Source organism: Balaenoptera musculus, chromosome 2, assembly GCF_009873245.2.
Source record: "Balaenoptera musculus isolate JJ_BM4_2016_0621 chromosome 2, mBalMus1.pri.v3, whole genome shotgun sequence".
NCBI lineage: Eukaryota > Metazoa > Chordata > Mammalia > Artiodactyla > Balaenopteridae > Balaenoptera > Balaenoptera musculus.
The window spans coordinates 26,321,437-26,393,525 of NC_045786.1; the positions used below are offsets into that span (position 1 = coordinate 26,321,437).

At 36.4% G+C, this 72,089-nt stretch overlaps 1 pseudogene; it reads right to left on the bottom strand.

Annotated features, from left to right (window-relative positions):
• Positions 1 to 26,768: 26,768 nt before the first annotated feature.
• LOC118889578 lies at positions 26,769 to 38,718 on the bottom strand (annotated as a pseudogene).
• Between the last annotated feature and the right edge of the window lie 33,371 nt (positions 38,719 to 72,089).

The window sequence follows — 72,089 nt, forward strand, 5'->3', positions numbered from 1 at the left end:
TAGATAGATAAAGAGACAAAGAGACTGACAGAGAGATGCATGGGGGGGGGACCGAAAGAGAGAGAGAGAAAAGGAGAGAGACAGAGACAGAGAGAGTCTTAATGTTTCTCATTAAATCAGAAATCAGGACAAAGGCTGAAAAATTGACAATGCAGTGTGGAACTAACATCAGAAGGCAGCTCAGTAATACACACTGGTTGGTTTCTGCTCTGAAATTAGCATAACTGGCAGCTGACATGTCATCTATTTCAAAGTCACTGCAGGCAGGGAGGTTCTTAACTTCAGTAAAGGAAGGCTTTTAGCAAATTTCTTGCACATGATCAATGATTGTTTTAGAATTACAAGCTGAAGATAATCACCCTGTACGATCCATTAAAGTTGGGGCCTTTTTTCCCTAAATGCTTTTAGAAATAGGAAGGGCATCGTATTAATTCTCCTTGATATTTCATTAGTTTCATGTCACTCGTTTCATTAGTTATATGCTATTTCACATTGGTGTCAATGACACAATGCTAATTTTTTGACACATACTTTTTTATGGTCTTCATGAATTGTGCTCATTATGGAAAATGGGCTGAATATTTTATTGGTTTATCCTGAATGAATGATTATAGCGAAATAATTCACTTTGCAATTGTTGCCAAGAAGATACTTTTGCAAAAGTGTGTATATTTCTAAAGACATCGTTTGTTGGGGATAAAAATTCACAGTATTTGATAGACAATAAATACAAATGACATAGTCACTGAAACTCACCCTCACCCGACTACTGTCCCAGAAAATAAAGATAATTTTTACAATCTAATTTAATTCAAGAAAATTCTTACCTTTAAAAATTGCTGATATCAGTGACATTTTAAAAGATGGAAGAAAGACTGAAGAATTTAATATGATAATTTTGCTTATCAAATATATGGACAAAATTTGGCATTGATATTTAGAAGGATATAAAATTGCTACAGTGCATTAAAATCTTGGAATAGTAACTGTACTGGAAAACATTTTGGCTATTTAACAAAATAGTAAACAGAGTTGTCATATGACTTAACCCACAGAATTGAAAACATAAGGCCACACAAAAACCTGTACAAACACGTCCATTGCAGCATTATTCATAATCACCAAAGAGTAAAAACAACACTAGCATTCATCAGTGGGTGAACGGAAAATCAGAAGGTGGTGTGTCAATATGATGGAATATTATGCAACCATAAAAAGGAATGAAGTACTCATACAAGCTACAGCATGGATGAGCCTTGAAAATGTTACGCTAAGTGAAAAAAGCTGGACACAGATAGTTATACATTGTTTGATTCCATTTTTATGAAATATCCAGAGTAGGCAAATCTATGAAGATAGAAAATATATTATTGATTGCCAGGTACTAGGAAGGAAGGTGAACAGGGCTTGACTAACTGCCAGTGGGCTTGTAGTTTCTTTTTCAGGTGATGAAAATGAGCTGGAATTTGACAGTGGTGGTGATTGCACAACTTGGTGAATATATTAAAATCCACTGAATCATATGCTTAAAACGGTGAATTTTACAGTATATGAATTTGGCCTCAAAAAGGAATGAATAAGTAAAAATAACTGAAAATTGATTAATATAAAATAACTAGTGTTAGGATTCCACTAATATCTTGGTCTTGTATGTTTTCCATTAGATCATGTTAAAACAAAACTCAGGCTGGGATAGGAGGAGGATTTTTTCAGGTCCTTACTTGTGTCTGCCTCAGTGCTTCTGGGTTTGAGCCTGGTAGACACAGAACAGGCAGAAACAGAGAGAAGTAAAAATGAAGCAGAAATGGATATTTGGCACAATGAAATAAGAGATTTTGTCTTTTAATGTTTGAAAAACACCCTGCATCCTATTTCTTTCTATTTTCCTTTTCTAGACTTCATATCTTTCTGAAAATTAATTAAAAAGGATGCATATGACGCGTTCTCCATTTGAAAGAAAATACCCAAGTATCCTACTGCAGAGTCATTTCTATATGAAGGGTAAATAAATATCTTTTCAAAAAATAATTTATCATAATATTGTTTTGAGTCTTTCCAACTGAACTTGAAAGATATTGGGGTTTGAATTTTGTTTATCCTTGGCAAAAGCCAACTTCCTTCTTCAAAGAAAAACATTATAAGGGGCTTATGAGGTTTTCTGAACATCAACTAGCTCTCATAAAAATACATTTGGGTGATTTAATTGTAAACAAATAAAAAATGAGATTTTAGTTTTTTTCTGATCACCCATGAATTTAAAAATTCAAAAGCTGGGTTGTGGGGGGGTGGATAAAGTGGAAAACTACTACATGAAGATTTATTTAGAATCTTTTGCAAACCTATAATGGGATAATGAAGAAAGACAATTTTCTTTAAAAGATAAACATTGGGATGATCAATATGGTTACAATTTCTTTAAAAGATAAGGGCCAATGGAAAGATATTTTACAATATGAAAGCAGAATAAGTTTCAACTCATTGACTAGCTTGTTTGAATAATAGCTTTGATTTCGAACAGACATTATTAAACACGTATCCATGCAGTGGTCAAAGTTTTCATGCATGAGGTAAAGATATGATACATCATTTTCCTTGTCCTAAATTTTCCTGATAATTTAGGTAGGAAAACATGACTTTTTCCTGAACACACTTGGAAAGCTCTAGATGGAATTAGAATTTCATAAAAAATATGGTGAGCTTTACTTTGTAATATTAGGCTACACCAAAAGAACACACCTGTTAGATAAACCATATGTTTGATTCAATTATATCCTACTGAATTTGACTTTTATATTAAGTGTGAAAGAAGAAGGAAAAAATATATTAGTCCATTTAATGAAATGGCACATTATCCGGATTCTGGGTGTCAGCCTCAGAACGTCTTCTGCTTCTGAACCACAGGATATCTGGCCCAGTCTGCGTCTGTTGAATAAATCAAACAACCAATACATAATCTAGTCATAAAAAGAGTGTTTGCATAAGATTGTAAATGTACTTGTTTAGAGTCAAATGTGTTAAGTAAAAAAATGTATGTGGAACATTACAGAAAAAGGCAAGGGTTGCATACAGCAAGAATCTGAGTCGCTTGCCATTTGGATAATTCATGGATGCAAGCAGGATCCCAGTGTCTATACAAGTTCAAAACGAATAGCAATGAAATATATCTTTGTTGAATACTGGTAAAAGCAAAGAAAGATTAGGTGCAAAATCACTAAAGTGAACTCTCTGTAATCTGAAGTTCTGTGATTAGCCTTGTATATCTGCCCAGGGATCTGCAGGACAATTAATGCACACAATGCGTTCTCACCTCAAACAGTGACCGATCAGAGAGCATATGTGTCAGATTTTGCTCTTCCCCAATATTCCCAAATTACTTCCTGCAATGAATCAATGAGGGCAACAGAATTATACATGCAAAGGAATGCACATGTCCAGGCTGTTTCTGTTGACTTAATAAGATAGCATAATACTTCCTTCGAATTATTTTTGCTTGACTTTTTCATTCCCAGCAAATTCATAGGGAAAGAACGTACAGTTGATTAGCATATGCCCCTTAACAGATATACGCTACTATATATAAAATAGATAACCAACAAGGACCTACTGTATAGCAGAGGAAACTATAATCAATATCTTGTAATAACCTATCATAGAAAAGAATCTTAAAAAGAATATATATATATATATATATATATATATATATATATATATATATATATATCTGGATCACTTTGCGTACACTTGAAACTAACACAACCTTGTAAATCAACTAAACAAATAAAAATTTTTTTAAAAAGAATATGTCCCTTGCCTCCACCTCCTTCAGAATCTTTGTCAAGATTCTGGGGATCTAGAATAGGAAACTAACTGCAATTTTTATGAACAAATAAAATGTCTTTTGATATGACATGGAATTATATTTTTATGAGGAAAGGGAATGTTGTGACTTTTAAATTTTATTGTCATAATGACTGTATAAGTACATTATTAACTTAGTGGACATAAATCTCAAATTATGAGTTCTCAAGAAAAGAAAAAAAATATATGTATATGTGTGTGTGTTTAATTTCCTTAATAATAAATGAAACAGGTAAAAAGAATTTTAAGTCAGATGGAAATAAAGGGTGATTTGGCAACTGGGCAGCCTGTGACCTTAATATGTCACTGTTAATTAACCAAAAAAAAGTCTTATTTGTTTTAGTTAAGTGGTTTGTGCTTATTCTTTTCAAATTTTATCATGGCACTAACAGTGTCATTAATCATGTAATTTTAAGTGAGCACAAATTCAGCACCTTTGAGAATGAAAAATTAAGAGAATATACCCCCAAATCCAATGGCAACAATGATTTCTACAGAAAAATTCACTAGAAGGGAAGCCTTTACACATGCATATTGAAATTCACAATATGAGGCAATTTAAGGAGCTAAATTGAATCAACTTCATCAGCCTGTGAGAGTGAACGAGCCGTCTTCTTTGACAAATCCAGCTATTATTAAACCAGGCACTGTACTCAGCCAGTTGCCAGCTCAGCTCTCGGAATGCTGGTGACATGAAAGATGGCAGGAAAATGTATTCTGCGAGCATCAGGAATTCAAATTTAAATCCTTAAATATAATCAGATAGCAACTCAAATATTCCAGTTACTTGATTATCAGAGGTTAAGGCAATTCAATTGCCTTTTGGCATATTTTATATTTTATTTTGTTTTGTTTCATTTTCTTTCTGGCCTATACTTTCATCATATTACATAAATCCAGTACTTGCTTCCATCAGTTAAAAAAAGGTGAAATCTCAAACCTAAATTATTGTTTTATTCTTCCTGCTACTGTCATTAAAGACATCAATTCAATAATGGGGAAAAACAGTAGGTTTGGACTTTTTGCTAAACGTAGAATTTGGGGGTTATTTGATTTATTCATTGTATTTGTTTCATTCAAGGGGGAAAGATTTGAAGTTGCTAAATCTTAATTTCGTGAGTTCATGCCAAATTACATCATCCTAACAATGGTAATTGAGGTAACCGATTACAAAGATGTCTTTTTGGTTGTGATTAAACGGAACATTTCAATTCTAATTGTAGACAAATTAAGTACACCAGGGATTTGGCACCTGACATTTCAGCCTGAAGAAGAAACAAAATATGTATAATTTTCTCTTGATGACTAATTCTGAAGAGGGGTGTGTGTGTGTGTGTGTGTGTGTGTTAAACAGGAGGTAAAAGTTCTTAGAGCATACGAGATAAACATATAACACAGCACCTTCCTCCAGAAAATACAAGCTGCAAAGGAAAGCCACGTATGTAATTTTAAATTTTCTATTAGCCACATGAAAGAAAGGGAAAAAGACAAATGGGTGAAATGAGTTTTAATGATAAAGTTTATTTAACCCAATATATCAGAAATAGAGCATTTCAACAAATGGCCAAAAAACCTTCTGAGATATCTTACTTTCTAATATTTGCACTAAATCCTCAAAATCCAATGTGTATTTTATACTTACGATCACATTCAGTTTGGACCGGCCATGTTTCTAGAGCTCACCAGGTAGTGGCTGCCTTATTAGACAGCACAGGTACACAGGTGAGCAACTCTAGGTTTACCTGTGACCTTGACACCCTCTGACCCTACACACACCCCTTGACAAATCACCCAAACAGTGTACCTTTGTTACTCCATCTGTCAAAAGTGGGATTATAGTTCCAACTGTATAAAATGAATTATGACTAAGAGCAGTAGTAACAATAAATCTCTGCAAGGTTTCCAGACCTGACCTACGATTACAATAGTTCTCACAAGACCTGATGACCATTACTTGTCACTAAATGTCTTTAATATTGTGATTAAAGTTTGTTTATTTAAGGCAGTGGGGTTTAACTTTGTCAGGGATAAAGCCAATTAGTTTTTAGAAAAATGGCAGACATTTGTTGTTTACCCCCATTTCGCCATTGTTCTTTGCTGACACAGTGCTGCTTAAGAATCTACCTGTAATGGGAAGTGACCTTACCACCTTCTTAGGGGTAAATCCTGTGTGAGGTTGGGGTCCCCAATGAACAGGCTGTGAGGCAAAGCCCTGTCTCTGTAGGATTTATTGGGAAGGTCTCTCTTGGTGAACCCCCCGCAGAGGCTGATAAAGCAGGTGTGAGCCTCACAGTTGCAATTTGCTGAAAGAGAGAGAGAGAGAGAGAGAGAGACAGGCAGACAGACACACACAGAGAGGGCAGAAGGTAAACATATTAGGGTACAAAGTATTGATAGCATATTCTGAAGCCCTTAAAATATCTAATTACAATCTGTTTTCAAAACTGCTGGGTCTACCGGGACTTAAAAATGATAACAGTCAAGGTGTTGGTACACCAGTGATTTTTATCTTAATTTCTTTTGTTTTCATTAAAGTTGAGCCATATACCTGTAAGGTTGAGGAGGATTTTAATCCCTTTTTAAGACTAGAAGAATGAATTAGAGGGGAATATCTAGATCCTTTCTGCAGATTAGGAGAGTAGATAAGAGAATGGGTAAGTGAAATGGCCAGAACTGCCTTGTACGTCGGCAGCAGAGCTTGAACTATGGGGCTCGGGCAGGTATTTTTATCGCTTGGGTAACAACCTCTGGGCTCCAAGCATCTACATTAATTGACAGCAACTCTACCGCAGAGGATCAGACCAGGCCTTGAGGATGAAATATGTCATATTTGTTTCCCCAGCTATGTGGTTGCTTTCTTCATGTTAAATTTTGTCTCAGGAAGGGACAAAATGGAGAAATAAGGTAAAATGCTGAAAACCATCATTTTTGTTTGTTTTGTCTTGTTTTAAGGTAAACATATGCTCTGCTTTGTTGCAATGATGCCGGCCTTGTGTTTAACTCCTACTTGGTTCAGTAAAGATGGATTCTCCTCCCAGGGTTCATTATTTTAATAGTTATTCACTTGAGTAACTGTGTTTCTGAAGCAATTTTGATCATGTCACTGGACACTTTTAAAGTCAGACAGGCTGACTGGGGCTTTTCTGTGTTCCTTAGTATGGGTAATTGCTATTTCTACAAATGTCAAAAAGTGCCATGTTTTTACAGAGCTGTGAACAACGTTGTCAATTCAAGGGCAGCAAAATGTGCCAACTATTTCAATGCTTTATGGGTATTGATTTAGGAATAAACAATAGGAACCCATAGTTCATACTCAGTACTCTCTTTTATAAATCTAGTGGTTATAAGCTGTAGATATCCATTAATCCGAAGGATCTAGAAAATGGCTAGGATAGCATTTTGACACTTCTTCCAGAAAATACTCATGATTTTCTTTAATTGTTCATTATCAGGCCTGCCAAATCATATGCAGCCACGATAATATCCTAAATTGAAGCCATATTTCTAGTCGGCTTCTGTGTTAAAATTTTTTGTTTAGAATGTGTCAGTGTAATAAAGAAGGTTTTGAGTGGCAGTTATGTACACAAGAAAATTATAATACAGGTCATAAACTGAGAACCAGTGGCTCTTGGTGGAGACATGAAATGGTCCTGGTGTATTGCTTTTTGTGGCTTAATGCTCCAAATATCCACTATTCAACCAGCAAAGATTTAACACCTATGTTGAGAAAAGAACTGCTATGTGCTCACAAGGAATGAGATTTAATTTCCCTCCTCTGTTCAGGGAGAGATAAAAAACAAGTCCTTCTGGTCTAGAAGGGGAGGTGACCATTTCTGCACACAGGCGTGGAAGGAGCTCCCTTTGAAGTTTTCCCTCCTGGAAGGCAAGGTGCCTGTCAGCCTCCATCATGGGCTACGCTGGTCCCATGGATCCCACTCACCCCTGCTCCTTCGTGGCAGGCACTGTGGCCTCTGCAGTCTCCGTGGACCACTGCTGACACACAAGGCAGGTGAGGATGGTGCCCAGGTCAGGGCCAAGCCTGCTGAAGGCCTCATTCCACACACATCGTGACTCAAAAAAAAACACTCTTAATTACAGTAAGCAGACTTTTTGGTTTGGACGTGGCCTCCGCACGGACCTAATTGTTTAAAGGGCAGCAAGACCAAGATTCCACACTCCCTGAGCCTGAGGGTTCCTCCCATGAGGGTCGTAATTTGGGGTGTGCATCCCTGAGGAGGTTGAAAAGCCTTGGAGAGCTGAATCCATTTACCTCTGACTGCTTTTGATTGGTGTGTGTGCTTTGTGCCTCTATTGGTTTTTTGATAACTGAAGTGCAAACAAAATGATGCAGAACCTGCTCATCATTTGCACCAATATTAAAACCTACACCAGATTCCATAGCCTGGTCTGCTTCAGATGGTTGACCGCTTTGCAGTAAAAATGAGGAAGTAGGAGGAAGTGAACTCTGCAAGGAGAATCTGCAAACCCCACTGTGTCTCTGGCTGTGGCAGAGAATGGTAAAAAAAAGTAGACAAAACTTTATACTTTCTTCTGTAGCTTGAAAATCTTCACTGTCCTACCCTATTGTTTCAAGCATAATGAACAGTGGAAATTTCATGATTTTCTGCAAAATCCAATCGTATAGATTTTTTTGTGACATTTTGATTATGTCCATGGCCCATTTTTCTACTGTTTTAATTTTCTCTTATTTAATTTTTAAATAAGAGCATTAGCTCTTTGCCTAAAAATTATATTGCATTTTTTTTGCAATTTGTGTTTCTCTTATGACTTTATATATATATATATATATTTTTGACTTTATATTTTAAAGTTAAACTGCTTGTATAATTTAAGTAATATATTTTGTCTATGGCATGTGTATTTATGTCCAGCTGAGAAAGCACTTCTCCACTCCATGTTTATAGATAAATGGTTCCACATTTTCTTCTAAAACTTTTGTGGGTTTATTTTTAAAAGTTTACTATTTGAGGACTTCCCTAGTGGTGCAGTGGTTAAGAATCCTCCTGCCAATGCAGGGGACACGGGTTCGAGCCCTGGTCCAGGAAGATCCTTCATGCTGCGGAGCAACTAAGCCCATGCGCCACAACTACTGAGCCTGTGTGCCACAACTACTGAATCCCGTGTACCTAGAGCCTGTGCTCCACAACAAGAGAAGCCATCACAATGAGAAGCCCATGCACCGCAACAAAGCCCCAATGCAGCCAAAAATAAATAAATACTTTTACTAAAAACAAATAAAAATAAAAATAGAAGTTTACTATTTGATTCTCCTGGAATTTATTTTCATATAAGAAATGAATTAGAAATCCAATTATATGTTTTTTTAAAGAATAGGATAGACTGTTTTTCAATCACATTTATTGAATATAGGATTCAATATAGGATAAATATGCACCTAAATAAATCCAATACTTTCACTAAGCAAAAAACAACAAAAACAAACAAACAAACAAACATAATGCAAAATATAGCCATGGGGTGGGGAAGGAGGAAAAATGTTATAATTACGGGATTTTAAGTTTTGCACTCAGAGTGTATTATCATTATTATTATATATTATTAATTATTATCATAAAGTTAATTTTAAGTGGAGAGCTGATAAATAAGAGGAGGATGAAGAGGTCAATAAAAGGAAGTGAGAACTCAGCCTTAAACCTCTAACAATAATTTGGGATTAAAACCTGTACTTAAAAAAACCATTAAATCTATTAGAGTAAAAATATAGAAGATCCTGATAGCTTTGTGGTAGAAAAGGGTGAAAAGAATTTATTTTAAAAGAATGAAAATATAAAATTCAAATAGTTTTTTAAAGTTAAAGCAACAGATAGGAAGTTATATTTGGTATTTCTGTATTAGAGGAAAGTTTATTATCCAGTGGAAATACGCTGAGTTTTTAGTTTGATGCCTGACTTGGGTAAGTAAGCAAAAGGTAGTTGACATTGTCATGGATGTTGTTGTTACTGTTCAAAGTGCATACTTTTTAGCTTCATTTTTTTTAAAAGCTTCACATTTGTTTTATTTATTCATCACTTGATAGATATTTGAGTTGTTTGTACTATTTTACTATAATGAATAATGCTGTTTTGAGTATTCATGTACAAATTTTTGTGTAGACATGTGTTTTCAGTTCTACTGGGTATGTACTCAGGGGTGGAATTGCTGGGTCACATGGTGACTCTGTGTTTAACTTTTTGAAGAACTGGAAACCTGTTTTCTGAAATGACAGGGCCATTTTACATCCCCACCAGCAAGGTATGACGTTTCAATTTCTCAACATACCTGCTAACATTTGTTACTGTCTTTTTTACTTATTATCTAGTGAATGTGAAATAGTAGCTCATGTGGTTTTGATTTGCATTTCCCCAACAAATAATGATACTAAGTATTTTTTTCAGATGTTTATTGGTCATTTGTATATTTACTTTGAAAAATGTATTTTCAAATCTTTTGTCCATTTAAAAAAATTGGGTTATTTGTCTTTTTACTGTTAAGTTGTAAAAGTTGTATATTCTGGGATTTATTTGTATTTTGTCCCATTCTGTGAGTTGTCTTTTCACTTTTTTGATAGTGTTTTTTGATGCACAAGCATTGTTAATTATTGTGAAAGCTAATCTATTTTTCTTTTGTTGCTTGTGCTGTTGGTGTCCTATCTAAGAAACCCTTGATTAATCCAAAGTCACAAAAATTTACCTCTATGTTTTCTCTTAAGAATTTTATACTTCAGCTCTTATATTTAGGTCTTTGATTCATTTTGAGTCAATTTTTTTAGTATGGTATGAGGCAAGGGTCCAACTTCATTATTTTACATGTGGATACCCATTTGTTCCAGCACCATTTGTGGAAAAGACTCTTGTTTTCCTTTTGAATTGTCTTGGCTCCCTTGTCGAAATTAACCATAAATGTAAAGATTTATTCATGGACTCTTGAATCTATTCCATTCGTGTATACGGATATCCTTAGGCCAGAACCATACCTTCTTCATTGCTATAGTTCGTTTGAAATCAGAAAATGAGCCCTTCAACTTAGTTCCCTTTTCCAGTATGTTTTGGTTATTTTGGGTTCCTTGTATTTTCTGTACTTCATCTTAACTAAACATTTTATTTGGATTATTGTAATTTACCTCCAAAGAAATACATGTTCTCCAGCTGGAGGGATGTATGTAGGTGTCTCAGATTGTCTGAGACAATCTGCACTGATGCTTAGTATCTTAGTATAATTATTAAGTGTCTTCCTTTTTAACCCCAAAGAGTCTTATTTTGAAAGGCAAAATATTTGGTCATCCTCATTTTAGATCATGTAGGAGTTGCAAAGCTCTTTCAATATCCAAGTAGGGAACTGAGTCCATTAGAGGAGTAGACACAATTCATAATCCATTCCAATTCCATGGAGCATTTGAAATTATCTTCACTTCAACTTTTTGAGATAAGCTTATCAATCATCTTTCATGTCATGTTATCTCTCATAGGATATCCTCTGAGTTAAAGAAAAAATCAATCTCATTCACAGACTTTCTCCTTTAGGACAAAGCATAGAGAAAATATGCTTATTTAATTTCTCATTTTTATCTCCCCAATATTATTACATTTGGAAATGCTTTAGAATATTATTCATTATTTAAATATTTTCTTACTATTGTCATAAGAATTTACAAAAAATATTTACACTTAACAAATAAACTATTATAAATCATACCCAACAATAAATATCTCTCAATAAAATTTTAGCATTGCATTCATCAAATATGATACAGCAACATCAACAATAAAGATAAATTTGGCAAAGAATTTAACATATAATCAACCATTTAAAGTGAGTAAAGGATGAAAAACACCCAAGGCAGAGTATAAGAGTAGCAGTTTAAACGCTCTAGAGCAAATAAGATGGGGAATTTATAGCTAGAGGGATTTGTATCTGTGTTGTTTGATTTTACTTTTAACTTCTAAAATTAAATAGGCCTGGAAAAAATATATGAATACATAGTCTTTTAATCCAATAACTGTGTGAAAAATGTTCACGAAATAGAAATCAAGAAAGAAATATTTGAAATTGGTATTAAATATTTTAATTGTAGGCAGGTTTTGGTTTCCTATCTGTCTCTGTATATCGACTTAGAAAGAGCAAAGCTCTTCAAAATAAAAAATAATAGCTAGGGCTTCCCTGGTGCGCCACAACTACTGAGCCCACGTGCCACAACTACTGAAGCCCACGCGCCTAGAGCCTGTGCTGTGCAAGAGAAGCCACCGCAATGAGAAGCTCGTGCACCACAACAAAGAGTAACCCGCACTCTCCACAACTAGAGAAAGCCCGAGTGCAGCAACGAAGACCCAACGCAGGCAAAAAAAAGAAATAATAGCTAAATAAGAAGACATTACACAGCAACTTACTAGGAGCACTGAAGTGTCCTGTGATATGAAGAAATAAAATCAGGTTAAATAATGTTGAACCTGTTTTACAGTGTGTGTAGGGAGAGAATTTATGCGATAGAAAACCACCAATGGTGACTCCACCTGATGCACATTCAGTAAGATTTTGGATTATTATATTAAGACTCCAAAACTTATTTGCTTATTGCAAAAGTCTTGCTTTGCTTAAGGTGACAAGTGTTTTTATATGAAAGAAAAAAGAAGAAAAAGCAGAAGAGAGGACAAGGATGTGCTGCTATTTTATGCCTTCTCTTTTCTGTATCAAACCTGTAGGGAATATTTTGGTTCTGTATTTCAGACAATTCGCCAATGAATTTTCAACAAGGTCATGAATGAAAGGAAAGTAGGTGCCCAGTGTTAAAGAAACCCGGAAGGAGCCTCCAGATCAAGTCATGAACTGTAGTAAACTCTTAAATTTACTTTTGAAGACTGTGTTAGTGGAAATGTGAATTGAATATGCATTAAGTTCCACAGTTTTTCAAGTTAAAGGTCACTTCTAATGCGAATGATTTCTCCCCCATTCTCCCTCTCTAACACACATACACACACACATGCATGCACACTCTTCCTCCTATAAGGTGACACATGTAGAGAGACAAAAGATTTAGTTCCTAGAATTTATGTCATGTGCTGAATGTCTTAAAGAAATGGAATGTGGGCCATCTAATTTCACATCAGTGATGATATTAGGAAGAAATCGCAAAGACTGATAAGGATCAAAGGATGCTATGTAAATAACCTGACCTGAACTACCAAGGAGATTTTATGAGGTCATTTATACAGTAGAATAAAAACTAGTGCACTGGGTTGGATATAGTGTCTTTTTCAGAAAGAATTAAACTTCATTACTCTGCATATTTTGAGAAGTATGGCATTCCTCTTGTCTAAAATCTACTTCACCCAAAAATATATCATTAACAAATTGTTATTATTATATAGCTGTATATTTAGAACAAGTGCTTCTTGGTCAAAATAGAAACAACTCAAAACAGAAATCTTCCATTCAAGCAACCAAATTAGCATTTATCATATGTAAGCCAGTGCATTAAGACAGACAGTAAAGGTGTAGCCCTTACTGACCTGCAATTAGCTTTGTGGCAAAATTACACTCCTCTCAGTTATTTGTCCATGATGCAGAGACATACAAAGAAATTTGGGAACTAGTGATAGCTATTTCTTTTTATTATGGCACTTGATTCTACTATTTAATTGTTAGATATAATACCATTCACTGCCACTGGAAACAATGGCAACTTTCTTTTCCACATTTGCAATTGCCTCATGAATCAAAGAGCAGTGGTAGGCTGCAAAAGTAATAATAATAAAAATGCACCATAAATTTCTCTAAGCAATTATCGTATTTCGTGCCTTGTTATTAAATGGAACTTTGAATTTTTCTACTTAGGTAGAATGATAATTTTATGCTGGATAAATGGTCTCTCATTCAAATGTATTGCAATATGATGTACGGGGTGTGGACGTGATGTACAGGGTTCCATAAGGGGACTTGCCTCATTTGTGATAATGAAGGCTGAAACTCAGGTGTGTACGCTGGTCCATCAGCCTCCTCTTTTTCCCCACCTCCTGCATCCTACCGTGGATGGGCAAGCAGTATTATTCCAAATAAGGCAAGTCCCTTGCTTCCCCATCAGCTCGTCTGAGCTATTGTCTTGGAGAAATGGATTCAGGATTGTTTCAGTGCTTTATATCAAGACTGCAAACAATACGAAAAGATACTGCTGATTTCCTCTTTAGCAAAACGTAGGTGATGCTTAAGGATCACTATTTGTAGAGAGAGAAAAATTACCTGTTCATGAAGCAAAATAAAAATTTTTCACAGTTAATTTTGAAACATATCTTTCTTATGGAAAATTATAGTGGGGACATTGTGAGATACAGTAGACAGCACTCTTAACAACATCCTGTACCAGTTGCTACAGCAGGCGTCTAAAGTAGTAGATTGGTTCTTGTATTTTGAATAAATTCCTCTCATAAATATAATGCTTGCCGAAGTTTGAAAACTGCTGCAACAGATGTTTAATAAATGCTTCCCGGTTTATTGAATTTTAAAAACTTTTGCATGATTATTTATACATGACAAAATCAGAAACTATATGTGATAAAACCATATAAATGGTCCCTTTTCTCTTAGGCATTCAAATTTAAGACCAAAATCTGAAAACAAAATGATCAATTTATGTGATATTTCAATCTACGTTAGATAGATTCAAAGAATTCCAGACGAAGATTTATGCCAATAAAGATTCATATTGTATGAATCACGGTATATGCCAATACACTACTTCATGCTGATAACAAAAGTACTCACAAAGAATTTATAATATCTTGAGGGTGTTGTGGATATTACTGCCCACTGTACGTGTGTGTGTGTGTGTGTGTGTGTGAGAGAGAGAGAGAGAGAGAGAGACAGACAGACAGAAAGAGGTGCGGGGGGAGATCTCCACCCTTAATAAACATATGGAGGCATCCTTCTTTAGCTTATGGAAATCCATTCTTCTACCAGGATGGTAGAATTGAGACTCAAATTTTGCATGAGGATAATTCTCATTATATCTAATGGGCAATTTTAAAGATTGGAAAGTATAATTTAATGTTATAAAATTTCAATTAAATGACTTCAAAAGAGTTGTTATTCTTGTAAAATTGGTTGAAAGATATTGTGCTATAACAGCTTTACATGAATGTAATTGTATTTAATTCTTACCACTGCTCTATAAGCACCATTATCCTTACACAAGGAAATTAAGAGGTGATGAGTTCTAACACCTATTACTTGCCAAAAAAAGCACTGTCTGATTTTGTGATGGTACACAATTTTCTTAAAAATCTCAATATTTTTAGAATAAGCAACATACATATTATAACTGTATATATGATGTATAAGTATATATGAAGTATTTAAATCATCCATAAGCACATGTTTGTTATTATTGGTCTCTCCTTCTACGTTACTAGAGATATCCCGTGAAATTCAGTGAACACACCAGGAACACAGTCCTTTATCCTTATCAGATACTCAGTGCCAGGACGTTAATTTCGGGGACACTGAAAGTTTTAGTAGAACTAGACTGAACTGTTGCCTCATGAAACTAATGCATAATGCTTCGGTTTGCAGCCGAATGCCATTTGTGCGAATGCTGTTTCCCTCTGCCTCTGATTTTCTGCCTCTCCGTAGAAACTGTTGGTCTAATTAATGATTTGGCCAGCTAGTAACCACTCCCTCAGGCTAGCAAAGCACCTTCCATTTTCATATAGTGCTCTGCACTATAGGGAAACCACTTTCCCTCCCCAGTTAGATGTAAGCTAGAGATATTGGTCTTCTTAACCATTTTCCCTAATAGGGATTTAATGCAAGATGAATGCTATAGAAATTTCAAATATTAAAATAATTGTTATGCTTGAGACAGAATTCCCAAGCCTGCAAAATTCTTACTATAGTAACCCATTTCTCGAAATAAATGTGCATGTATGTGCTCCTCAATTATTAAAATAATGTATGTTTATTATAAAATGCTGGACGTATGAGGAAGAGGAAAGCAACCTATAATTTCACCATCCAGAGATAGCATTAATAGAATGAACACCTATGTACAGACCTTAAAACTAGGATCCTACACTCCACTCTATTATTATTACTTGAATACTTGTCCTTGCTGATACATATTGCATAGTCTTCTGAATTCTCACTTTTCTGACTTTATCATCATTTATATGACTAGTTTCATACTCTTAGACATTTAGGTTATTGTTTATTTTCCACTCATATTATAAAATGTGATAAAATTCTTTCCATGTAAATCATTATACTTATTTCTTATCATTGCTTTAGGATGTATTCCTAATGGTATTTCTGGGTCCAAAGATTTAAATATTTATTGCTTCAATCTATATTGACAACTGCCATCCATAAAGTTTGCAATAATTTGCAGCTTTGTCATCAGTATAAAGATCCTATTTTCCAGCTTCCTTCCTAACATGGAATATTGCCCTTTTAAATCACATTGGTTTGCAAGTAAAAATCATGTTATACTGCTGTTTTAATTAGCATCTTTTATTATTAAAACAATACAATATTTTAATGTGTTTGCTTGTTGTTTGCTTTTTCTTATATGTATCTTCCATTCATACTTTGCCTACTTTTCTATTGTAGTGTTGACATTTTTCTCATTGACATATTGGAGTTAAATAAAGGAGGAATACAGATACATTGTATTGCGTGCATTTTAGACTTTGTATTCACCATCACACACATTCTGAGCATTCATTCTGGGACAAGTTACATAAACTAAGGATCAGAAAATAGACAATTGGTAGAGTCCATACGCAAGTAACTGAGATAAAAATCTAAAGATTCTTTGATTTGGAAAAAATCCCTGTCCTTGAAATACACTTGAAAAATGAATGTGCAACCTGTTTTTACCCATCTTGTCCAGGATATTTTAAAGGACAAAATCACTTCATAATAAAAGTGATAATGTTAATAACAGTTAACATTTACTCTGAGTGTATATGTGAGGTACTGTACCAAGCACTTTGCCTCCTGAAAACGATCCAAGAAGCAGGCAGTCTTTCTATTCAAATTTTATAGACAAAGAACCTTACCCTTATAAGGTAACATGATTTTTATGCTACTTATGCTATTTTATACTCATGCTTTTTTTTGCTAGTTTTATAAGGTATCATGATTTTTATGCTACTCTAAGTCAGATTTTTTAAAAAATCCCTTTATATCTGCATTTATTTTTCCATGTTTTTGCTCCTATAGTAAGAAATATAATTGCTTTTGTTTCTTGACCAGACACCATACTATTTTTATTTATTAGTTCTGATAGTTGTTTTGTAGGTTTCTAAGGATTGTGTATATATAAAGGATAATGATCACTGAGATTAAACACAGTTTTACCTCTTCATTTTCTATTCTATGTCTGGACCCTGTTTCTCTCATGTGGTCTGTGGATGAGCTCTGAAGTACTGATCAGGTCTGCATACTGACTCATTCAATCTGACCAAGAAGAAAAGGGTTTTGCCCAGCTCTTTACTTAGGACGAAAGGCAGAGTTAGCGCTTCACTCCAACATGACACTTCACTATATACTGCAGGCTTTCATGGGAGTTTTAGACCCTCTGAGGACATGCCTGAAACACTCAGGTGACAGACAGTTGTGATGACATTGAGGTGTTTGGGGTGATAGCCAATCCAGGTAAGGCTTTCCTGCTTTCAGATTTCGTGTTCCGGGCAACTCCATCCAACACACGAGGGTAACACACAGTTAAACGGCCAAGTTTTCCATAAAGGAGCCGTTAATTAAAAATTACAAAAATAAAAGAACTCAGAGTGTCTCATTTCTGGTGTTTTTTTTTTTTTCTTGTTTCTTTTTCTGTTTTGGAAACTGTCCTCCAAAGCATGCTCAGCAGTTGAGTTAAACATGGGCAGATTTTCACTAGAGGTGAAACTGGCCTAAATCGTCCTTTTGGAAGCCTCCCAAGAACAGAATCAAGAACACTTGGCATTTCAGGTCCATTAAGGGGTGAAATGTGATGAACTACAAATGTTTTCTGCTTTTCCGACACCAGGCCACTCTATGAAGTGGCAGTTGACTATAAAATAGGCTTTTAGTCTGAAATGGAATCTCACTATTTCTCCACCTCCTTTCATACAAATATTGTTTTAAAAACACCATCAGTGGATGAATATGTCTTCAACTATTTTACCTTTACTAGTATACACTTTACTGTAAAATTATAAGTTATGCAGCACAATTCATACTCTGTCATATAGGATTTTTTCCCTATGATTTGAAAGCAGAATAGTAACTTTGAGACTTATGAAAAGGTAGAAGTACATTATCCCTGTTTTCTCCATGTTGTATAATGAATCACTTTAAAATTTATTACATTTCTTTCCAATTTGGATAAGTATTATTTTTCATTCTGTGTGTCTATGTGTGGATATACATGTAGGTACTTATATTTATGTTACATCTAAGCATAAATATTTATATGCTTAGGTTTTACATATTTTATTTTTTTGTTACATATTTTAGATTTTAATATTTACATGTATATCTGAGCATAAATATTTATATGCTTATATTTATGTTACATCTAAGCATAAATATATATTTTTTTCATAAATTTATTTATTTATTTATTTTTGGCTGTGTTGGGTCTTCGTTGCTGTGTGTGGGCTTTCTCTAGCTGTGGCCAGCGGGGGCTACTCTTCATTGCAGTGTGTGGGCGTCTCATTGCAGTGCCTTCTCTTGTTGCGGAGCACGGGCTCTAGGATCATGGGCTTCAGTAGTTGTGGCACGTGGGCTCAGTAGATGTGGCTCGCAGGCTCAGTAGTTGTGGCTCGTGGGCTTGGTTGCTCCACAGCATGTGGGATCTTCCCAGACCAGGGCTTGAACCCATGTCCCCTGCATTGGCAGGCGGATTCTTAACCACTGCACCACCAGGGAAGTCCCTAAGCATAAATATTTATATGCATATATCTATGAATATCTGGATTAAAAAATAAGAATCACTTATTGTGTTTAGGTTTGCTTATCTAGGGATTTTATGCATCTCAGATATAACAAATGTTTATTGAGCATCTACTGTGTCAATCACTCTCCTAGATTTTGGGGATATTTCAGTAAAACTTAGACCAAAATTCTGCCCTCATGAATTTTATATTCTGTCAGTTGCAGCTTTTTTGACTTATTGTTACTATATGGGGTAAAGCGAGTACATCTGTGGTTTTATACAGTGTCAAAAATATTATTGAATGGGAAGAATTAATAATTGAGACTATTCTTTTCTGAGTTCTTGATTCATTTGTATCAATTATTAAGTGTAAGGTATTTTTATCTTGATCAATTCCATTTTGTTACATTGTGTAAGTGCAGTCTGTATTAAGAAGCACTCTATGGTATTTTGTATTCATACTTTAGATTTTAAAAAATGTTACCCAGCATAAAAACTGACAAAGTAAAATTAAAATAAATATATAATTATTTATCTTCTACATTAATTTATTGACAGATAAGGTAGCATGGAGATTTTTGTGTTCTGTATTCTGAGCTCAAGATCCAAAGCCAAGTTTCTTCTTGAGCCTAATCTTCTCTGTTCAAATCAATCATACAGTATTGTTTATTTGATTATGAAAATTATGTAAGGCAGCTTGTAAGAATGTATAAACTACAGCAAGATAACATGTTAAAATTGATGATAAAACAAAAGTGGAGATACATAACGGGCATAAGTATGTGACTAAGATGCATTCCTGTTAATGGGTTATACTCAGTGTCAGCGTTTCTCAACCACAGTTGCAGATTAGAATGATTTAGGCAGCTTAAAAATACAGATTCCAAGACCCCTTCATCCTTAAAGTCTGATTTGCTTGGTCCTGTGACGTGCGGACCTCGTACTGGAATGTGAGATTTTTAAGAATTTCACAAGTGGTTTGAATCTGTAGCCAAGGCAGGAGAAGAACTGCATTAGTTAGAACTAGATTTATCTTTCAGCTTCTGGGCAGATCAGACCACTTATTTAATAGTGTCTATAAGGTTAAATGCAAGCCAGTTGTTCAGGAGAAGTATGGTGCTTTGTGGTCCTAGAACTACATAGATTTTTCCTGGGAGATGCTCACAGGTGGATGTATTGTGACATAATGAACTTCATTCTTAGTAACATTTCTGTGAAAGATATAAAGATGAGATGCATCCGACTCTTTTTTTTTTTTAATTAATTAATTTATTTGTTTTTATAGCTGTGTTGGGTCTTCGTTTCTGTGTGAGGGCTTTCTCTAGTTGTGGCAAGCGGGGGGCCACTCTTCATCGCGGTGCGCGGGCCTCTCACTATCGCGGCCTCTCTTGTTGCGGAGCACAGGCTCCAGACGCGCAGGATCAGTAGTTGCGGCTCACGGGCCCAGCTGCTCCGCGGCATGTGGGATCTTCCCAGACCCGGGCTCGATCCGGTGTCCCCTGCATTGGCAGGCAGATTCTCAACCACTGCGCCACCAGGGAAGTCCACATCCGACTCTTATAACAACTCTTTTTCTAAAAGATAGATCAAGGTAAATAATTTTAATAAACTTAAGAAAAATATCTATTGAAGGGTATTAGTGAGATCTTCACTTTACATTATGGATTAGTTGATATTGGACTTTTAAAACTTGATGTTTTTTTCATTTTTAATGACATTTATTGTTTTCTTTCTAATTTTACAAGCAATATATGTTCATTGTAGATAGGTAGAAATACATAAAAGCACAAAGTAAAAATTAACAATCACCCATCATCCTCACCCCACCCACAGAGAAAACCATCATTAACATTTTGCATGCATTTCCTCCCAGTGTCTACATTCTTTTAATTGAAATAGTTGATTTACAATGTTGTGTTAGTTTCTGTAACAGCAAAGTGATTCAGTTACATATATATATATATTTTTTTATATTCATTTCCATTATGGTTTATTACAGCATATTGAACATAGTTCCCTGTGCTATACAGCAGGACCTTGTTGTTTATCCATTCTTTATATAATAGTTTGCATCTGCCAATCCGAAACTCCCAATCCATCCCTTCACCACCCCCCTTCTTCATACATATTTTTTTTAATTGAGATATAATAGAGCTACATCACTATGTTAGTTCCAGGTGCACAACATAGTAAACTTATAACAGTTCTGATAGGTTATGCCATATTTGTGTCATTGCTATTAAATTTCCTCAACTATGTTGTATATTTTGTATATACTTTGTATATACTCTGTATAAAATAGAAACAAAAGAAAATTTAGAAAAAGTTCAAGCCTGTGGAAATGTATTGCACTAGAATTTACAGCAATATTACTTCTAGTTTATTTCTAGTAGACATTGATTAGGTAGACTAATTCTTACTGCATTGACTCAGCTGTATTACACGAAAGGACTCCCTTCATTAAATTAACAAGGGAAGCAACCTATAAAAGTAAATAGGGAGGAAAGAATGGTAAAATTAATCCCAATAAATGGTAAGAGAAGGGTTTATTTTAGTAATACTTGGACATTTTGCAATAGCGAGGATAACGTTTTATGTGTCATTGATCTTGGTAAAGGGCTGATACCAGTGGAAATTGAAAACGGTGAAGCACCAAACCCTGATCTATGTTTTAGCTGTAGTCTTAGAATTAGGGTTTATGAATCTAAACAGCAACGTTTTACTTTTTCCTGTATCTTTTGGTATGGCAGAAAAAGGATTCCCATCAAAACTGATTAAAAAGCTGGCATTATTTGGAAGTATGAAATGCTTAATGTTAAAATCACACACACACACAGAGCAGATTGTAAAAGTTTAATATTGTGACCTTCAAAAGAACATATTATACAAAACAGAAATCAACACCCTTCCTCAATGATGACCAGGGGATCAATTATCAGTGGCATTATGCCTGAAGGCAGGTCATTGATCATTTCTATTGCCACGGCTATGATTGCTGTTGCTGCGGTTATTGAACACTATTGAACCTGCTACCCAACCCTAATGATGAGCGTCAGCTACCCCCTTGTCCCCAGTTTCCAATATTTCAGGAGAATAGGGGTTAGAAACCCAGGTTTGAAAGGTCACGAAACCCTAGTGGATTTTTTTTTTTTTTGATGCACAGTTTGCTGTAAAAGACACTGGGAAATAGTTCAATAAATATCTTCATATTTATCAAAGTAATGGTAGCTCAAATTCTAGGCTAAACATTATTTTTATTTCATGTACAGCAAAAGTCTGCAGTAAAAGCCTATTGGTCCACCCTAAAAATTTTGAAGAACCAGGGCTGACCACTGAATGTTCAGTTACTTGGTGTCTTTAGTCTCTTGAGAGAAATGGTGAGTTGAACTCTTGGTACTGCTAATAAGGACCCAAAATATCAGGACTGAAATTTTCAGGAGGAAGAAACAAGTCTGATCTGTTCTCCAAGGAGAAAATCTAAGTTGTGAGGGACAATTCCTTGATATTGAAATGTAAAAGAAAAACAAACCCAAAACAAAACAACTTTCTTTTGGGTTACCTTTTTTACTTTACTTTTATTTTAAGTAATACAGAATGGTTTTATGTGTGACAGTGTCTAGGGACACTTGAATAAACTTGAACCCAGTTCTGCATGAGGGGTTCAGAAGAATTGAAAGATCCAGACTATTTACTGGCAACCTGGTAAGGAAATATATCAGGTTGCCAGTAAATAGTAAACTATTTGTTTGTTTATTTATTTATTTATTTATAAAACAAAACCCAGTGTAGGACAATGAGCACAGCATCAGCAAACATACAAGCAATGAGTAAAGACAGATACCTAAGGCAAGAGTGGCAGAAGTGATGGCAAAAAATCCAATCAATTTAAGACATTAACGTACTAACAAATATGAAGCCCTGGGAAAAACAGCAGGAAAATTTTAAAAATCACTAAAAATGGTGTGTTCTTTTCTTTTCTCTGGAAAAATAAAGGGGCCATGAGGTACTTGATGCTCCAGTGTGTTGATGTATAGGTCTCAGAATTCAAGACACCTTCCTGGTTACCACTCATCATGGTCCTGGTCCTCCCTCAGTGTGGACTCTGGCTCATCTGATGGAGAGCCTCATAGGACTACAGTCAAGGCATCACCTGGAGCTGTGGTCTCATCTGAGGCTGGACTGCGGGAGAGTCTGCTTCTAAACTCAGTGGTTGTTGTCACATTCAGATCAGTGTAGGTGTCACAGTGAGGGCTTCCCTCACACTTGCGTCTCCGCCATGATCAGGAGAACACGTCCAAAGTAGCCTGATAGAGGGCGAAGGACATGGGGTGCAGACACTCCCCCAACCCTATCCCAGAGCCCGCCAACTGCCCGACATGTAGTGAGCCCCTCTAAGAAAACAGGCCCCCTGAGGCCAGTCTAAACCACAAATCCACAAAGCCATAAGCTAAATAAAAGCTTATATGTTGAGGTGGTTTTTTAATGCAACACATTTTGTAGTAGATAACTGCTGCACTTTAATCTCTCTCAACATTTCACCTTGAAGGAAATCTCATTTATGTTAAGAAGTTATTAGTGCTATTGAGGGGTGAGTGTATGTGTGTGATTAGTTGGTTGCAAACCTTAGTAATTCACATTATGGGTTTTAATTTTTTTCCTTTGGTAGCTCAGCAGTCAATTTCTCTGGTAAAGAAGCCAATGCTGCTTCAAGATCTCAGATGTCAGATATGACTTGCAGAGGATATTATATATAAATGGTTGGATCCCAGTAAAATTTCCTAGATGTTAGTATGATTTGTTTTTCCCACCAAATTCCAGATTTTTAAAATTAAGTTGCCTCTAATTTGTGCAATGAAATGTTATTTACCCTACAGAAGAGTTTTAATAATATGGCACTTCACACACGTATTTATCACGGTCAAGACATTTGTTTTGAAATATGAAATCTCTCCACCTGTTGCCTCTCAAGTTTTTGAAAAAAAAAAGACTCTAAGAATTAATTTCCACTTTTTATGTTCAATTCATATCCAGCAAATATTACCGCATTCCTAAATATAATCTTTCTTTCATTTTAATATCAATGGACTCAGCTAGTATCTTCCAGGTGTAAATCATCTTCAGCCCTTAGACAAGGCTCTTAATGCACAAGTTAAGAACAATGTCAAATATTAAATGGCAATCAATTAACTTCTAGCTAGATTTCTGCTTTTAGCACCTACTCTCTCTGAAATTGTTTAACTGAAAATGTGCCTATTTTTGTATTTTTCCTTTAGCATTTATTTTTAAAGCCTGCTAGTAACATTCCAAATGATATTTTTCTACAGATATTTTTATTATAGAAAGTGTGATAGGAATTTTGAGACAACACATGCCTTCTCTGAGCAGCCATTGACCATGCTAGAATCCTGAATGGTATTACATGATGGGGAAGAATTCCAAAAGTAACCCCAAGGAATGTATGACACTCATGAATAATCTTATTCTTGAGCTAATTTCATGATCTGAGCTTTGCTCAAAAATTGAAAATAAAGCTGCAGAATAAAACTATAATTTGCTTCAGTGGATTAAATTGTATGTCAATTTAAATTTTATTTTTTCTACTATATTGAGATATAATTCACTTGCAGTAAACTACACATACTTAAATTGTACAATTTGAAAAATTTTGACCCAGGTATGCATTGTGAAACTGTAGTCATAATCAAGATACCAAACATTTTCATCTCAAAAGTTTTTTTCGGGCTTCCCTGGTGGTGCAGCGGTTGAGAAGCCGCCTGCCAATGCAGGGGACACGGGTTCGAGCCCTGGTCCAGGAAGATCCCACATGCCACGGAGCAACTGGGCCCGTGAGCCACAACTACTGAGCCTGCGTGTCTGGAGCCTGTGCTCCGCAACAAGAGAGGCCGTGATAGTGAGAGGCCCACGCACCGCAATGAAGAGTGGCCCACACTTGCCGCAACTAGAGAAAGCCCTCGCACAGAAACGAAGACCCAACACAGCCAAAAATAAATAAATAACTTTATTAAAAAAAAAAAAAAAGTTTTTTTCATGCCCCTGCCCCATCCTTCCCCTCACCCCCCACCCCCGTCCCAGCAGCCGATGATCTATTCTCTGTCAGGATGGATTAGTTGCATTTCCTAGAATCTCATACAAATGGAATTGTAGAGCAGCTATGAGATTTTGCCTTTCTTCCACTCGGAATAATTATTCTGAGATCCATCCAAGTTGCATGTATTAGGAGGTTGTTGCTTTTTATTGCTGAGTAGTTTTCAATGGAATAAGTATACTGTATTTTGTTTACCTATAATCTTATTTGGGATGTCTCCAGTGTTTGGCTATTACAAATAAAGCTGCTGTGAACACTCAGGTGTAAGTCTTTTATGGACATATATTTCTTTCTCTCTTGGGTAAATACTTAGTAGTAGAAGGGCTGCTTCTTATGGTAAGTGTGTGTTTAAAGTGTTTAAAAACATGTCAAACTGTTTCCAAAGCAGTTTTATCATTCTCACTCACAGTGTATGAGACACCCAGGGATTCTATATCCTCCTGTGAATCTTTTCAGCCACTGTAGAATGTGTGCAGTGGTATCTTTTGTGTGTGTTTTTTTCTTTTTTGGAGGAAGGTGAGATTTGTATATCTTATTGTGTGAAGGACCCGTGCAATCTTTTACCCAGTTTATTGGGTCATTTTTTTCCTATTAATGAGTTGTAAGAATTTTTTATATAACCTGAAGACTAGTCCTGTGTCTGATATATGTATTGCAAATATTTTCTCTCAATTTGTGCATTCCCCTTTGATTTTCTTGTGTGATTTTCATAATTCTTTGGAAGAAAAATAGTTTTAGTTTTAATGAAGTCCCAAGTTATCAGTCGTTTTTCTTTTAAGATTCATGGGTGTGTGTGCGTATGTGTGTGTGTGTGTGTGTGTACGTGCTTACCCAAGATCATAAAGTATTTAAATAAATTTGTTTTTACCTTTTGTACTAGATATTATAGTTTCAGGTTTTATATTATCACCTATGATCCATTTCAAGTGTTTTAGTGTATGGCATGAGTGAAGAGTCTATGTCTAATTTTCTGTTATCATTTGTTGAGATGACTTTGCACTTCTCATTGAATTATCTGGTATCTTTGTCATTTACTATGTATGTGTAGGTCAACCAGTAGTTCTAAACCAGTAGTTCTGAACTGGGGGGGTGATTTTGCCTCTCAGGGAATATTTGACAATGTCTGGACATTTTAGGCTGCCACAACTCAGGGGTGCTCCCAGCATCTAGTGCATGGAGGCCAGGGGTGTGGCTGAACATTCTACAGTGCACACCACAGCCCTCACAGCAAACAGTTATCTGTCCCCAAATATCAATAGAGCCAAAGTCGACAAACTATTGTCTCAGCTTTCTCTTCAGTTCCATAGATCTACTTTTTCACCAATATCATGCAGTCTTGTTGACTTGGGGTTTAGAATAAATCCTGAAATCAGATGGGGTAAATCGTCTGACTTTGTTCTGTTTTTAAAAAACCACTTTGGTTCTTCTAGCTTCTTTGTATTTTCATATAAATTTTAGTTACAACTTGTCAATTATTACAAAATTCATGCTGAATTTTATTTAATTGCACAGAATGTGTAGATATGTTCTGGAGGGAATCAACATCTAGAATATTGAAGTTTCACATCCAGGAACATGCTATACTTTTGGCTCTCTTTAATTTCCCTCTGCAACTTTTTAAAATTAATTAATTAATTAATTAATTAATTAATTTTCTTATAGTTTTCAGTGTAGAGTTCTTGGACATTACTTGTTAGATTTATTCTTAAGTATTTTAGGTTTCTTGCTCTATTTTTTAAAAAAAATCTTGAATGAATTGTTAAAGTTATAGATGAACATTAAGGATGGGCACATAGGTACTCCATAGATGTCAGTGTGTTTAACAAAAGAAGTGTTTGCACTGGTTTCTGGTAACTCGCTCGCTTTCTGTGTATCTTAAATTCCCAATTCCACATCTTTGGCTTGTGGAGAAAGGCTCTCTCTTGCTGCATTTTCTCCCGTTGATGTTTTTCTAGCTGTTTTCCAGGTACTGTTTGTTCTTTCAGCTGTTCAATTGCCTATGTCTTCTTCTTTAGGTTTTGGGTCTGTTTGTCTGTCTCAGGGTCTCTGGAAGGTGACTGAGAGGCTGTCTTTCATGGTGGCTTTGCTAGGTGGGAGTGGAGTCAAATCTGGACTCTTGTCACCTCTTGCTCTCTGCTGTCTCAGCCTCATGCATCCTTTAATTATTAAAGGCTGTTTTTGTTGGTGACTTTTCATTTCCAGGTGGTGGTTTCTTATTCTGGGTTGGTTCTTCCTCATGCAGTTCAGAATCTGTGATTGGTTCATTTCTTAAAACTTACAAGCTGTTGCAAGTTTATATTCTTCACTTAGAACTGCTTGGTAAATTACTGTCTTTCCTGTAAATATTCCATCCAAAAATGGCTACCAAGAAACCTGTCGTATTTCTGCATTTGGAGGTATATCCTAATTGTGCAAGATAGAGCCGAGTTAATGCCAAATCTTGTATCCAGTGTTAACACATTATCCAAGAGGACAGGTGATCGTTAAAATGTGCTCACTACCTGGGCACCAAGGAAAATATTTAGAATCAGAGGAGATGGGTTTAAAAATGAGTTTGTAGTTTGCAATATCCTACACTTCCTTCATCTCCTCAGATTGCCAAGTTCAGATGCTACTAACATGTGTCCACAAGGGCTGTCGCAGTCTGCCTTAGGACGACCAGTCCCAACTTAAATGCAGAATCACATTTGGCAGGCATGACACGGCAAATAGCACAAATTCCAAACTGCATCATAAATGGAGCCGTTTTTGGGTAATTGCACTAAAGCAATTTCTCTACTTGCTGCAATGTAATGCAGAGTTTTCCCCACAATAGGAAGTTCCTGTCTTGTCAACATCTGTACCAGCTGTTACAACACAGCAGTGGTTTTCTATTCCTTAGCATTGTAATCTTATCAGCCTTAAGGAAACTTTTGTTGACTAAAGCTGCATTAGGTGCACCCAAGTTGAGGTACTGATCTAATCTACAAAATGAAAATATGCCCTTACTCCCCAGGACATGGACAGCCACCTTGCATAGTTAAGGTCCAGGTGATAACACAAAATAATTGTTTGCAAATTTAATTTATTTGCAATCACATTAAAATCGTTGCTGTCAAAGAAGGGAACTTCACTGTTAACATTTCAATAGTTTCAATAGTTTCATCTTCTGACCAGGATGGATGCCGATTTTGCATTGTTTTTCTGAATGAAGACTTCAAACATGCTCTGGTCTTTACATGACAAAGTTGGAGCTTGGGTATCCCAGCTGTGCTCTAAGCTGGTTTTAAAATACAGAGAAAGTATGTAGCATTATGTTAGGGTCAAAGAAAATAACAAGAATAGAGAAGAATCTTTATTGTATATTTTTGCTGTCTTTTGGATGGCTCCTGACTCATGAAGCAGTTTGACAAACAAATCTATTTTTATGTATTTTTTAATTAAATTAAAAAATTATTTTCATTTTGAAGTGACTGGAGACTCACAGTCAGTTGTAAGAAATAATATGAAGAGAACCCGGGTATCTTTTACCCAGCTTTCTACAATGTAAATCTACCTGTAAATCTTTCTACAATGTAATCTACCTGTATTATCTACAATGATAATCTACCTGTAAGCTATAGCAAAGTATCAACGTCAGGATGTTTACACTGATACAGTCAAGATACAGACCATCTCCATCACATGACTTCCTGCCTTCCCACAGCCCTCTTGTTCTCTGCTTCTATAATTTAGTCATTTCAACAATGTTATGCAAGTGGAATCATACAGAATATAACTTAGGGGGATTGCCTTTTTTTTTTTCATTCAGCATAATTCAGATAAGGATTCATCCAAGTTGTATCAATAGCTTGTTTTTTCATTGACTATACTCTATGGTATGGATGTGTCACAATTTAACCATTCATCCATTGAAAGACATTTGGTCTGCTTCCAATTTTTGGTTATTAAGCATAAAGTGTCTATAAATATTTATGTAGATGATATTGTGTGAACATAAGTTTTCATTTCTTTGCCATCAATGTCTAGGAGTACAATTACAAGTTTGTATGGTAGCCACATACTTAGTTTTTTAAGAAACTACCAAACTGTTTCCAGAGTGGTTGTACCATTTTACTTGTTATTTATCATGTTGTTGTAGGAATAAGAGAGGAGAAGGTTTCTGACAACTTAATGACTGATGGGTTCCTTCAGGAAGTTGGGAGACCCAAAAGGAGACACAGGTTTGATGAGATTAAAATCACGGTTTTAGAAACAGACTTACAGACATAGAAAACAGACTTGTGGTTGCCAAGGGGGTGGGTGTGGGGGAGGGATAGAGTGGGAGTTTGGGATGAGCAGATGCAAACTATTATATACAGGATGGATAAACAACAAGGTCCTACTGTATAGCACAGGGAACTATAGTCAATATCCTGTGATAAATCATCATGGAAAAGGATATGAAAAAGAACTTATATATATATATATCCGAGACACACTGCTGTACAGAAGAAACTAACACAACATTGTAAATCAACTATGCTTCAGTAAAATAGATTTAAAATTTTTTTAAAAAATAAATTTAAAAAAATGACAGTTTTGTTTTGAACGTGATGAGTTTGAGATGCCTGCGATGGAAACCCTAGTGGAGCTGGCCTGCCAGCATTTGGGTGAACATCCACTGCTCAGCAGTGAGACTGGCAGAAGATGCAGATTGGAGATGTGTGGTCTGGAAGCCAGGAGAGGACACCAGAGTTGAGTGATAAGAATAGAAGGATGTAAAAGAACCCTGAAAATTAGAAGTTCCAGGGGAGTAAGAAACTGAGAAATAGTCCCTGATGTGAATTTCAGACAAACTTAGGAAATACAGTAGGTGCCCATGTCCAGGAAGCCAAAATAGACCCTGGTTTTAGGACACGCTATAGGTGGACCACTTCGGTGCTTTCAGTTTCGATGGACTGGTGATGACAGAAGCCATGTTTAAAATTGAACGTGGCCAAGACAGTGTAGACTGGTCTTTGATCCAAGCGGAAATCCATTCTGGAGAGGCAAAAATGCCTACTTCCAATGGAGCAGACTTCCTCCCTAAATGTCACATTGTCCTTGGTCAGAATGACTGGAGAGACAAGCTTAAGGGTTTCCCCCAGAGTAGGAGGGAATCAACAAAAGCTGGTTGCTTGTAGATGAAGTCCTTGTCTCTTAACCTTCATGATTTGATTCTTTAAAATTTTGCCAAAGCCATCACAGTGACTTAAAATGAGGGTAAATTTTCTTTCAAGGAGAATGTTAGGTTTAGGTATGTTGATGGAAATAATCAATAAACAATCTATAATAGGAATAGAAAAGAGTTTTATTCTTGCCAAACTGAGGACGTTAGCCTAGGAGACACAGATCCAAGAAGCACTTGAATCGTGTTCCCCAGACTACAAAATAAGTGAGGCTTATAAAGGCAAAAACCACAGAGTTACGTAAGTTGCTTGTCAAGAATTATAATTGGAGCCGGCAAGCAGTAAAGGTGCTTGTTAAGCAAGGATTGGTTGGGGTCTGAAATGGTTGCATAGTTACAAGGGGAGACCTTGAGACCATAAGGTTGCAGCTGGCAGCTGTTCATAGATACTGTTTTGAGAACGGCTGGTGGTGTCCTTCAGTCTGACACAGGTCAGAAAACTCAAGTTCAAAGGGATGCAGGAACATGTCTGAAATTATGGCCACCCGGCTCCATTTTGAATGCCTGAACCACAGTTACTCCATTTTGATTTTAAAATGCATTCTTTTCCTTAATGGTTATAGTAGATATACGATGCATGTTTGACAGGCTGTAAGAGTCTGTTCTGATTAGCTTAAAGTTCAAGCCAAATCGTGTATAAGCCAGAATGACTTTCCCATACCTCAGTGTGTGAAAAATTCTCCCATCAGGCATTAATAATGTTGAATCATCACATTAAATAATAAAGAAATGATAATTTACTGATCAAAATCTAAGGAACTAATATTGGGCAACTGTTGAAATACATCACTTAAAATTGCTCATAGATCACTTTATCAGGAATCTCTAAAAGCTGTAATGACAATATACATCAGCTTTTAATGTTTCAATAATTTTTAGATACTCCCTTTATTTACATTGACTTTTGTTTCTTTTCTAAAATTATCTGTGAAATATTCAATAAAATAATGTTTATGATCAATATAATGGTATCCCCTTAATTCTGAAAGGATTCTATGGGTTTTTTATAGAATGTCTTATAAAATAAATGACAAGATAATTGTTTGATTAGCCCATGGATGGTAATGACAGGGAAAATGAGGTTGACATTAAAAAATACCATTAAAATGTGTTTGGCAGTAGGATCTAGAAAACAAATGAGTTAGAACAGCAAAAGAATAGTATCTAATTAACCCTAAAAACAAGAGGAAGACTGATGTTTTTCCCTAGACTATAAACTAAAAAACCACTTGCTTTTAAACCCATCAGGAAGCACCTCCCTCCCCTACTTGACTGATAATAAGCCACAGACTATCCCAAATCTTGGTACTTACAAGGCTTTTATAGCAAATGAGAAAATAGTAAAGTTAATGCCCCTTAACAGGAATTTCATTTGCACCAGTTTCATTCTGAGTATGACAAATCCATTCAATACACCCGATCTTTACACAAAAATGATTTAAAATGGATGATTACATGGGTACAGTAATTGAAATTTCCCCCTTGGCTATGCGAAAATCATGTCTTTAGCATTAAGGACTCCTTAAAACAACTGAATTTCAATACGAAGAATGACCTCAGAGGTTGGAGGTTAATTTCTCACTTAATTTCTCCATTTTCTCCTGCTCCTGCTTGTCATTTGGAGTCTCTGTAATCCAGTTTCTTTCGTTTCTTCCCCTGATGCCTCTAACTGTACCACTTTCCCACTGGAATATAGGCTTGTCCTTTCTGCCTTAAAGGACACGTTATTCCACTTCTAAGTAGGTTAACTTTGCCACATAAATTTTTTCAGTTAGCGTGTGCCATATGCACTTGATGCTAAAATATGTACTGGGGAGTTTGTCTTTACTTTTAAAAGTGTGGGGTTTCTGGCTTCACTCTTTGATCTTTATAAAGCCTTATGGTTTTTCTGACCTTGGATAATGTAAAAGATATTTGGCAGTTGAGGATGTGCAAAGGCTGTTGAAAATCCATAGAGAAGTAACAGAACACTCTTAACAGAGGACGTAACATCACCTTCACCACCTAAAGCTTCTATATCTTTGTTCTTTTGGATGTATCAGACAGGAGACTTGAATTGTTATCAACAAAATTGAATATCAAATTCATTGCTTATGAGACTGAAATATTCTTCCCACTGTTAGAATTGTCCCCTGGCAGATTATCCATGTGTATGTCAAATGTACAACCAAGCCAGTATAATTTAGTGAGTCCAGCATCCTAAGATCTCCTTCCCTGACTAGGCAAATAGGATTCAGTTCAGTACGTTGAAATTTCTCTGTTTAATTAAAATGTTAGGGTACTTGATTTCAAGGAGGTTAGGAAACCCAATCCAAACTTTTATGAGTTTTTATCTAATTTTAAGTTCTATTTTACTTTAGTCATAGCTTCTGTCATGTTTAGTACAGGTAACTGCAAAATAAATTTTTAACATTGTAAGAAAGTAAGTAGCTTTATTCAAATATCAAGTATAAAAAAAATCAGCTTGTGTAACTGTATAACTTGTCTATGTAATTTGACTGAAGGTGATGGAGGGCATCCAACTTAGAGTATTTTATGTTTTATTTTTTCTGTTCTCTGGCCGGATAACAATTCTATCTTTTCTATCCAGTGAAATGAGATATTTATGTGACAAATTTTAGTATATTCCATGCATTTTATTCTATCCATCTTTATGCCCAATACCATTCCAACAGCGAGGCAATTTGAAAATGAGCCATGATATAGTCTTCTGAGTAAAATTACACAAATGTTATATGAATTTGAGAGTCATTTCACTAGTAGGAATATAAGAAGTTTCCTAATTTCCAAGGCACACAATAAACTTATTAGATAGAGAAAGAAGTTATTACAAATGTGCTTTTCTCTTCATTTAAAATTGATTCTCAAAGCTGCAAGGGCAGGTAGAAGAGCCAAATCCCCACATTAGTGTGTTCATTGAGGGACATTGTTTTCAGAGCACAATAAAATATTTTAAGAATGTGATTCCATGAATTACAGGTCTCAGGTCAAAAATAGATGCCATGCACTTTTACATAAGCTTGCTATATAATCATTCATCAATAATATATCCTTAATATTTCCTCTATGCCTTCATGACTTTTCAGAACGAATACACGGTTGACATGAATTTTAAGGCTCATGTGAGTATCGTGAATGCCTGGCAGTGTTACAACACCACAAATTGTGTTATTTCCATCACACAATAACCAACATTTTTCATACTTTCATAAATAAGGGAGCCAATGGGTTGCAGGCATTTTGTCGTTAGAAGATAGCTATGTAACTCTAAGAAACTGTTTTTAATATTATTGTGACATATTAGTTCTAAATAATTTAGAAGCAATTTGGATTTTAAGCATGTTGTCTAGGAGGGCTCAAAGGACATTGCCCTTTAAAGAACTCAGTATAGTTAACTAACATCAGTAACCAAGAATTTTAGGAATAACTGCTCTAAGGTTCTGTGTGTAGTTTTCAAGGAAACACCCATGAGAACATGCACATTGACACGGCTTTAAATCCACGGCCTCCAACTTTGGTTAGAATGAAAATACTCTACTGTCATGTCCTTGGTTCTCAGTTGGAAAGGGGTTACTCATCCATTTTAGCAGAGAATGGCTCTGCAGTAAACTGCTGTCCGTGGGCTAACGCACCTGTGAAAGCTGTTTCAGAAAGTGACAGCAGGAAGCTAAGTGGAAAGAACCAGAAACTCCAGAAATAATCAGGTGGGCACAACAATTCCTGCTCCAACTGTGCCCGCCCACAAGCTGGGAGGCTTATAAATCCTGCAAGAGAGGCGGTCAAGAAGATGATAGAATTTTCCATCACTGTGGAATCTGCTGGAAATTCAATCTGACTTTTACAATTTCTAAGTCTTATCTCAAGATCAAATTTTAAACCTGCCAACCCAACCACCAGAATCCTCCTATTGAAAAAAAAGTCATATTATGGATACCCTCAACCAACTGATTTATGATTCTGCCAATTCAGCAAAAGAAATGTGTTCAGTTTTATCAAATTGCAAGATTCTTTGAAGCCCTGATTTCTGCATACTTTCTACATCTCTAATTTCTTTATACTCAAAAGAATGTCCTTATCAATAGATTAAGTTAAGAGGTTACATCTTAATATTCCAGCTGCTCTGTACAATAAGGTTAATATATGACGTTCTTCACTTTTTTCTTTCCCCACTGGAAAAATAATGGCTAACAATTTGCCTTGAACTGCAAATCTGTTCTTTTGGCCATATGAGGCTATTTCTGGAACTTTTGTTGTGAAAAATGAGAAAGTCTAGGGTGGAAGTTACAAATTTCTAGTAAGTCACTGGTTCCAAAAGATGAGTTAGTTCTTCTCACAATTAATCCTACAAACCAATATGACACAGTTGTTCATAGTCTGTGTTAGGTATGGCATGGAAAAAAAATGTTTTTAATCACCAGCCATAGATTCTGCTCTTCCAGTAACAGAATTGACAAGTAATTTTTATAAACACTTAGGAAAATATCTTTCTTGTATCACATATATAAAATATAAGATCTCACTATAATATACTAATATTCTAAGAAATTGTTATGAAGACTAGCCAATACATTTTGTTGTCATTGAAATGACAGCAAAACAAACTTGGCACTCAGCATGTTAAAATGTCACTTTTTAAAAAATTCAAAATCAGAATTAATTGGTGTTGAGCCTTGTCGGTTGCTCTTGAGTAAATTATTCCAAGATCTATGTACCTCTTTCCCACAGGCTTTCTATAAAAAGAAAGAAAGAAATGTACAATATGTAGCATCTCTTTGTTAAGAGATTGTATAAGCTTCTGTTCTATGTTTCCATTAGAGAACAGTGAAAAATACAATCTCTTGGTGCCTCATTAAGTTAAGAGAGTTTTAGGTGGATGTCATATTTGCACTTTCCTCAGATTAACTGAGAGGGTTGTGAATGGAGAATTGTAAATAATCGGTGTGATTAGTAGGGTCTGCTGGCCCTTTGCCAGCACCCATCTCTCAAGAGCGGTCGTCTGGTCTTCTCCATAAAACTGAACTGTGGGTTGTGGATAATTCCCTGTGCCCACCTGCTTGATTGATAGGCAGACCAGTTTTGTGGTGGGGGCAGGAGACTCTCTCCTAAGCTGGGGAGTCCCTAAAACTAAAAGTCCCTAAAACTGCCTTGTAAAGACACCATTTATCAAGTCCTTGAAGTGAGTCTCCATCTCTTGGTGCCCTGAAATATCCATCTCATAGAAACTCTCAGTCAATTGGTGAGGAAGATTCCTCATTTTGCCAAATCCTAAAAGAGTGGACCTATAAATTCATTTCAAGTTTTGTACTATTATTAGTTATGGCTTAAGTGATTTAACATTATTATAAAGAACGACTGATTGGCTAAGTAGATGAAGAACATTCTAAGGGCGATGTAGAGAGCATCTCCTAGGTAGCTACACCTGACACACAAATACAGCTTTTATCATCATCTCCTTTCCTAAATTTTTTTGCTTTTATCACCTTAAGTAGCATTTGCTCACTCTATAGATAACCAAACACCAAACATCATTATGATCTTTGAGCCTTAGATATTAAAAGGGCAAAAATATTGATACTGGGGATATTTAAAGAAGTATGGTTTGTTCAGAGAAAATTATTTGAAATATAAATTTCCTTCTAAAATCTATATTTATAAACATTTGTAATCATAATTTTAGCTAATTTCATCCAGGCGCAACTGTACTCACTCATTATTACCATTTGGCACTCTGAAAGTTGGTGGATTTATTTATTTCTATCAATAATTACTATTCATGTGTGTATTCATTGTGAAATTCATTCTAATGGGATTCACTAGTTTATGTAGGATGCTCTCAACTCTTCAGGCAAGAACTTAGCAGTCATTTCATTTCCTACTTTTAAAAATGAAATTCATGTGCAGTTAATAAAGCGTTTAGTACAGTATATGAAAGAGATGAGAAATTTTGCGGTCCTTCGAAAAATAGGAAGTCACTTTTAAAGAATGGGTTAATGCGTGGTCAGAAATAAAATACTTATCCAGCTTTAAATTCTATTCGAAACCCACAAAACCTGGAACTTCAACATGAAATAATGGTTTTATTGCTTTGCTTAAATCATTTTTCCCTTTTCTCCAATAATTTTTTTTTAATTCACTGATTTATAGAAAACAACTCCAGATCTGTAAGCCTGAGGAGGTAATTTTAGAATGAGCTAAAGAGAAAATTTGAATTACTCATTTTCTTTTTCACTTGTTATTGTTCTTTGGGAAACAAACGCAGTGCAGGGACATTCGGGATCATCTAGTCCTATTTGCTGTAGAGGTGAGCACACCTGTGCCCAGAGAGACAAAGCCAATCACCCAAAATACACCAGATACTTAGCAAAGTTGAGCGGATAATCAGGTCTTTGAGTCTAGTGGACGGAGGGTCTGCATCCCAGCCAGGGGGCCCCATCTTTTCCCAGATGTAATATAACTTATTCTTATGCTTCTTTAATTTGAAAACAAACAACCCTGCTGGGCTTTTCTCTCTATGTAAATGCAAATTTTAAAAGGCACATTTCTCTGTTAATAAAAGACCTTCATTTGTCTTTAAAATCTCTGAGTTAGAAAATTTAACAAATAGGCAGAACTTGTGTTTGGCATGCTTGTGGCTCCCTGGCCTGGTTGCTGATCCCTTCGCAGTGATGCTTATTCTCATACTCTCTGCAATCTAAGGACAGTCGCTCAGAAGCACAACATAAGGTGTATCCCTCTCAAGGGCATGTGGGATTCTGAAGATGCAGTCTCTTGAAGGAATGCCTTATAGTGATGGAATGTCAGATAGTCATGTGTATAATTTTAGATGAAGAATCCGCCTGTAGCTTCTTCCATCAGGCCACATCTATTTACGCATGTGTTTATTTATATCCCATCTTATTTCCAAGGGGATGTGTGGCCATACAACACCCCACAGGAGGCCAAGTTTCTGCCCAAGTTTAGGCAAGCCTTCTGCAATATTTAGAGACTCTAAGTGCATCATTAATTCTGAGACATCTAGATATTTTTAGTCATTAAGTACTACCAAGAGCTGCAGGACAGTCCCTAAGGTATAAATACAGAGAAAAAGATGAATAAGTTATGAAAATCACAAGCAAAAAAAATAGAGTTTAAAAAAAACTACAAAGAAAACAAGAAAAGTGGCTAAGTATCCAAATAGCCATATTTTTTAAAAAATGAAAAGTTTCGCTTATACTAAAATCAATTCAAAGCCACATCTTCAAAGTCTAATAAGCTCCTTTATACTAATAAGTACCAACATTTTGTCTCTCTTAGCAAAATGTTAATGCAATGCAAATGGTATTTCTCAATCTTAAATAAATGTACTCCACTTGACTATAAATTAATAGAAATAGATCCAATTATAAGACTTTAAAATATTCCTCTTTTAAAAAAACAACTGCTAAATTATATAAATATTAAAATCTAGAAAGAAAACAGAATACATTATTGGGTCAATAACTTGCCATAAACTTCTCAAATTAATTATTAATTTCCTACAATCAACTAATTTATTTTGATCTACTAAAACATAAAGGATTCCACATAATTTATTGTTAATTACATCAATTTCATCTGTAATGCTGTATATTTTCCATTGAGCTTTCATTAGAGCTATTTATATGTGTACTGTTATAAACATAGTATGTATTAGGTTTCTTCTAGAACGGCAGTCATCAAGGAGAAAAGAGTAATCAGAAGTGAAGTACAATCAGAATTGTGTAATTCAACAGAGTGCTAGAAATGGCAATCGGAAATAGTTGTTTGGAAATTAGTTCACCTTCCCTCTGGCCAGTGTTTTCTCACACAGAGTCACGGGCCCTAGTGTTCTCACGAATTGCCTGCAACAGGGCATCTCAAACTTTAATATGCGTAGCAAATGCCCTGAGTATCTTGCTAGAATGAAGTTTCTGAATCTATAGGCCTGGGATGGGACTCTTGAGTCTGGATTTTTAACACTATCTCAGATGATGCCAACCACTGATTTGCAATCACAATTTGTATAGCAGTGCTGCAGGGTGATAGGTCTCAAATGTGGTCCCCTGTACACCTGCTACAGATTCATTAGATGGCTTATTTTGTTTTTTAAATGCAGAATTCTAGAGACGACCCCAGACCCAGTGACTCTAAGTTCCAAGGGTAGGGCAGAGTTTTCAGCAAGCCCTCCACATGGCAGTCTCTGCCCAGCAAAGTTTGAGGAACGCCGCTCCATGGGGAATTCGCAGGTGTGTGCGTCTAACCCTAAATGTACGACATGAGAGTCAAGGGCAACTTTCTGCAAAGTAATTAGATGAGTACAAGGCTACTAAAAAGAGAACTGGTGCAAATGATTACTGCCCGGAAAAAGAAATTCCAGATCATTAACTTTCTGAGATATCTGTCATCTTGTCTCTGTGTGATACTCTTACTCCCAGACCAGGAGCCGTCAGACTTCAGCATCCATCAGAGACACCTGGGGGTCTCAGTAAAACCCACCCATTGATTATGTAGGTCTGGCTTGGGGGTCCAAAAATTCGTGTTTCTAAGTTCCCAAGTGATGCTGATGCTGTTGGTCTGGGGACATACTTTGTCCTGCACGACAGCATGATTTTGACAGTTCACAAAACCTACGATGTCCATGTCCTCTTGGATTTATTTATTCAATCCAAGTATCACTTGAAGACGAGTACACTTATTCAACACAAACTGCCCACAAGTTGAGACAGTCCATGGGGCTAAAGAAAGAATCATAAAATAGAATCTCTGTGTTCTGGGATTCTGCTCTCCAAGGAGATAGGTCAAACTAACATATGACACCATTCTATGATACTTCAAGGAAGCACACAGCAAAGTGTTAAAAATGAATGACCTATACCCACTCTAGGAGTTCCAAGAATTCAGTGTGGCCTGAATTAGTTTGAAATGTTTTAATTAACAATATGGTACTGAAGTGTTCCTGTTTGCAGTGATAGCAAATTGAAAGAACATTAGTTCAATCTTTGCTGACTTTTTGTCCCTTTCTGTGGAGGCAATTATATCTCTTACAAATAATGATTGCTTTGTTCCTTTCTTTCCAATTCTTGCAATTTTAATTTATTTTATTTTATTTTCTATTTCCAATGTAATTAAAAAAAAATGATGTAACATATCACATGGATCTAAAACAGGCCTGCTGTAGTGCATGACCTGAGTGTGCCCTTTCATATCCCATTCACAGGTTTCAGGGAATGCTTCCTCCTGGGGTCTCATGCACTTAGAATCTGATATGAAGGGCGTTGAAATTATGCAATGCACAGCATTTTTTAGAAAATAAATAAATATATAGATTTACATCTATCATGTCTTTTATGTTTATGTTTAAAGATGCACTGGGAAAAGTCTTATGGCCACTTTGTCCCCAAGCCATCTGGTTCTCACTTTCAACCCCACAACGCTAACCCCTCCCTTTTGTATCTTTCTGGAATTTTTATATGTCTATTAAAGCAGATATGAATATATAATGTTATTTTAGACCTTTTTAATAAAATGTTTTCATAAAATACACATTTCCTGTACCTTGATTTTTTTTTGTTCACCTAAAACATATATATATCTACATATATATATTTTAGAGATTTTCCATATAATACTCAGTTATTTAATTCTTTCAAACTTTCTACTCTATAGATTCACCACTGCACAGATCATCATAATTTATATCAAATGTTAATAGTTATTATTGTTGTCATTAGTGATTAGATTTCTTTACCTATCTGGATACCCTCTATTGCATATTTCAATATGACCCTAATGCTAATCTAACCTTCAAATAAACAAAACAGATATATGAAGCTGTCTAGAAACAATCCGTAAAATTGGCATTCATGAATTGCTAACTAGCTGAGTTTTGATTTAGTATAATGTCTTAATTTTTCTGCACCAAAAAATAAATTCTTCAATCTAAAAAAATAAATAACTAAATAAGTGCGTTTCCATGTTATTTATAGTAATATGTCCTTATTCACTATTGATAATGGTTGATTGTCCATCTCTTTTTCTTGATCAATTTCACTAAGAATTTACCAGTTTTAGTAGTATCTAAAAGGAACCAAACTTTGGCATTGGTGATCGTCTCTGGGGTCTGTTTATTTTCTACTTTATTAATTACTTCTTTCACTTTTTCTTTTTTTCCCATTGTTCCACCTTTCAAGTTTTGTTTGCTGTCATTTTTCTAATTTCTTGAAGTGAGTGTTTAGCTCATTGATTTTATACATTCCTTTTTTTCCTGATGTATCTAAATATCTATATAATATTTCTAACATACTCTAATATATCTTTATACTCTCTATATATTATTCACCACTTAAAAAACCCAAAAATCCATAATCTTGTCTTTAGTCATATCCACAAGTTTTGAACTAGTCAGATTATTTTAAAATTATATTCTATCAAAATGTTTTCCAAATTTAATTTTGATTTCTTCTTGGAGCCATGGATTATTTAGAAATATATGATGTATGCTCCAAAGGTTTGGGAATTGTTTGGTTTTCTGATTTCTAGCTTAACACATCTATCTTCAAGAAGCATGTTTTGTATTATTTTAATCCTTAGAAATAATTTGAAACTCGGTTTACAGAGAATACAGTCTATTTTTGTAAGAGTTTTGTGCATATTGGAAATAACATGTGTTTTGCAGACATTGGAGATAATATTGTAGATACGTCTGTTGGGTCTGCTTTGCCAATATCTTTTATGTCTTTATAGCTCGTCTTTGTCGTCTGCTTGTTTTATCAGTTACTCTGAAAGGTGTGCTATCATCTACTGTGATGTGAATTTTTCTCCATACTTTTGTTCTTTATTTTGCACATATATTTTGAAGCAATACTGTTTGATGAATTCAAATTAGTAACTATTACATCTTCCTGGTGAATTGAACTTTTACCATTTTGAAATGCCCCTCTTTAGTGCTACGTCCTGCCTTAAAGTCTGCTTGGCCTGATATTAATCTAACTACAAGGCCTTTTGATTATAGTGTTTCCGTGATAGGTCTTTTCCCAACACTTTACCTTAACCTTTGTATAATCTTATATAACCTTCATGTAATCTTCAGGTGTATCTCTTGTAAACAGCATAGAATTGGTGTGTGTGCGTGTGCATGCACGAGCTTTAATTCAGCCTGACAATTTTTGGTCTTTTAATCGGAGCCCTTTTATACTTAATAACTAACGTATTTGTGTTTAGATTTGCCATCTTGCTATTCACTTGTTATTTCTAAGTTTTTTTTTTTCTCTGAGATTAAGTTTTTTAGATTGTTCTGTTACTCTATCCCCCATTAGCTTTTTAATTGTATTATCTATTTTTTATTATTTTAATGATTGTCAGAGACACTGTAATATGCATTCTTCACATTAATACCTAATATAAATTGGCACTTTTACCTCAGTCAAGATACTTACAAAGACTTTACAACTCTTACTCAATTTAACCCTCACCCAAACTATGTTTTTGTTGTTTGTTTTGATTCTAACTTCATTTTTCATTCCAGAAGTTTTTTAAAAATTTAATGTAGTTAATCCTTATTTCATTTACCCAAATCTTTACCTTTTTCTCTTCACTCTTCCTGCATCTCTAAACCAACATTCTGGAAATCTTTCCTTCTGCCAGAAGGACACTTTTTTTGTATTTCCTTTAGTGAAAATTTTAGGTTTGTTTGTATAAAAATAACTATTTTTTCACCTTCATCTTTAAAGGATTTCTTTGTTGGATATATAATTCTGGATTTGGATTTACTTTCTTTCAGAACTTCAAACATGTAGTTTTCTTGATTCTATTGTTTTCTCTTAGAAGCCAGGTATTTATTTTATCATTTTTCACTTGAAAATAATCTGTATTTTTCCCCCCTCTGGTTGTTTTTACGGTTTCTCATCTCAGTGGTTTCAGCTGTGTTACCATGATGTTATAAAGCACTATCTAAAAATTACATATTTATCATGCTGTTGCTCATATACAACAACAGCATGATTTCTTTTATTGGCAGCTCGATTTCTTTTGTCATTTTCGGAAAATTATTAGAAAGAAGAAAAAATTATTTCTTCAGATGTTGCTTCTGTCCCGTTCTTTTCTCTCCCGTGTTTTATTCTGGACATTTTCTTCGAGTGTATCTCACTATTTTTTTAATCCTCACACCTTTAATACATATAACAGTTCATGTGGATTTCAAGGGCATTGTGCTGAGTGAAAAATGTCAATCTCAAAAGGTCATATATCACGTTTCCATTTATGTAACATTCTCAAAAGGGCAAAATTATATAGATGGAGAGCAAATTAGTGTTTACTAGGGGTTGAGGAAGGTGGAGATGGGTGGGAGTGTATGACTATAAAAGCACAGCACAAGGAGATATTTGTGGTGATGGCACAGTCTGTATTTTGATTGCAGTGGTGGTTACACAAACTACACTTGTTATAAAATGACATAGAACTACACATAGACATTGTACCCAGTCAACCTCCTGGTTTTGCTATTACACTATAATTATGTGAGATGTAACCACGGAGGGAAACTGGGCAAAGCTACAGGGACCTCTCTGTACCATCTCTGCGACTTCCTGTGAATCTATAATTATTTAACAATGAAAAGTTTGTTAATTAAATCAAAAGCCAAGATAATTTTTACTGCTAATGACTTCACCACAACCCAAATCTGGTATTATATAATTAACATACTGAATAAACAGCTTTTATTTATGCAAACACCAAATAATAATGGGAAAATATTCCTTTCAGAATAACATCAGAAAGATAAACTATGTAAGATCAGCATAACAAAAATGACAATATCTGCATGAAGAAAACTTTTAAAACTTTTAAAGGATGGAAAAATTATGAACATGTCCATCAACAAGATCCAATATCACAGAGATGTTTTGTCTTCATTCAATATGTACATATAAGATTATTCCCCCGAAATTACAACAGATTTTTGGCAGGGGTTAGTTAACGTTGTTCTAAAGTTCATGGGGAAAAAACAGAAATACAAAAAACTGGAATAATGAAGACTAATAAAAAATCATAGGACAATGAAGAGGGGTCATTCTAACAGTTATTGGAACATATTACAAAGCCTCAATAAGTAAAGCAGTTGGTTACTGCCATGTGTATAAACAGAAAAAAAAAATTATAGAACAGAAAGGAAAATCTAAAAATTGGGTTAAACTTATACAACATTGTATACTTTTTTAAAAAGTCATCTCAAATCAGTAGAGAAGGGAGTCCTGCATATGGGGATGGTGGGTTCGGATATTCAATTCTTCTAATGAAGAGGACAATAAAAACTGGGGGAAAATCTTAAAAATCAGACAGAAGTTATCAAAGATCTAACAACTCAATGAAAAATTACGATGCCAAGATATGAGATAACAAGGAAACACTGGAGGTGAGCTGGGATATGGGGTGATTTTACAGCTAGAAACATCTTCGGGTAAGCAGACTATGTATCCAAGAGGCTGAGAAGCAGAATGGCAGACACCACAGAGCCGTAGGGCTGGGAGGATGGGGTTCATGGGAAAAGCACGATCAAAGACGTGGGCATGGTTGTCATCGTAAGGGAGGTAGTTTTCTTTGGCGACTTTGTTCACCGTTCCTTCCTAATCCATCAAATCAAGCCCCTTCCAGTGACCGCCCCCACTGACATCACCTGATAGGTGCCAGCACCCTTACACACTCCATTCCTACACATGAATTATTGGTGCTCCTCATTTCGGTCATCGTTATACTTTGGAAGCAGACGCAAATGCTGAACGCTGCTAATTTCAAGGCTAATAATAAAATTCCAAAGACCTGGCACTTGAGCATTAGATAAAAATTGAATGATAGTAAGAAGTTTTAGAGCCTGGTCACATATTCCATCTATCTGACTGCAACCACAATTAAATACTGAAAATTCCAACACTGAAAGAGGAAAATGAAGAAAAAAGGAGTGAAATGAGGGAGGGAGGAAGAGAGGGAAAGAGCAGGAATCAGAAAGAGGGAAGAAGGATGTTGAATGATGCCTCTCCGGGACAGCAGAGTTCAGGCCACACACCCCCTCTCCCACCTCCACCCCCCCACCCCGCAAATAACAGAGTAGAATCTGCAAAAATGCTGAGTCACCATGCTGGACACCTGAAACTAATATAATATTATAAATCAACTCCATGTCAATAAAAATGAAATAAAATCCATTAAACTAGAAAAAAGTGTGCTCCTTTTTATAGATCAGTAGTATTCCATGGAATAAATGAGCCAGTATTTTTTGTTAACCATTCAGCTATTGAAGGGCATTTTAGTTGTTTCCAGTTTTTGGTTATTTCAAAGGGAGCTGCTGTGAAGATCCATGTACAGGTTTCCGTGAGAACAAAGGTGTTCATTTCTCTGGGATCAATGCTCAGGGGTGTGATGGGTGGGTCGTATGCTAAATATACGTTTAATTTGGGAAAAGATTCCAAAACTGTTTTCCAGCATGGCTGAATCAGTTAGAGGGTAAGGGTAGAAAACATCCCTTTACCCTCCCCGGTTTATAATATAATTGTCTGCAATATTTCCTCTATGTCGTACATTGAAAGGCACATCAGACCATCATAATTTTAACTTCACCTGTCAAATATGACTTTGAAAACACAACAGGAGAAGGAAAGACTATTGTATTTAACGATGTTTTTACTTACTGAGTGCTTCCTTTCTTCCTCATGTTCCAAGGTCCCTTCTTTCATCATTTCTTTTCTATTGAGAGAACTTCCTTTGAGTGTAGGTATGACACATTCTCTTAGTTTTCTTCATTCAGGAAAAGATGTTTTTCTTTGTCTTAGTTTTCAAAAGTTTAAATATGATGTATCCTGTTTGGGTTGATTGGTCTTTGGCCAAATTTGGGAAATTTCCAGCCATTATTTTTTTGAGTATTTTTTCAGTCCACCTTCTTCCTCTTCTGGTGTCCAGTGAGGCAAATGTTAAACCTTTTGTCAGAATTCTTCATGTCCTAGAGGCTCAGCTCATTTTGTCTTTCAGCCTATTTTCTCTCTGTTGTTCAGACCGGCTCATTTCTGTTGTTCTATCTTCAAGTTTACTGACTCTTTTCCTCTGTCCTCGCCAATCTGTTGCTGAGTCCACCCATTGAATCTTTTCTTTGTTACTGTACTTCTCAGGTCTAAAATTTGTTTCTTCTGGTTCAACGTTAGGATGGTATATTTTTTCATTTTGTTTCAAGTGTGCTTCATTGCAGCAATTTTCTGTTGGCCATTGGGACATCTTTTTCAGATAATTCTATCATCTGTGTCTTCTCGTTCACATGGAGATTTTCCTGGTTCTTGATGTGACTGATTTTGGGATTGAATTTTGGGACACCCTGGGTGTAGTATCATGAGGCTATGGATCTTACTTGAATATTCTGTTAGCAACAATCCCACACCACTGGGAGAAGGGTGGGTCTGGCTTGTTACTTCTAAGGTGAAGGCAGAGTCTCAGTTCCTGGCTTGGCCAGGGTGAAGGGGTACTTGTTACTGCTGGAGGTGGGGGGGTGGTCAGGCTGACAAGCAGAGGTGCCCTATTACTGTCCCAAGTGTGGCTTCAAGGATATCATGGAAGGGGGAGCCTGTGTACACTGGGAAGTGGTAGGACTCCTGACTCCCTGGGTTGGGGTCAGGGGGCACAGGGAAATACAAATAAATCTGTCTGCCCTTGTGATGGTTTGTTTCATATGTCAACCTGACTGGGCTCCAGGATGCCCAGGTAGCTGGAGAAACATGATTTTTGAGTGTGTCTGTGATGGTGTTTCTCAAAGAGATTAGCATTTGAATTGGTGGGTTGAAGAAACCAGATCTGCTTCCCAATGTGAGTGGGCCTCATCCAAATCGTTGAGGTCGGAATAAAACAAAAAGGTAGTAGAAGGTTAAATTAGTTCTCTCTGTTTGAGCTGAGACATCCATCTATTCCTACCCCGGACATCAGAGCTCCTGGTTCTCAGGCCTTTGGACCTACACCATCAGTTTCCCAGGTGGCAGGTAGTGGCATGTCTCAGCCTGCATAATTGAGTGAGTGAATTCCTCATAATACATCTCCTTCTATATATCTCTGTATATTGCCTATTGGTTCTGTTTCTCTGGAGAACCTTGGCCACTACATCCCTCTTCTTTCATTTCCTGTCACTCATTGGTTGCAGATGATACCGTTGCATGGCACTTCCTTGTGTGTCCTGGTGCCCTCACCTGCCTCTTGAGCACATGGGTGCTAGAGCATCAGCTGACTCCCGTCGCGGCTGGCACATGGACCAGGTGCAGAAACCCAAGCATCCCTGAAGGTTGAGGCACCAGGAGGTATTGAGAGGTTAAGTGATGCCATAGTGTAGGCGTCCAGGGCAAGGTTGGAGGCAGGTGGGCACATAAACCGGACCTGTTGTGACCCCAGATGTAGATGGCCTGGAATTCCAAACTAGAGAATGTGCTTCCTAATATATTTGCAAATGAACAGTCTCAGAAATATTCTAAGCATGAAAGGAACATGATTTTCAAGACCAATTCTAGAGAAATATCTAATAATTGTGAGACAGATATTTAAAGAATAAAATGTTGGAAGAAAAACATTCTTTTCAGATGAATTAGAGGAAACTACAACAGTTGGGATATGAAGTGATTAGGTCTAAACTACAATGCTGAATCCATTCTTTTCTTTTTTTTTATTTCAGTGTTTCATTCTTAAGTCGTTTTCAGTATTTAAGCAATTGTGTTTATTTCAGTACAAGTATCTATGTACCTATAAGGTGCTTACTGTCTTTTACTAATTACAAGCACCCGAGGTTCATCTGAATTCTGTTAGCATTTTAAAGTATTTCTTTTATTTTTACATAAGCCCCAATGTTTATTAAACTCTACAGCTCCTGGCTAATATAGTTAGAAAATGAGATGTACGTAATTAAGTTGATTTTTACATTGCTGCCAAATCTAGGAATAAGCACTCAGAGCACAAGAGGAAAAGAATCTGTACAATAATTTAAAGGCACCATAAATGCTGCATTCAGCTTATCCAAGTGTGCAGCTTCTGTCCTGCCCTTGGTTCATTGATAAAAAATTGGGGAACGGTATTCATAATCTCACTGGAAACTGCTTTGTTTGTTGTAGCTCCAACAGTGACCTATTCATATATTTTACATTCCAGGACTTGAGTTGGACAAATCAAGTAGAACTGAAAATAATTTGGTAAGAGACAGCTGAGACTATTTAAAAGCATGGCTATTAAAACCCTTTCCATTCTTTCATTCCAGATGAACGTAATCGTGCTTTATTTATGTGGCAGAATTGATTAGCAGTCTGTTAAATGTACATTTACAGTATTCCTTTAATTTTGAAAATAATCACCATCTCTTCATGCCAGATAAATCTAAGTTCCTCCAATTTTCTCAACATGTAAATGATAATAAAATTATCCATTTTTTTCCAAAAAATAAAATTGATTAAATTATGACATGTAAATGTTTATCTCAAAGTAACATTTTTTTCATAGCCTCCACAACGTTTCCACTTTCGATCAATAGGAACGTCATACCATCCACTCCTAGCCTTGCTTACCTATGTTATGGAAATTATCATTATTATCATGATCGTTATTATTATTTTGGATATTCAACTTCTCCACCAGTGTTGTTTTTGGACCCAGGGAGAAATATGTTCTTTCAGCACTTAAATTCCTACATTCAAGTGAATATCCACTAGACTCCAGCAAAGATTTTCATCAAATGAACATTTGTTCCATCCAGGCTTCCAAGTGAATTTAACATTTTAATACTACTTCGAATTTATTTTTAATCACTTCTTTCATTTTATAATACTATTTTAAAATGATAGTTCATATCATTTTTGAAACTACCCAAACTCTGCACCCATTGGCTGCCACAATCGCTGCTAAAGAAGGACCTTGAAGTAATTTTTGTTTGTTTTTATCTGAACAACAGGGGACAAGGGTGACATCAACTAGGAGTAAAAGCATCCGCTTCACTCTTCACACCTCCTCTTTCCCAGGGACATGGCATCGTGTCAGGAATAGGCTTCCAGATTTTTTCTAAGACTCTCGCTCCAGAACAAAAATTTTCTCTGACACTCTATTTGCTGCAGGGATAAATTCAGATTTCTTACTCTGATGTTCAAGAACGTGGCAAGCCCATCACGCAGAATTCCACTTTGCCCCAAAGTGAATTTCCTGATCCAGCCCCAGTGATCTAGTCATGACAGACAGGACAACTTGGCATATGCTGATCCCCCTGCCTGAGATTCTTTCCCCTAAATATGTCAGTCCTACTCACCTGTCTTAGTCCATTCTGGCTGCTGTTACAGAATACCACAGCTTGGAAGTGTCTAAACAACAGAGATTGATTTCTCCCAGTTCTGGAGCCTGGAAGTCCAAGGTCAAGGCAGAGGCAGCTTCAGCGTCTGGTTAGAACCGGCTTCCTGGTTCATAGATGACATCTTCTCACTGTGGCCTCACCTGGAGGAAGGGGTGAGGGAGCTCTCTTTTATAAGGACACTGATCCCATCGTGGCAGGTCCACCCTCATGACCTCATTACCTCCCAAAGGCCCCACCTCCTGACACCATCACCTTGGGGGACAGGGTTTGAACATGAATTGGGGGGACACAGACACTCAGCCCATAGCACCCTCTCCTGAGCCTTGTCTGTGGGGTGGCGGACACACTTTTCACAGGAGAATGGTTTGCTCTGGGACAACATGTGGACATCTGACTCCCTTGACTTGATTAGAGTTTGGAAAGTTATTCAGAGCATTAGAGGACATTATCGTTTTAGGAAGACATTTGAGTTTGCTGCAGTTTTGTAGCCACCTGGCCCCAAACCAGTCCACTCTCAGTGGTGTCTGTGTGAGATGCTCCTGGTGCATCCTTAGGCCTCTGCTCCTGTGTCTTCCCAAAGCAGCTGCAGCTCCAGCCCGGCTCCCCGGGGAGGCATCAGGGTGTTAGAGCCCCTGGGGACAGCCTCAAATGCTGGGAAATGATAGGTGGGATCCGGAGCACAAGCATCCCAGTATCCTTGCCCGAGGCGGGTGGTCCAGAGGTGTGTTCCTCAGTGTCTCCCAGACACACCCCAGAACTGAGCGTGGTTGTCCACAGAAGTGGTCCACTCCACAAGGACCCTTGCTCCGTGTCTTCCCATCCTTGTCTCTATTCCCCGCTCCCTTGATGACGCTTGCTTTTGCTCCCCCCCCCCCAATATAAACTATTGGCCCTCAAGTCCTCTTATGAGTCTGCCTCTTGTGAAACGCAACCTAAAAGAGTCTTGAAGGTATGTAGAACCTCACTTTTACAAAGAGATACACTTGTAGACACCTACACATCCTGTGTTCCCTAGTTACTGTGAACCATCAATTCTGTGTGCTAATGATCCGTGTGTCTCTGTCCGATGGTCTCTGATGGAAAGAGGAAGAACAGGAAACAGGTTGCCAGAAGACCTGGGTTCTAATGCCTGCTAACCCCATTCATCAGCCTTATGATATCAACGAGTCACATGCTTTCTCTGGACTGTGGCTTCCACATCTATAAATGTGAGAATGACTGCTGTGATTCCTTCCCAGAGCTGCTGGAAAGTAATAATGAAATTGAGGTCACTCTCAAAATAGACAATGTGACTATTACCAGCAACCTGCAGGAGACAGCAAGCCTGGGGCAAGCCAAGGACTCTCCAAAGCCTTACTTCTTACCATGACACTGGACATCCATTCCTCAGTAGGAAGGACGTTTTATGAAATATTTGCTTTGGGTTTCTTTGATTTTTATCTTCAATGATAATGTCCATTTTCATATACACCTTGCTGAACAAAACTATATGGAAATTCAGTATTTGGGGTGAATTTCCCTTTTACCTAGCCAAACCTGACATCTCTGAAATATGAATCTGTTATCTGAAGTCACCTCAACTAACATCGAACAGATGTAAATTTGGTAAAATGAACTTGTCTATCCCAAATATCACATATTTCACATAGTTCTCTCTCTGAAGCTGCATTTCCCAGAAGATTCAGGAGACACTAAAGAACATTCAGATACACACTACTGTATATAAAATAGACAAATAACAAGGACATACTGTACAGCACAGGGAACTAGAGTCAATCTCTTGTAATAACCTATAATGGAAAAGAATCTGAAAAACAATATATATATATATCTATATATATATATCTGCATCACTTTGCTGTACACCTGAAACTAACACAACTTTGTAAATCAACTATTCTTGAATAAACAAAGAAAAGAACAGAGAAAAAGAAGAACATTCAGAAACAAAAGTCCACTGTCAGATGCAGATACGAAATGAATGTTCCCATGAGCTCACATCCCTGCAATGATCTTCAGCATCTTCATTTCCTTTATCAGCTCTAGTTCTAGCATGGAAGGGAAAGTGAGGCCTGGCAGAATAAGTAATAAATCACACAGTTATTTATTTTATTGGATATCATCATTCATGGTTAATGTAGTCCACACTTGACTTTTCATGTTTTATTTTATTTTATTTTATTTTTAAATAAAGGAGCCCAGGATTCCCTTTCCGGTAGCAACCATGGAATGCATTGTGTGCTGTCTCACTCCTCCTCTGTGTTGGTCGAGGCTACACTTGAATTGTTGGGCTGATCGCCAGCTGCAGTGGTTGGTGACTCCACTCTTGGCCGAACCCTTAGAACAAAGAGGGTCTCCCTCAGACACTGCTTTCAACTCCTCCCCGGGGGCAAAACCAGTTATAAGATTTCTACCAAAATATCTACTAAAGCCAAAATATATTACCCATTGGACACTTTTTCCTTCTTTTTGGAGAAGAAACACTCTCCAGTTGAAGAATGGTTTGGGATAACTATTAGCCAGAAAGGAGTCAGAGGAGTTGATATCGAATCTTCATAGGTTTCCCTTAATACCTGATTATGATCTGTTAGTTTTCTGTTCTTTCCTTCCTTTTGCCTTTTTTAAATTGAATAAAAATGTTCACATATTTCAAGAATTCATAGTTTTTATTACTTCAAAGTTCAAGCCAGCCTGTGTGATATGGCAGATAACATGTTTACATCTGGCAATGGAGATGTTTGGTTACATAACAGCAATGTGACTAAGAAATATCCATTCTGAAATATGATATTGTAACATGGAAGCTGGTTATCAGCCTACTGCTATGATTTTTTTTTTAGATAATTATGTACTACAAAACCTCTATGACTGGGATACAGTTAGCAAGAATAAAGGTCAGAAAACTAATGGTATCTCTTGTGTACAAATATAACATGGTTCTGATTCATAATTCAAAGAAGTGACAGAATTTAAAAGATTAACATTTAAATTAAAGGCCAATCCACTGATGTCTCATAGCTATTTGATATCATACAGTCAATAACCTTCACTGGTGCTAATTTTTCTCATGCCTATTAATCCCAGTTTTATGGGATTGCTGTGGACAATAAATAAGATAAATTATATGAAGCATTTAGTACAAAATCTGCCATCCTGTAAGTCCTCAAATCCTCACTGGGTTCACTTTTAAGGCTATCAATGCAGTGTTAAGTTTGTTCTTTTCATTCAAATTTGTATTTATTTATTATTTATATTTTAAGCTTTATTGAAGTGTAATCAATAGTCCATTAACTGCACATATTTTAAGTGTGAAATCATCATCACAGTCAAGATAATGCACATATCTGGCTCCCCCAAGATTTCTTTGTGCCCATTTGTAATGCATCCTACACATCTTTCCTTGCACCCCCTGCTCACCCATCTTCAGATAACAACTAATCTGATTTCTGCCACTTTAGATTAGCTTGCATTTTCTATGAGTTATATATCATCTACTCTATTTTTTGGTTTCACTTGTTTCACTCAGTATAATTATCTTGAAATTCATCTATTTTGTTGCATGTATCAATGATTCATTTCTTTTCCTTTCTGAGTAGGATTCCTTTTTATGGATATGCAATTTACTTATGTATTAATCTACTGATGGACATTTGGGTTGTTTACAATTTGGCTATCACAAATAAAGCTGCTATGAACAATCCTAGATCTAAATGTGAGAGCAAAAAAAATAAAAATTCTAAAAGAAAACTTGTTTTCTTTGGTTTGGCAAATATTTCATAATTATGAAATAAAAAGCAAGCACTATAAAAGAAAACAAATTATTGAAGTATACTTACCAAAATTAAAACCTCTTCAGATGACATTGTTAAGAAAATGCAAAGGTAAGCTACACACTGGAAGAAAATATGTGTGAAATATATGTCCAAGAAAAAATTTGTTTCTAAAATATATAAAGAACTCTTACAACTCAATAACCACAGGATAACATAATTTGAAAAAAATAAGGAAAGATTTGAACAGACCCTTTGCCAAAGATGATATACGGATGACTAATTAACACATGAAAAAATGTTCAATGTATTTCTCCATTATGGAAATACAAAAAAAAAAAAAAACACAAAAAAAATACCTCTACATGCCCACTTGAATGGCTAAGGTCAAAGAGTGACCACACCACCTGTGCATGAAGACGTGAGCAATCAGATCTCCCCTCTGCTGCCGGTGGGCATGTAAAAGGGTACATCTTACATCTGCCTTGGAAAACAGTTGGCAGTTTCTTAGAAGTTAAACATAAATCTACCATATGACCAAGCCACTCCATTCCTAGGCATTTACCCAAGAGAAATGAAAGCATATGTCTACAGGAAGACTTCTAGCTTTAAGTTAAAAGAAAACAAACCAAACTTGATGTATAGAAACCACTATCTGAAAGAGTGATTAAAGCTTTGTAACATCGACCAGGCCCTCAAAGGTCATTTAAAATTCTGTAAGGAGACAACAACACCAGGTCCTCTTCATTTTCATCGTCTATTTCCTAAAATGTGGTAGAAATCAAGGGCATTAGAAATTACTGTGTAAAGGGAAGAAGTGATACAGAAACACAGAGGGAAAAAAAAGCAAACTTCTTAAAGACAGTCTTAAATACATAAATGCTTTATCAATTAGTCCTGCATGATTTTCAAAGATAAATAGTCTCTAATGTGGTGTATGCTTTAAGACTTTGCATAAGGTGTGTTAATTCAAGTTAACAATGGATATTATATAAAATGTACAAATGTAGCAAATCCTTTCACTTACTTTCAGTCATTCACGTACTATATTAAGCTGTATAATTCACATCCCAATTGACAGCTACAAAATAAATCCTTCCAGAAATATGAAAGCTTTGTCTAATAATTCTTCCCATATGTTTCTGGCAAATAAATAATTGAGGCTTAAGAGAAATGCTATCTCTGCTCTTGTTTCAAAAGAACAAAGACCTAGCATCTTTTCTAGTTTTAAAAAAATTCTTTGCATCATAGATCAAGTCACATATTTGAAGGAAGCCAATATTAATATTTCCTTTTCATCTTCGTGTGCTTAAAAAGTAGTTCAAACGATTTCCACACATCTGCAACTTAGATGGAGATATATCACGTCCCCAAAAGATGTAATTCTAACACTTTCATGCTTTAAAGATTCTCCAAAGGACTGTCAACCAACTGTTTGGCCTAAATCATCTGGCTAATCAGCTGGTGACATCAACTTGAGTCAAGGGAAAGAGAAGTAAAAAATGAGACTTTGCTGTTTAGTAACAAGTAGAGTAGAAATGACACCCCCATTATGTTCCCAGTCATTTCTTTAAAAAGCTCACTTAAGCAAACAGAGACGTAGACAAAAAAATCTTAAGCGTAGTTTTTCTTCATTAACAAAAAAAAATGTCCGGACATATGACACGAAATCTCAGGTAAACAGAGATAAAAGTAGTAAGGCAGGTAAATCTTCTATCTCTTTTTGCCATAAATGTTTTTACCCTTTGCAAGCTCACCCTGTTTGCACCAAGCCACACAATTTTATATTAAACTGTCCTCCCGAGTGAAAAACAATAAAACAAAACAAAACTCAAACACGCATTTATCTGAGTTTCAGTTCTCCTGATATAAAAAGGAAAAATAAGTGTGCATTAAACACACGTAGGCATATTAAGAAGAATTTTCTTCACCTACAAAGAATATGTGCTTCAATCACATGGGCAAGCCCAACAAGCATTATAAGCATTTGTTCTATTTCTTTACAAGAGGGACAAACCTCTATTTTCTCTCCAGATACTTCCCTGAGCACTATTTGTCAGCATTCAGTAGTTCTTGTTTGGCAGTAATAATCATTCTAAGTTTGACAGATTTATGTAATTTCAAATTGTTTTCAAGGCTCACTTTCAATTCATGTTTTAAATTGCAGTATATGAGGCATGTAAAACACTTGTTTCAATGAGAACATGATGCTTGCACTTAGTATTTACACAATATGAAATAAATCATGTCAGAATTAATAAGGTCTAATTCTATTAATGTCAGAAAAGATTAACATAAGTTCTCTCTTCTAAGCAGACTTACTCGATACTCTTTGAATTATTCTTGACAGTGTTAAAATTAGACTAAGCCTACAAATAAAATAAGCCAGCAAATAAATTGAAGTAATAAATTAAGACATTGTGTAAACAAAGGTATCTGTGCTAGAAGAAGCCGATTTGATTGAAAACCCTTAGTAGATTTGTCATCAACAGCACACTTTATTTGTATCTCTCCTGATGGTTCTAGTTTCCTCTGAATTGAGTTTGTCTCTATTGTGTTTGTTATGAAATGTGAGTTTCTTACTTGGGATGTAAAAATGTTAATTATAATCAAGAGAGGCCATATCAAAGCAAGAGAGCATTATTTTATGATGTGACAAAAGATGTTTTGCTTGTCAGTTTGATTAGCTTGATCAGTCAGAGGTAGCTAAAATTTGTATCTAAACCTCATGAGTTCATACAGTTAGAGAAAATGTGAATGAGTGGTTTAATCTGATTATCTCTTTTATTTCTACATTTGTTTCCATTTGTTCCCTTGTGCAAGTTAGTACTCATGAGGATGTGTTTTTCCAAGAAGTGGGAAAAATGTCTTTAATTTAACCTTTCACTGAAATTCTATCCAGCCACGAAAAGGCATTGCTTTCATTAAAACATGTTTTTATTTTAAAATGAGGTTAGCATTCTAACTGGCAGTAAATGATATTATTTCTGTATTTTATTAAGAGAAATACAGATCAGATTAGGGAGACTGGAAAAGAAAGAGAAGAGGTAAAGTTACCTGAAATAACGAAGAAAAACGTAGGAACAATATACATCACCATGTTCTTAATGGGCACCAAGGATATTATAGGTACGTACATATTGCTTACGATATGTTTATATTACTAAGGGTACATACTATTTAAAGTTTAGTGTATATGATGTTTATTTAAGTTCTCTAAAGTAGTTTGTGTAAAATTCATTATAATCCAAAGAACAGAACTTAGTCAACTCAAGAAAATTTTGCCCTGATGATGAAACAGAAATAAGTCAAGTTTTTATTTTCTCCCAAAGAACATGGTTTGGAGACCAAGGGTTAATATTTATGAGGCTTCAAACATTCAATTGAAATCAATAAAATGGGAAATATGTAGATTATCATTGCAAGGTGCACCCACCGGGAAAGGCAAACTGGAGATTCTATGCAGGGGGTTTCCTGGACCCTGCCGCACGCCCCTCTAGCTTGGCTGGTCTTCATGTCTCTTTGTAATAGACTATAACTGTGGGCACTACAGCTTTCAATGTGAGTCCTGTGAGTTCTAGCAAATTACCAAATCTGACAGTGGTCTTGGGGATCCAGAACTCGCAACTGGTGTCAGAAGTGAGGATGGTCTTGGAGACTCCCTAACTCTGCAGAAATACACCAATCACATATGGAGTATTCTTACCCAAAATACATTAAACTTGAATCTATTCATGAGAAACAACTAGACAAATCCAGAAAGTGGAATGGTTAAAAAAAACAACTTGCCTGAACTCTTAAGTACGTCAATAATCTGAAATCAGATAAACCAAAAAAGTGGAAAGAACGCTTCCAGTATAAAGCATTATAACATTCAGAGGAAGAGAGAAAATGTTTCTCCTTACCACAGAATAAAAGTCTTCTAGTTTGGGCATTTTAGGCCAAAGTAAGTTTTGTGCCCAACACTGAACCACTAAGATGTAACAAGGTTTTGCTGTGTTTTGCCTGGTATAAGCCTGGGATTGGGAACCAGGCATGGCAGAGCTGATGGGCTTGCTCTGGTCTGCTAAGCCTATTCAGACACTACCCCTCAAACTAAGGATGGAGTGGTATTTCCTTATCACGTATGTCATGTGGGGGAAAAAAGTAAGTAACAACAGTGTCCAATACACACACATAATTTGTCCAGATTTGGGGTTCAAACAACCCAAACAATAAAGGTCCACCTTCTTCTGAGACTCATGTTGGATTACAAGCATGGAGACCTGTACGAGATTTGGATTCCAACGACAGAGACCTAATTTTTAAAACATATTTTTGTTTTTAACTAAAAAAATTTTTGATTTTATATTGGAGTATAGTTGATTTACAGTGCTGTGTTAGTTTTAGGTGTACAGTTAAGTGATTCAGTTATACATACACATATATCTGTTCATTTTCAGATTCTTTTCACATATAGGTTATTACAGAGTTTTGAGTAGAGTTCCCTGTGCTATACAGTAGGCCCTTGTTGATTACCTATTTTTATGTATAGTAGTGTGTATATGTTAATCACAAACTTCTAATTTCTCCCTTCCCCCTACCTCTTCCCTTTAGCAACCATAAGTTTGTTTTCTAAGTCTGTGAGTCTGTTTCTGTTTTGTAAGTAAGTTCATTTCTATCATTTTGTTAGATTCCACTTATAAGTGATATCATATGATATTTGTCTTTCTCTGACTTAATTTCACTTAGTGTGATAATCTCTAGGTCCATCCATGTTGCTGCAAATGGCATTATTTCATTCTTTTTTATGGTTGAGTAATAATATTCCATTGTATATATGTACCACATCTTCTTTATCCTTTCCTCTGTTGATAAACATTTTAGGTTGCTTCCATGTCTTGGCTATTGCAAGATAAACCAAATACCCTTGAGAGAAGAATGATAAATAGTAGCTATTTGAAAACCACTAATTAGCACAGCTTGGAATATCACTTTCTTTTCTTTTAGCATCTTTTTTGGAGTATAATTGCTTTACAATGGTGTGTTAGTTTCTGCTTTATAATAAGGTGAATCAGCTATACATATACATATATCCCCATATCTCTTCCCTCTTGTGTCTCCCTCCCTCCCACCCTCCCTATCCCACCCCTCTAGGTGGTCACAAAGCACCGAGCTGATCTCCCTGTGCTATGCGGCTGCTTCCCACTAGCTATCTATTTTACATTTGGTAGTGTATATATGTCCATGCCACTCTCTCACTTTGTCCAAGCTTATCCTTCCCCCTCCCCATATCCTCAAGTCCATTCTCTAGTAGGTCTGCGTCTTTATTCCTGTCCTGCCCCTAGGTTCTTCATAACCATTTTTTTTTTTTTTTTAGATTCCATATATATGTGTTAGCATACGGTATTTGTTTTTCTCTTTCTGACTTACTTCACTCTGTATGACAGACTCTAGGTCCATCCACCTCACTACAAATAACTCAATTTCCTTTCTTTTTATGACTGAGTAATATTCCATTGTATACATGCGGAATATCACTTTCTTATATTCTACAAGTACTCTTATCTAAGACACCATTAATATTGATGAAAAATATCTGTAGCTACTAATACCATACCATCCTTCATCATGAAGGATGCACCCCCATCCAACTGTATTTTTTCCCCTAACATGGCCAGGTGAGAGCAAGATTCAGATGGCCCTGGAATTTTAAATCCTATGATTCTAAAAACAATAGAGGAAAATATAAGTGATTCAAGAGAGTAGAACTTAAAAAAAAAATGAATACAAGTTAATAAATTAGATGTCTCTAATAAGTTACATTGGACCTAGAAATTAAAAGCACATTTGAAACAAAAATAACATTAAAAACAAAAGTAAAATTGGGAAATAAAGAAATGCTCAATTTAAAAAAACCCAGAAATGTCTCAATGTAAACGAGCCAACTACATGATGAAACAACAACCATAGAAGAATCTGCAGATGATTAGCAAATGAATATAAAGTTTTAAATTACATGGAATCTAGAACTATAGCTAGGAATGTTGTGTTTGCCACATAGGGTGAGATGCTGAAATCAGAAATGGTGGATTTGTTGCCAGCACAAACAAATTCAATAGCTTTAAAAAATCTATGATATTCACTTAATAACATAAAATTAAAATAAAATGGCCATTATTTAGAAACATTTTGTAAGAAAAGAAATCTTAATCAGTCATAGCAGTTTGGGTGATTACGTCTCTGATTAGTCTAGAAGAAAATACACATACGAAACTGGCTTTATTTTTAATTATAGAAAATAGGCTTATTTTTCTTCATCATGATAAAGAAAAAACTTGCAATGATCAGCCTTAAAATAGTGTCTGAAATTCAAATATGAGGACTAAACACACAGACTAAAATCATAAAAGTGACTCATTTTCTTTTATTGGGGGATTATACAGCTCTATAAATCCTCAAAATACAAGTAAATACCAATTTGTAATAGTTCATAGCTACAAAATGGAAAACTGGTTTTAAAAGAGAATGAAACAGATACGTGGCATTTCCATGGGAACACTTGGGGAGTCTGATGAATAATGTGAGCAAAATCCATTCTGGAAAAGGTTTCCTAACCTGATTATCTCTGTAAACATAAAACATTGACTTCTGCATCTGACAAACCCTCGTATCAATGGATTAACTGCACAAAGGACTGTCAAACATTTCCCTGCTAACATGACACAAGATACAAAATATGAAAGATGTTTCGATCGTTATGGGAAAGGATCAATTTTACTTTTAACCTGCTCAATCCTCTCACTCAAGTTCAATAACAATTTACCCTTTAAATGCTACTTAATTTAACCTTAATTTATTTTCTGGCAAATGACTCCAGGCAAAATTGAATTCAGTAAGGACCCATTTTCCCTTCTTAACCTTCATCCTTTCAAAGATGCTATAGCACAAATCACGGTAGCGTTTTCAACTTTATTTTTAGTGTAATTTATTTAAAGAGGACTACTAGAAAATTAAACAAAAAATTAGTATCGTCTGTTTGTTCAAACCACATCAGGCGTCTGCTTAAGAGAGAAGAGTGAAGTGATCATGTGAACAATCATTAAATGAATCAATTAAAAATATATTTGAAGATGTTGGGAAGCATCCAAAAGCAAAGAGAAACAGGGAGAGTTGAAACTCGGAAAATGAAATTGGAAGAACTATAAGTTGTGACTTATTAGGTCCACGGCTCAATCAATTTCCATAGCTAAGACAGATAAAACTGCAAAAAACTGAAAAAGGTAGGAAACACCACAGCCTCACTAGTTAAAGGTGCCAGACTGGAAAGGTGTCAGCATTCAGGACTGGAAATGAAGTTGGAAAATGTAAGGGAAAATCCAGGGCAGCCTGAGAACCAAGGGAGTCAAACAATTTACGATTAATACGCCCAGAAGATTGAGAGGAAAGATTGCCTCCACCAAATAAAAAACAGGAAAGTAAGAGTAAGGGGAAATCATGACACATGAAAGACGCCATGGGAGTTTAGAATAAGGGAGTAAATTTGATGCTCTGAATTGAGGGTGGGATGGTAAAAGCAGGAAAATTTCTCTGAATTAGTATAAAAATAAAGAGAAGAAAAATGGTTTAAAATATATGTATATAATAAAATGGGTATCAAGCAGTTGTGTTCAAAGCCCTACTTATATCTGTTTGTGTGTGTGTGTGTGTGTAAAATGATGGAGACAAATATATTAAGAAAATAGTACAAGAAAAATTGCTAGAATGGAAGAACTCAAAATCGCCATATTGAAACTGCCCTTTACCCCACAAAATGAATGCAATGATCTAAATAAAGCCATGTTTTGTGAAATCTGAAAATACTAAGGATGAAGAAAAAACTATAATAGCTTACAGAAATAAAAGCAAGTTTCCTACGGAGACACAGAAATCAAAACAAATTTATGTTGATACTTCTCCACCTCAACATACACTGAAAGAGAAATTAAAATTGATTCCTCTCAGGCCTCCCAAACACTGGAAGCCAGGAATGAAATAGAATGTGCCCTTCCAGCTCTGAAAGAAAATAATTTTCCTCCTAGAAGTTATGCTCATCAGATCTATCCAGTGAGGAGAGAATAGACATCTCCAGAAAGGCAGTGACTGGGAGTGCTCACCCCCTAGGGGGCCCTTCCGTCAAAGTTGTTTAGGTCTTCACTCTCAGACATCCTCTTCCTGACCGTCTGCCGTACTCGGTTCTCCATATTAATCTCCACAATATATTTCTTCTCAGCAAGTCTCTGTCTCCCCTCCCCCCACCCCATCCCATGCCGCCTTCCTCTCTGTGGATGCCCCAGCGAAGTCCTCCTTTTCCCCACAGAATACCCTCAAATTCATCCCTCACATAGCACCTCACTTCTTTCTGAAATACATTCATTTCACTAGAAGACCTCAAAGCTTTCAGCAGCTTCTCATGGCGCTTAGGATACAGTTACCTTATGTTAGCATAGCCATAAAGCGCTGGTCCTGTAGCTGGAATCTTTAGAAGGGGAACCGATTTCTCTAAAACCACTCGAATCAGTTATGCCATAGTTCCAACATGATGGCCTGTTATTATTTTCTGGATCACACGAAGCCCTCTCTTTTTGCAGGATCTTATCCCATGTTCTTCACTCTGCTTGACTGATTCTTCTCCCAACTCTCATCCTGTCTAATTCTTACTCATTCAAACTTTCTATCTCCCACTGTACTGGACTTTTGACTAATGAAGGTGACCATGTTCATTTTTGACACCAACATACAGTGTCAAAATACAGATAAAATTCACCATCATAATAGCTAATGAGAGATTTAGGTTAAATTGACTAAGTATATGGTCACTCTAACGTTATAGAGTATGTAATAAAAGTATTATATTCCAACTCCCAATGCAGTGCAGATTAATAATGACAGTATTCTCTTTTTTTTTCATTTTTAGGAATAGTTTCTTCCAGGGAGAGAGTGGCAATGGTAGCATGACACAGAGGGAACAGAAATAATCCACATGATCTTACTGTGCATAGTAGTATGAATATAAACTTTCAATTTTCATTATAATGGTGAAAATATTTTTACACTCTTTATTGAAGAAATTTCAAACCTACAGACTAATTGGAAAAATTGTACAATGAACAGCCATGTATCCTTCGTTTCGATTCACTCATTAATTCCTCTCTCTCTCTGAAGGTACGTGTATATAGCTGGCATCCTTCCCCCCTCCTCCTGCTCCTTCATGACATCATTCTCATTATTATTATGGCCCACTCATAAAGAGTAAGTTGCAGACATCCCAATCCTTCAGCCCTAAAGACTTTCTCATCTATATCCTAAGAACAAAGACGTCACCTTACACATCTACTATACGATTACCAAATTCAGAAAATGTACCATGATACAACACCAATATGCGTTATAGACTATATTGATAGTTCACTAACTGTTCTGTTAAAGTTCTTTTTCAGCATTTTTTTTTCAAGTCAACACACAATCTGGTGTCCATCGCTTCACTTAGCTACCATGTCTTCTTCTGGAACAACTTGTCAGTCTTTGTAATTTATGACATTTAGGTTTTTGAGGAATGTTTTCAAACCGTCCCTTCATTTGCGGATTTCTAACAGCTTCCTTATGTGAGACTCAGGGGTCTATGCCATTGGTTTGTTGGCAGAGATGCCCCCTGAGCTGTGCAACATCCTCAGCTCACCACACTGGGAGACACGTGTCTGTCCCACTAGTGGATATGAACTGTAGTCACGGGGCTACGGTGGCACCTGTCAGCTTTCTCTGCTGCAAAGTTACGTTTTCCCATCGTCATGAATAAGCTACCTTTGGGGACATACCTTGAGGCTGTTCAAATATCTTGATCCCAGCAAACTTTTACGAAATGGTTTTAGCATTCATTGATGGCTCCTGCCTGGATCAATTATTACTGTCGCAGTTGCAAACTGGTGATTTTAGTACCTCCGTCATTCTGTCTGCATTTATTAGTTGGCATTGCACTGTAAATCAGACTTTCCCTCCCCCACCTCCACTTTTTAAAGCTAATTTAATCATGTTCACTGAAATCAGCTTTATAAATATTGAGCTATGGCTACAATAGCATGGTAGATATACGTCTGGTGTCTAGTGTATCATGTGGACCCCTGGATGGAAAACTCAATCTGAATTTAGTCCTGATTTTATTGATAACATGCAGGGCTATTAGGAAAATCACTTAACATCTCTAAGTTTTAGTATTTGTATCTGTCCAATGAGGGTTTTGACTACTTAATATGAATGTTTTCTTTGTTTTGATAGTTTATAACTCTTAAAATATTTCAGTCAGTGTCTGTGTGGCCCTAAAAAATTTTAAGACAGGAAATTCCCCCTTCTCACTCTTAATGACAGCTGGCTTGATTAATTGCAATTGGCCAAAAACTGGCAAAGAATTCCTAACTCCATTAACTTATTTTGGTTCTCATTAAACTTTTAAATTCACTTACTTTCCCTTGACCTTGTCTATTTCAAGCTTATTCTCATCAGTGGTTTTTCTTTGGCAACCATATTTGGAAAACGCACAGACTGAACACCAGTGTGGGAGGAATTATACAGCTAAAAAACATTCCATGAAATGATCACGGGTATTTCAGTTTGCTTCAGGATTAATTATAGTCCTGCAGTTCCCACACCAAGGCAGTCTGTGGGTTAGAAGGCTGGGCTGAGAGAGCTGTCATCCCAATAATGACATTCAAGGGGAGTGATTTACTAAAACAAAATCTGTACCAATTTCAACCTACACTTTGGAAAAGCCATATAAGCATTTAAAAAAATGGTCATAGAAGTGTTCCTAGCAAATTCTGCCCTATAAATTCTAAAACTATGAGAAAATCTGATGGTTGACAAAATGTATAACTCCATGAAACATTTAGAAATGATAATTTTAACATCATTACTAATACTTAACAAGAATCTAGAGTGCAGAATGAAAAATCATCCTGGGCATGATACAAGGAATGTAAAGTAGCTAAGCGTATATTAAAGGTTTAAAATTTCCATTCCATAAACATTAATATATTTGCTTGCTTCTCTTGACATTGTTCAGGGAATAAATTACATATATAGAAAACAATTTGTTACTTTCATGCCTGTCATTTTTAAACCATAAATTTTAAATTGAAAAGTATTAAGGAAGGTTTAGAATTCCACTGTGATTTTTTAGAAACAAAATATTCGAAAAAATACATGATAAATTGTCACTCTACCTATATCTATCATCTATGTTTGATATGTATATGCATATCTGTGCATAAATATATCTCTATAAATATATGAGCGTAATAGATCATTTTTATTGAGTACTTCTTTGGAAAGAGGTGCTAATCACTTCACATGAATTATGACTTTATATAAATTGTGTCATTTAGTCTTCTTAATAACCCTATGAGATAACTACTACCGCTGTCCCATTTTGCAGTCATAGAAATCAAGTCAAAAGTAACTAAGTCAATTGCCTATAGCAAGACTATTAATAAATGGTGGAACTCATTAGGGAAACAGACAGCTAAGTACTAAGTCTTTTATTCTTAAAATTTATTTAAACAAATAATTTATATATGGATGCATTTCTCTCTTTTTCTTTCAAGTCCTGTTTATAATATATTATAATATAAATCCTATAATATATAATGTCTCTAATATAATATATACCTATATTGTATATGTAATTTGCATCTGCTTTAATATTTATATATATATGAGTATGTATTTTATGCTAACGAAAAGCGCTGTGTACAAATACATTTCCCATCTGTTTTTCTTTTTTTTTTTAACATCTTTATTGGAGTATAATTGCTTTACAGTGTTGTGTTAGTTTCTACTTTATAACAAAGTGAATCAGCTATATGTATACATATATACCCATGTCCCCTCTCTCGTAGGCCTCCCTCCCACCCTCCCCATCCCACCCCTCTAGGTGGTCACAAAGCACAGAGCTGATCTCCCTGTGCTATGCGGTTACTTCGCACTAACTATCTATTTTACATTTGGTAGTGTATATATGTCCATGTCACTCTCTCAGTTTGTCACAGCTTACCCTTCTCCCTCCCCATATCCTCAAGTCCATTCTCTAGTAGGTCTGTGTCTTTATTCCCGTCTTGCCACTAGGTTCTTCATGACCTTTTATTTTATTTTTTCCTTAGATTCCATATATATGTGTTAGCATACTGTATTTGTTTTTCTTTCTGACTTACTTCACTCTGTATGACAGACTCTAACTCCATCCACCTCACTACAAATAACTCAATTTCGTTTCTTTTTATGGCTGAGTAATATTCCATTGTATAAATGTGCCACATCTTCTTTATCCATTCATCTGATGATGGACACTTAGGTTGCTTCTATGTCCTGGCTATTGTAAATAGAGCTGCAATGAACATTGTGGTACATGACTCTTTTTGAATTATGGTTTTCTCAGGGTATATGCCCAGTAGTGGGATTGCTGGGTCGTATGATAGTTCTATTTTTAGTTTTTTAAGGAACCTCCATACTGTTCTCCATAGTGGCTGTATCAATTTACATTCCCACCAACAGTGCAAGAGGGTTCCCTTTTCTCCACACCCTCTCCAGCATTTATTGTTTATAGATTTTTTGATGATGGCCATTCTGACCAGTGTGAGATGATATCTCATTGTAGTTTTGATTTGCATTTCTCTAATGATTAATGATGTTGAGCATTCTTTCATGTGTCTGTTGGCAATCTGTATATCTTCTTTGGAGAAATGTCTATTTAGGTCTTCTGCCCATTTTGGGATTGGGTTGTTTGTTTTTTTGATATTGAGCTGCATGAGCTGCTTGTATATTTTGGAGGTTAATCCTTTGTCAGTTGCTTCGTTTGCAAATATTTTCTCCCATTCTGAGGGTTGTCTTTTCATTTTGTTTACGGTTTCCTTTGCTGTGCAAAAGCTTTGAAGTTTCATTAGGTCTCATTTGTTTATTTTTGTTTTTATTTCCATTTGTCTAGGAGGTGGGTCAAAAAGGATCTTGCTGTGATTTATGTCATAGAGTGTTCTGCCTATGTTTTCCTCTAAGAGTTTGATGGTGTCTGGCCTTACATTTAGGTCTTTAATCCATTTTGAGTTTATTTTTGTGTATGGTGTTATGGAGTGTTCTAATTTCATTCTTTTACATGTAGCTGTCCAGTTTTCCCAACACCACTTATTGAAGTGGCTGTCTTTTCTCCATTGTATATTCTTGCCTCCTTTATCAAAAATAAGGTGAACATATTTGTGTGGGTTTATCTCTGGGCTTTCTATCCTGTTCCATTGATCTATATTTCTGTTTTTGTGCCAGTACCATACTGTCTTGATTACTGTAGCTTTGTAGTATAGTCTGAAGTCTGGGAGCCTGATTCCTCCAGCTCCGTTTTTCTTTCTCAAGATTGCTTTGGCTATTCGGGGTCTTTTGTGTTTCCATACAAATTGTGAAATTGTTTGTTCTAGTTCTGTGAAAAATGCCAGTCATAGTTTGATAGGGATTGCATCGAATCTGTAGATAGCTTTGGGTAGTTTAGTCATTTTCACAATATTGATTCTTCCAATCCAAGAACATGGTATATCTCTCCATCTGTGTGTATCATCTTTAATTTCTTTCATCAGTGCCTTATAGTTTTCTGCATACAGATCTTTTGTCTCCTTAGGTAGGTTTATTCCTAGATATTCTATTCTTTTTGTTGCAATGGTAATTGGGAGTGTTTCCTTAATTTCTCTTTCAGATTTTTCATTGTTAGTGTATAGGAATGCAAGAGATTTCTGTGCATTAATTTTGTGTCCTGCTACTCTACTAATTTCATTGCTTAGCTCTAGTAGCCTTCTGGTAGCATCTTTAGGATTCTCTATGTATAGTATCATGTCATCCGCAAACAGTGACAGTTTTAATTCTTCTTTTCTGATTGGGACTCCTTTTATTTCTTTTTCTTCTCTAATTGCTGTGGCTAAAACTTCCAAAACTATGTTGAATAATAATGGTGAGATTGGGCAACCTTGTCTTGTTCCTGATCTTAGAGGAAATGGTTTCAGTTTTTCACCATTGAGAACGATGTTGGCTGTGGGTTTGTCATATATGGCCTTTATTATGTTGAGGTACGTTTCCTCTATGCCTACTTTCTGGAGAGTTTTTATCATAAAAGGGTGTTGAATTTTATCGAAAGCTTTTTCTGCATCTATTGAGATGATCATATGGTTTTTCTCCTTCAATTTGTTAATATGGTTTATCACACTGATTGATTTGCGTATATTGAAGAATGCTCGCATTCCTGGGATAAACCCCACTTGATCATGGTGTATGATCCTTTTAATGTGCTGTTGGGTTCCGTTTACTAGTATTTTGTTGAGGAATTTTGCATCTATGTTCATCAGAGATATTTGTCTGTAGTTTTCTTTTTTTTGTGACATCTTTGTCTGCTTTTGGTATCAGGGTGATGGTGGACTCATAGAATGAGTTTGGGAGTGTTCCTCCCTCTGCTATATTTTGGAAGAGTATGAGAAGGATAGGTGTTAACTCTTCTCTAAATATTTGATCGAATTCGCCTGTGAAGCCATCTGGTCCTGGGCTGTTCTTTGTTGGAAGATTTTAAATCACAGTTCCAATTTCAGTGCTTGGGATTGGTCTGTTTATATTTTCTATTTCTTCCTGATTCAGTCTCAGAAGGTTGTGTTTTTGTAAGAATTTGTTCATTTGTTCCAGGTTGTCCATTTTATTAGCATATAGTTGCTTGTAGTAATCTCTCATAATCCTTTGTGTTTCTGCAGTGTCAGTTGTTACTTCTCCTTTTTCATTTCTAATTCTCTTGATTTGAGTCTTCTCCCTTTTTTCCTTTATGAGTCTGACAAATGGTTTATCAATTTTGTTTATCTTCTCAAAGAACCAGCTTTTAGTTTCATTGACCTTTGCTATTGTTTCCTTCATTTGTTTTTCATTTATTTCTGATCAGATCTTTATGATTTCTTTCTTTCAGATAACTTTGGGGGTTTTTTGTTCTTCTTTCTTTAGTTGCTTTAGGTGTAAGGTTAGGTTGTTTATTAGAGATGTTTCTGGTTTCTTGAGGTAGGATTGTATTGCTATAAACTTCCTTCTTAGAACTGCTTTTGCTGCATCCTGTAGGTTTTAGGTCATCGTGATTTGTTTCTAGGTACTTTTTTGATTTCCTCTTTGATTTCTTCAGTGATCTCTTGGTTATTTAGTAGTGTATTGTTTGGCCTCCATGTGTTTGTATTTTTTACAGATTTTTTCCTGTAATTGATATCTAGTCTCATAGCATTGTGGTCAGAAAAGGTAGTTGATACAATTTCAATTTTCTTAAATTTACCAAAGCTTGATTTGTGACCCAAGATATGATGTATCCTGGAGAATGTTCCAGGAGCACTTGAGAAGAAATTGTATTATGTTGTTTTTGATGGAATGTCCTATAAATATCAATTAAGTCCATCTTGCTTAATGTGTCATTTAAAGCTTGTGTTTCCTTATTTATTTTCATTTTGGATGATCTGTCCATTGGTGAAAGTGGGGTGTTAAAGTCCCCTACTATGATTGTGTTACTGTTGATTTCCCCTTTTATGGCTGTTAGTATTTGCCTTATGTACTGAGGTGCTCCTGTGTTGGGTGCATAAATACTTACAATTGTTATATCTTCTTCTTGGATTGATCCCTTGATCATGTAGTGTCCTTCTTTGTCTCTTGTAAGTCTTTATTTTAATGCCTATTTTGTCTGATATGAGAATTGCTACTCCAGCTTTCTTTTGATTTCCATTTGCATGGAATATCTTTTTTCCATCCCCTCACTTTCAGTCTGTATGTGTCCCTAGGTCTGAAGTGGGTCTCTTGTAGACAGCATATATACAGGTCTTGTTTTTGTAGACATTCATCCAGTCTATCTCTTTTGGTTGGAACATTTAATCCATTTACATTTAAGGTAATTATCGATATGTATGTTCCTATTACCATTGCTTAATTGTTTTGGGTTTGTTATTGTAGGTCTTTTCCTTCTCTTGTGTTTCCTGCCTAGAGAAGTTCCTTTAGCATTTGCTGTAACACTGGTTTGTTGGTGCTGAATTCTCTTAGTTTTTGCTTGTCTGTAAAGGTTTTAGTTTCTCTGTGGAATCTGAATGAGATCCTTGCTGGCTAGAGTAATCTTGGTTGTAGGTTTTCCCCTTTCATCACTTTAAATATGTCCTGCCACTTCTTTCTGGCTTGCAGAGTTTCTGCTGAAAGATCAGCTGTTAACCTTATGGGGATTCTCTTGTATGTTATTTGTTGCTTTTCCCTTGCTGCTTTTAATATTTTTTCTTTGTATTTAATTTTTGATAGTTTGATTAGTATATGTCTTGGCATGTTTCTCCTTGGATTTATCCTGTATGGGACTCTCTGTGCTTCCTGGGCTTGATTAACTATTTCCTTTCCCATATTAGGGAAGTTTTCAACTATAATCTCTTCAAATATTTTCTCAGTTCTTTCTTTTTCTCTTCTTCTTCTGAGACCCCTATAATTCAAATGTTGGTGTGTTTAATGTTGTCCCAGAGGTCTCTAAGACTGTCCTCAATTCTTTTCATTCTTTTTTCTTTATTCTGGTCTGCAGTAGTTATTTCCACTATTTTATCTTCTAGGTCACTTATCCATTCTTCTGCCTTGGTTATTCTGCTATTGATTCCTTCTAGAGAATATTTAATTTCATTTTTTGTGTTGTTCATCATTGTTTGTTTGCTCTTTAGTTCTTCTAGTTCCTTGTTAAACGTTTCTTGTATTTTCTCCATTCTATTTCCAAGATTTTGGATCATCTTTACTATCATTATTCTGAATTCTTTTTCAGGTAGACTGCCTATTTCCTCTTCATTTGTTTGGTCTGGTGGGTGTTTACCTTGCTCCTTCATCTGCTGTGTGTTTCTCTGTTTTGTCAATTTGCTTAACTTACTGTGTTTGGGGTCTCCTTTTCGCAGGCTGCAGGTTCGTAGTTCTCGTTGTTTTCGGTGTCTTCCCCCAGTGGCTAAGGTTGGTTCAGTGGATTGTGTGGGCTTCCTGGTGAAGGGGACAAGTGCCTGTGTTCTGGTGGATAAGGCTGGATCTTGTCTTTCTGGTGGGCAGGACCACGTCCGGTGGTGTGTTTTAGGGTGTCTGTGACCTTATTATGATTTTAGGCAGCCTTTCTGGTAATGGGTGAGGTTGTGTTCCTGTCTTGCTAGTTTTTTGACATGGAGTGTCCAGCACTGGAGCTTGCTGGCTGTTGGGTGGAGCTGGGTCTTAGCTTTTTTTTTAAAAAACATCTTTATTGGAGTATAATTACTTTACAATGGTGTGTTAGTTTCTGCTTTCTAACAAAGTGAATCAGCTATACATATAGATATTTCCCCATATCTCCTCCTTCTTGCCTCTCCCTCCCACCCTACCTGTCCCACCCCTTTAGGTGGTCACAAAGTACCGAGCTAGTCTCCCTGTTGGTCTTAGCTTTGAGATGGAGATCTCTGGGAGAGCTCACACCAACTGTTATTACTTGGTGCCAGGAGGTCTCTGGTGGTCCAATGTCCTGAACTCAGCTGTCCCACCTCAGAGGCTCAGACCTGACATCAGGCTGGAGTGCCAAGACCCTCTCAGCCACATGGCTCAGAAGAAAAGGGAGAAAAAAAGAAAGAAAAAAATATTAAAATAAAAAAAATTTAAAACCTCATAATAATAAAAAAAAGAAGAGAGCAACCAAACCAATAAACAAATTCACCAATGATAACAAGCCCTGAAAACTATAGTAAGATAAACATAAAATCAGAAACAAGTCAGTCACAGACAGCAAACCCCAAGACTACTGTTGCTCCCAAAGTCCACTGCCTCAATTTTGGGATGATTTGTTGTCTATTCAGGTACTCCACAGATTCAGGGTACATCAAGTTGATTGTGGGGATTTAATCTGCTACTCCTGAGGCTGCATGGAGAAATTTCCCTTTCTCTTCTTTGTTCACACAGCTCCTGGGGTTCAGCTTTGGTTTTGGTCCCACCTCTGTGTGTAGGTCACCCTCAGGCTTCTGTTCCACCCAGACAGGATGGGGTTAAAGCAGCAGCTGATTAGGGGGCTCTGGCTCATTCAGGCTAGGGGGAGGGAGAGGTACTGTAATTATAATTGGAATGCAGGGCGAGCCTGCGGCGTCAGAGGCCGGCATGACGTTGCAACAGCCTGAGGCGCGCCGTGTGTTCTCCTGGAGAAGTTGTCCCTGAATCACGGGACCCTGACAGTGGTGGGCTGCACAGGCTCCTGGGGCGGGGGGCAGCATGTGGATAGTGACCTGTGCTTGCACACAGGATTCTTGGTTGCTGCAGCAGCAGCGTTAGAGTTTCATGCCTGTCTCTGGTGTCCGAGCTGATAGCCGTGGCTCACGCCCATCTCTGGAGCTCGTTTAGGCTGTGCTCTGCCTTCTGTGGGCAGATGGGGAAGGATTCCCCTCTCCTCGCACACCCTGAAACAATGGTCTCTTGCCTCTTCGGCAGGTCCAGACTTTTTCCCAGACTCCCTCCTGGCTAGCTGTGGCGCACTAGCACCCTTCAGGCTGTGTTCACACAGCCAACCCCAGTCCTCTCCCTGGGATCCGACCTCCGAAGCCCGAGCCTCAGCTTCCAGCCCCCGCCCGCCCCAGCAGGTGAGCAGACAAGCCTCTCGGGCTGGTGAGTGCTGGTTGGCACCGATCCTCTGCTTTGGGAAGCCAGCGTTCAGTAGGTGTTCTGTAGGAGCTGTTCCACATGTAGATGTAATTTTAATGTATTTGTGGAGAGGAAGGTGATCTCCACGTCTTACTCCTCCACCATCTTGAAGGTTCCCCCTCATCTGTTTTCCAACAGTACCAGGAGTCCTAGACTTCCCTGGTGGTGCAGTGGTTAAGAATCTGCCTGCCAACGCAGGGGACACGGGTTTGAGCCCTGGTCTGGGAAGATCCCACATGCTGCAGAGGAAGTAAACCCATGTGTCACAACTACTGAGCCCGTGCTCCAGAACAAGAGAAGCCACCTCAATGAGAAGTCCATGCACTGCAGCAAAGAGTAGCCCCTGCTCTCCGCAACTAGAGAAAAACCCAAATGCAGCAACGAAGACCCAAGGCAGCCAAAAATAAATAAATAAATACATCTTTTTAAAAAACAAAACAAAAAAAACAGTACCAGGAGTCCTGATTGGCTATGTGGGCTGTCCTGGTTACAATTTGATAGGACTGTGTCTGTGTTCTCTGGTGAAATATTGTTCTCTTGGCTAATGTTAACCTTTAAACCTTGTTAAGACCCAAGATTGTAGGAATGGAAAGCAAAACACTTACTAGTGGTCTATTACTGTAACAGTGAAGGGGCTGCTCTCACCTCTTTCTCACTGTTTCCTGTTCTTAACTATGGCGTCCACAACACAATACATTGACTGTGGATTTGAGAGTCAAACAGAATATTTTAGGACCACAACCCAAACTCAAAGGGTGTTATCCCTTGGCCAAGCCTTCAGCAGTTCGGTCTACCATTCTGTCACCTGTTTTAGGATAAGAGGCGCCTGGCAATGCTAGTCAATGTCTTGGGTGTGAGCCCCTGTCTCCTTTCTTTGCTATAAAATGAGGTGTTTATTGTTAGTGATTAACAAGTCTTTCTGAAAGTCCACGAATGGTGATTCTGGCAGAAGTGTTGCAGCAAGTGAAGGAAAATTCATATCAATATTATAAAATAAAGAGTTTCCCTCTAGATTATCAACAGTCTAATGTAATCAGCCTGCCATTGGATAGAGGGCTAGTCCTTCCTGGGATGGTGCAATCCAAGGATGCTCGGAATTGGTCTCTCCTTTACAACTGGGCTCTCAGCAGGAGCAATAGCCCATCAACCTTGGTGAATAGAACTGAACACATTTATGACCAATAATTATTTTAGAA